At 44.5% G+C, this 72,089-nt stretch overlaps 1 protein-coding gene across 1 annotated transcript; it reads right to left on the reverse strand.

Annotated features, from left to right (window-relative positions):
- Positions 1-4,900: 4,900 nt before the first annotated feature.
- BMF (Bcl2 modifying factor) lies at positions 4,901-35,755 on the reverse strand. The gene is made up of 4 exons (XM_036736338.1): positions 35,701-35,755; positions 32,571-32,867; positions 30,134-30,294; positions 4,901-9,669 (listed from the first exon to the last, which is right to left on the reverse strand). The coding sequence occupies exons 2-4, from the start codon at positions 32,860-32,862 to the stop codon at positions 9,568-9,570; spliced, it is 555 nt and encodes a 184-aa protein (XP_036592233.1). The 5' UTR covers positions 32,863-32,867; positions 35,701-35,755; the 3' UTR covers positions 4,901-9,567.
- Between the last annotated feature and the right edge of the window lie 36,334 nt (positions 35,756-72,089).

A 72,089-nucleotide genomic window follows, 5' to 3' on the forward strand; every position in this document is an offset into this window, starting at 1 on the left:
GACAGGCCTCAAAGCCACTGGTGAGGTAGAGGGACGTCTGCCCCAAGCACCAGAAGACTTCCCCCACTGGAATGGGCAGATGAGACCAGTTTGTTCCAACAGCCCTGAAGGTGGCTGAACAGGTGCTGCGAAGCACTCAGAACTTGGTCAGACATCAAAGATGCCAAGGTCATCCACTGCATCCCAGGTCATTGACTTCTGTCCTGTCACTAGACTTTGATGACTCTGGAAGAGAGAGTGAGGCTGATGACTTTGTACAACTCCGCCTCACTTAAATTCCATTCACGAACACGTCAAGATATCATCCCACAACATCATTGGTCCTCTTCAGAAATGAAGGTTGAACAACATTGACAAAGTCTTACAAAGATTCGTATGTGTGGGTATCATGACACTGATTCCATCAAGCTCTGGAACACTGCAGAACCTCCCAAATGAGTTATAAAATCACTGAGAAGAGTTTAACTTAAATATTCCCATGAGAAAAGCCAAGAGCACAAAGAATGGGTATTGTCCAGACCGTGATGTATCATTGGATGGATAATACATAGAGCCAATCCATCTCTCTCTCTCTCTCTCCACACAAACACACACACACACACACACACACACACACACACGTAAGATATATATATCTATATCTATATGTAGATATAGATATATATATACATATAGATATAAATAGCTTATACAAACAGAAACATGATGGGCAAGAACAGGCTTCCACATGTTACCAGTAAAGAATTATGCATGAGAAGCATGATAGGGAAAGTCTTTAGTGAGCTACACGACCTAAAAAAAAGATGGGTCATGTAGTGATCATGAGGATCAACCAGCTGGCAGTCCATGTGCTCCATTGGTATCCACAAAATGTCGAAAGATCTAGAGGAAGCCCATCTACCCCAGCACTTTGGGCAGACCCCCAGAGGATGATTGATGGTAGATCCAAGTCAAGATGAGGTGTAGATGGGTTGCAATCTGAACTGATGGAGACAGTTGCCACACTGATGACATCAGAGATCCATGAAAATCCTGAAATATCCATTCTGGACAGGACTGAAAGATGTGTGATCTGTATAGTGTAGTTAGCTGGGTGTAGAAGTGATCAGCTCTGAAGAGTATGGGGGACGGTTTTGCTTTTATCTTTGTAGTGGCAAGACCTAGCATGGTACCTAACACAGTAGGCACTTAACATATGTTTGTTTATTGATTGCCCTAAAACTGGCAGGGGGGTCTTTACACTACCAGTACTTAATCCCCCAAGGCATCCATGGATAGGGTCTATGAACTTGGATAGTAAAAAAATTATGCTCTTATTTTCACTAACCTCTTAGCACTTCCTTCAATTGTGAATCTTAAAATATATACATATGTACATATTTTATGCACACACACACACACACACATACACATATACAGGCAAGCTAGGTGGAGACTTGGATAGAGCACCATCCCTGGAGTCAGGACCTGAGTTCAAATCTGACCTCAGACACTTACTAGCTATGTGATCCTGGGCAAGTCACTTAACCCCAATTGCCTCAAAAGAAAATTCTGAGAAAGAATCCATGGCCATCACCAGACTGCCAAAGGGGTCCATCACAAAAAAAGTAAAAGTTAAGAGTCCCTACCCTAGACGCTTGTCCTAGCACTCTGTCCTTGACCCTGTTCTGTTAAATACTCTTGCCACTAATTTGACTGAAGGTACAGATGGCACTCCTTTTGAATTTGTGGACAACATGAAGCCAAACAGGAAAGTTAACCTATTGGATGGCAGAATCAGAATCTGAAAAGACTAATAGGCTGGAAAATGAGGATGGGTCAAGTCAATAAGATGAATTTTATGTGTGTATGACTTCTTTGGTGTAGGCAGGGTGAGGATGTTGCCAGTATTGATAAAGCTCAGGTGCTGTTCTGCAGCTTCTGAGTCTGGGAAGGTTAGTTGCCTGGGGCACTGATGAGGTGGGTGATGTGCCCAGAAGCACACAGCCAGGATAAATCAGAGGAAGAATCTGAACCTAGGTTTTCCCGACTGAGACTAGATCCTATTCACTATAAAAGTCACTGGAGAAGAGTTAAAATTCCATGCTTGGGCTCAAAAAATCAACTAGGTAGTACCAAGAGAGGGAAGACGTAGGTACAGCATAGTTCACTTTTTTAAAAAGATCTAGGAGTTTTAATGGACAGAAAATGCAATATGAATTAGTGGCTAAAAAAAAAAAAACCCAGTGTGATCTTGGACTGCATTAATAGAAATATAAAGTTCATGGTGAGCCGCAGGACTGGCACCTCTGGTGTGAATGTTTGCTGAGCTCTTTTCAAGGCTGCTCATCCGACTTGGGTATCCATCCAGTCACCCAACTTTCACATGCGGCTCCAAGAAACTGTAGTATGCACAACAGCCACACCCCGGATAAGAGCATCTAGGCAGACAGGCTAAATCAGGTTGGAGGCAACTCGACAGGCCTCAAAACCTTCAGTGAGTTAGGGGGATGTCTGTCCCAAGTATGTGAAGACCTCCCCTAACCAGGGGAATGGGTGGATGAGAACAATTTGTTCCAAGAGCCATGAAGGCAGATGAAGCAGGCACTGTGGAAAACTTAGAGCTTGGTCAGACATTGAAGACTCCAAAGTCATCCACTGCCTCCCAGCCATCACCAGTTATCTTGACTTTTGTCTTGCCCTGTACTTTGATGACTCAGGAAGAGAGAGTGGGGCTGAGGACTTTGTGCAACTCTGCTTCACTTAAATCCAATTCACGAGCAAGTCAAGACACCACCCCATGATGTCATCGGTCCTCCTTGAAAACAAAGGTGAACAACAACAAACACTGTTCTTGGGAAGGGTGGGAAGTGGTTGTCCTTTGGTCAGGTGATGCAGTACCTGAAACACAGTAGGCATTTCATATATGTTTTTTAATTGCATGATATAGAACCGGCAGGAGAGTCTTTGGACCAGGGGTACTTCATTCCCCCACTCAGCTCCCATCTGAGAAATTGTAGATACCATGTTTTAGGTGCCATGTTATGGATATATGGATATATGGAGATATGGACAAGCCAGAGCACATCCAGAAGAAGATAGCTGGGATAGAGAGGAAGCTCAAAATCACAAATGAGGACATACCTGAGGTTGTCTAGCCTGGACAAGAGACTTGGTTGAAGGGTTGTCTTCCACTATCGGAAGGGCTCTCGTATGGAAAAAGAACTAGACTTGTTCTGCCTGGTCCCAGAAGAAAGGACCAAGACCACCACTAAGGTGTAAGTCACAGGGAGGTATAACTTACTGAAAATGAGCCATCCAAAATTAGGAAGGGCCATCTTGCAGCAAAGCAAGTTTCTCCATTACTAGAGGTTTTCCAAGTAAAGACTCAGATTTCTATATAGGGTTCTTAATTTGGTTAGGGGTTGGACTAAATGAGCCCTGAGGTCCCTTCCAAGATTCTATGACTCTATGGAATATAGAGTGGTCAGGAAATAACCAGGTTTTACTGGGTTAAGGGCAGTGATTTTGCATTAAAAATAGACTAGGCTTGGTTTCCTCACAGAGCTGGGCAAATGCGTAGTAATTTACAAATGGAAACCCAAACAGAGTTGGCAGCCCTAGTGGACCAAGTCATTTCAAAACCCAAATAAAAACTTATTTCATTTCCCTTGGTTTCCTCAACTGCAAAATCAGGAGGTTGGACTGACAGCCTAAGTTCCTATGAAATTAACAGACCGGCATGGCTGTTCTTCATACTAGGATCGAGATTTAGAACAGGAAGACCGTAAAGGTCATCTGTTCCAACCCCCTCATTGTATGGAGGCCAAGTGTGATTAAGTCATTTGCCCAGTCATATAGGCAGTAAGTGGCAGAATCAGGATTTGAACCCAGGTCCTCTGGCTACCTAAATCCAGTGTTCTTTCCACCATAGTACTGAAAACTTACTAAGTTATGATGGCCCCAGAACCAAAGGGCCCAGGGCAAAGCAATGAGGAAGAACTTTAGAACCACCATCATACCCATGACTGCTAAGAGTAGTGTTTGGTTTTTACCCTCTTGGGAGTCCTCTAACACCAGATTTTGAATGTTTTTTTTTTCAAACCAAAAAAGATTAGTAAAGATAGCAGCTGTCTTTCCCAAGTCCCCTGACAACAAATACACCCCCTCAAACTTTACCATGGTGAAAGGAAGGAATCTGACACCATCGGTTTGATCGTGGGCAATGTTGAGCAAGGTCACTCTTTGGACTCTGCTCTCTCTCCCTCCCTCACTGCCTTGGTGAGAAATCACTTCAGTAATCAGAATGTTGGACTCTAATTTCAGCTAGGAGTATCTAGGACTCATATAAAGGAATTTTCTAACTTCACCTAATCATTGTATCAGATCTAGAGTTAGAAGAGGTCTCAGAAGTCATCCCATCCAACACCTTCATTTTACAGGCGAGGAAATGGACACCCGTGGAGGTTAGGTGACTTCCCCAAGGTCACACAGATAGTAGCCGTATCAGAGGCATCATTTGAACCCAGATTCTCAGACTTCAGAGCTCTTATTTTTTTCAATGTACCACACGGCTTCTGCTGATGAGAAGACAAAGGTCCAGAACTGAAGTATCTCCTCCAAGATCACAGAATGAATTAACATCAAAGCCTGGACTAGAATCCAGGTCTCCACAACCTGCCCCTCCCTATCAAGTGCTGTATTTTTGGTGTTGTAGTTTTGTTTTTTCACAGCACCAAAAAACAATCAGAAATGTTCTCATTGACAAGAAGGCAAAGGCAATACCAACTTCCCCAAGGTTATTCTACAAAGAGGCAATTGAGGATGGACCTTGTCACTCGAGCTATTGACGTTGCTTAAAAAACAAACAAAAAAAAAAAACACAACAGAATAGCGAAGAGAGGACATCTTTGCTTTAAATGATTTTATTAAAAATTGTACCAGTTGCTGAAAAAAAGACTCCATATATATACACATATATGTATGTGGGTGAAGAACATAAAGCCAGTATACTGTACAGATATAAAACAGGTTTCCTTTCCTCAATTCCCCTCCCTCTTCCCCCTCCCCCAATTCTCCTTCCCTCCCTCTCTTTCCCTGCCAGGTCCCAGGAGGCAAAGGGCAGAGTCCTGGAGATACGTCAGCAGGGACAACAAAATGCTACATTCTCACTGGGTCTCCATCCACAGCAGAGAAATGGGGTCTATGCCTCTTGGGAATAGCCCAGTTGGTGTGGATTGAGGGGGAAGGGGGAGGGAGAAGAAGGTGGGTTAACCAGCCGGCCAGCTTCTGAGAGCAGGGCCATTTGGATTCAAGCAGATGAGGTCTGCCAGCTGTGGAGAGAGAATGTGTGGCGTGCACGCCCCAGGGCCCCCTATCTCCAGAGGGCACTGAGCACCAAGGGGCAAGCACCAGTTAGAAAAACCTCTGCCCAGCACTGGCAACAGTCCAGGAAGCAGCAAAACCATGGCATTAGAAGCAAGTTGGAAGAAGGAAGTCAGTCACATCCACAAGGGAAAGCCCTGGGAAGCTGTTTGGGTTGCAGGCCCCATCAAATCCTAAATACCTACTGCCAACCCTGGTGCTTGGGTCTTCCTCAAGTCCTGACAAGTGAGCAAACTGCCTCAAGGCCATCAGAGAGATGGGGATGGGAGTGGGGGGATTCACACTAACTACCTCCTATCCTCCCAAGAACTGGGATCCACCCTGTCCTTCCCAGTAGGGGCCCTCTGACTCAGGGAAGTTCCAGGACAAGGCTCTCCAGCATATGATTTGCAGCAAACACCAGACACCCACATGTATCCTAAGCCATCCCATTCCCGTTTCTTCTCTTACTCTTCCCCCCATTAAAAAAAAAAAACTTCCCCCTAAAGGCAGGAAATCTCATGAAAAGGAAAAGCATAGAAATTGGCTTCCCTAGTTCTCACTTCTCAGAAAGTAGCCACAGTGAAGGATCAGACCCTTCCCCGGACAACTGGCAGGAGCACCATTTCTGTCTGTGTACTTTTCCCACATATATGCATACACACATACACACACACATACAAAAAGCACACACATATTCCAGTGCATTCAATGTGATGGGGCCAGGAGAACAGTCCTGGTGCCTGCAACGGGCCACTTGGGTTGCACTAAGTCCTCCCAGTGCTTAGAAGCCACAGTTGTCTGCTCTGAACACAAACACACACCCCTAGGGAACTGGTTTGTAGGTCATTGGGAGGTGATTTTTTTCCACTTTGGATTGAGCAAGAGTAGGAGGCTTCAGAAAGGTCAACTCCCTAGAGACCCAAGAGTAGGAGGCTCACACAGACACTTATTTCTGCTTCTCAAATCTAGGGGGGAGGAGGAAGAGGGCATGTCTCAGATACCCCCTCCCCCTTCCTTTCAAATCCAACCAACTCCACTGAGAAAAGGAGTCCCGGGTTTGGCCCCAGGCTGCTACACAAACCATCTTGCTCCCTTCTTTGGCTGATCCGTTCCAGCAGCTACAGACCCCTAACTGTGGGACACCAAGCTCCTGGGCCAGGGGACTACACTGATATTCACAAGGGGGCTCCCAAGAGAAATTCTAGGATGAATAATATGGCTCTGTTCTCCCCTCAGAACCCCACTCCAGTCTTCAGCTGGTCACAGGTCACTATTCTGGCTTGCTCCCCTCCTACTTCCCCACCCCAAGAGGCAGCCAGGCTACTGGCAGGGGGAGTGTCTCAGAGGCCAGACCTAGGAACCATTCCAGCCTTTTCACACAGTGGGAGGTGGGGAAAGCAAGGGATAGAATCTTAAACAATACAAAATCAGCCCTTTCCCCACCTCCCAGTCTCCTCCATTTAGTTTTAAAATTTTGCCCAGGCTTGTCTGAGGACATACTCAGTTCCTGACCTCACATCGGTTAGCAGTTTTGTGGGGAGAGAGGGAAGGGAGGCCACAGAGGATGGTGGGATGGGGTAGGTGAAGAGTTGGGGGGTGGGGGGGATCCCCTGCTGTGGCGTGAGCAGCCGCTGCTCCAGTCACAAGGACTCTATAGCTCAGCTTGACAGAAAAACCACAAGAAACCAAGCACTGAACCCACACATGTGGGATAGAGTTGAGGAGGAAAAAGGAGAAGGGGAAAGCTTCTGCAAGACAGAAGAGCAAAGATTTTGTCTTCAAAGCCCAGTTTTAAGGGCCCCGGGTGGAAATGAGGCATTAGGACAACCCTAGACCTTCTCCCTTTGGAGAACCCTTCTCCACACCCTCCAGCATGAAGGATTAGGGGTAGGCTGGCAAACTCCTCTTTATTTAGATTGTCTGTAACAGCTGGAGTCAGAGTATTCGGTATCATAGCCATGGAAGGAAGAGGATGCACATACATCCATGACCCACCCTGGGAAGGATGCTGGAATCCCAGTGGGAACATTTAGGGGAAGAGCAGTATTGGTCAAGAGATGGGCAGGTGAAAGGAACCCTTCCCAAAGTCCATTTGTGAGACACATGTTTATAAGCCCTGCACCCCAGGCCCCTGCCTCAGTTCCCTGGAAGACTTCTCTTTGTTCATTACAAGCTAACTTTCTTAGCCAAAAAAATACAGTATGTACCCTGAGATGAGATTCCAGGCTATGGTCAGGGAGGCCTTGGGATGAGACACCATGGAATCCAAGCAGAAGGGAGCTAAAAACAGTGGTGTCCCATGGTCTTAGGCTCGACAAAAGCACCAAGTCAGCAGCCTGCTCCACAAACTGGCTCCCTCTGTCCAAAGAACTAACTGAAGCCACCTAATGTCTCCCTCAACCCCACTAGTCCTGAGGGTAATGTGGTGCTGAAAGAAGAGGCAGAGAGCAGCTCATCTTCCATATCCAATGGGAGCCTTCTCTCCCATCAGGGAGAACATCTTCTTCCATGAACCAAGTTCCTTCAGCACTAAATTGTATCCCTTCTTGGAGATTTTTTCCTCAAAGTATAATTTAAATCCTAGATAGTTGATTAATGTGTTTCCTGTTCCCTCTTCAGACTAGCCCTCCTTCAAGACATGCCAGGCAGCCATTCTGTTTTCTTTGGTGGGGGTGGGGAGAGAAACAGACAGACAAGTGCAGAAGAGTTATACCCAGGAGAAGATGGAAAAACAAGGAGCCACCTGAAACCCAGCCTTGAACCTAGCTCTATGTTTTGTTGCCCCCCGCCCCAAAAAAACAACAATCCATAGTTCAGCAGATAAAAACCATTAACCACCCCCACCCCTTATGCCTTGCTTTTTCCCACCTAGCATTAGGTACAAAGGAGAATTCAATAGAAAACAGAAATTTCATTTTCTTAGGGCCTGACACTTTGCTCCCACCAATAAATGGGAAAATGATCACTTGTCTAGTGCCTCACATCACCAAGAATTTTAAACCAGGGTTCTCCTTTACCCACAGAGTGGCTTTCCAAAGAGAAGCTGATGGCCCTCCACCTCTCCCTTCTCTACAAAGGAAGCTGATGCAACAAGCTGACTGACCACTCCACTTATTTCAAGATGAAGGTCAATTTACTTTTGAGTAACTTCTAGTCCCTAGAAGAAAATATTCTTATCAATTCTGAGTCACTGCCAAATCTAGAGCCTACTTATAAGTTTGGTTCACTCAGTAGTAGGCCTCATATGGCTGTGGACCCAATTCAATGCCTGGGAATGCCAGAGTGGCCTTACCCACCCACCCACAATCCTTGGGAGTGATGCTAGAGATCCTGAGGCAGTTGTCCATGGGATTACATACTCTGGGGCTGCCAATGGTCAGGGCTGGACCTGAATTTATAACCAATTAAGTGACTGCTGAACTTGCTAACCCTTTAGTCCCTGATGGCTGTATATCCAAGATGGAAGCCCATATTGAGTAAATTTCCATTATGTTCAAAGGATAATGGTCAGAACAGTGCTACTACCACCCAGCAGTGCTCTGTATTAGGTTCAGCAAACCTATCTTCTCTTTACTCTGGGGGGAAGGAATTCACAGCCACAATCTACAGTAAAGAGTTGCTGGAAAGGGGATCATGGGAGAAGCCAGGCAAGGTGACCAACCCAGGACTGACGTCAGCACATCTGGTTTGTTTTCCTCACACAAACCTAATCTCCATGCTTGGGCATTAGAATCTATGCCAAACATCAGCCATGGAGAAGAGATGTTCTTGTGAACTGGGAGGGGCCAAACCCAACTCTTCATTAGTTAGCAATGTCCTTAGGAAGATGTCTTCCTTCCCAAAAAAAAACTAGTTGATGGCCATCTTCAACACCTGCTGCCTCAGAGGTCCATTTGCTGGGAGCCAGCAGAAGGTCTCATCAACACAGACACACCAGTCTTTCCTTCAACAGTGTTTGACCAAGGCTCCCCAGCCTGGGAGATGGCTGGGAGCAGAGCAAATGTCCCTTGTTGAATTGGTCTTATGTACAAAAAGATAGTAAAACAAACAAAACCCCAGAAACAAACAAAAAAAATTTCAAAATAATAATAATAAAAAAAGCAAAACTTCACAAGACACAGTGCCAGTTTTCCTGGAGTTCTACCCGATGTCCTGCTCCAGGAATAGGAGTGGAAGTGGGATTCTCCCTGTGGTCCACACACAGAGAGGGGCAGCAACGTCTCACCTAGGGCCTGCCCCATTCCTGTTCTCCTCTCTGTTCAAGGCCAAATTGTGAAGGAAGAGGAGGATCTGCCACCACACGTGGTTTTGGTTCTGCTGGTGCTGTAAGACAAAAAGAAAAAATCCACCTAAGTCCCACACAGACTCTTTATCAACTCCAATAAAAGTTCAGTTCCTCATTTCTTGGAGTAGGCACTTTAATCCTATCAGCACAGAAAGCTGAAAAAAGGAGGGGAGAGAAAAGGGTGATGGAGAAGAGAAAGTTTAAGTTCTCCAAAAACAATTGTCGTTCTAACATTAAAAAGAAAAGACCAGACTCTTTAGGCATTGTGCACAAGAGGATTAAACTTCTTTCCCCCTCCTGCTTGCAAGATTTTACAGAGTTTAGCCAAGAGCTGCTTTTAATCAGATTGGCTCCTGAGCCTCTCAAACCCCAGCTGCACTAACAACAAACTTTTTTCAGAAAGAAAGGGAAAAAAAGTGCCCCTTTTCCCCCAAAGTTACACAGAGAACAAGGGAGTGGGGAGGGAGAGGGGAGGGAGTCTCCATCTGCAAGTGATTTGACACTGTGAAGGTCAAAGGGTTAATCTTCAATTTAAACCACACTGCTGAGGCAGCAAAAATCTGATTTCATCCAGTGCAAACACACACACACACACACACACACACACACACACACTCACACTCACACACACACTTGTGCACCCTCCCGCTCCCCCTTGCTTTCCCTTCCCAGCATCTCCTGCTCAGTCCTGCCCTTTTTATAGCTATTCTTGACAGTAAGCCATAAATAATCCCTCTTGGAGCCCTTTCCTACTGACTGGAGCCAATTAAACCTTAAGCAAGAGCATATTTGAAAACAAAACAAAAACAAAGCGTGCACACTACACTCCCGGAGGTTATCCCAGGTCCTATGGTTAGGCAGGAACACTGGAGGCAAAGTTCAGGGGTCAGTGGTCTCCAGGACTCCTACTGGTGTCCCACCCAAACAGGTAACACTTCTTGGGGCTCGGTAGGGACTGGAAAGAGCAGGCACTCCTCCACCTCCAATCATCCATTGGCTAGCGGGGTCTTTGTTCAAAAAAGATAGACTTCTCTCCTTATCTAGCCAGAGGATTGGGCTGGGGGAGTGTGTCCTTGAGGGAGAACATGGTGGAAAGCCCCATCAGAACCTGCAATGAGGAACCCTATGTATTGGAGCTTGTCCAATGGCCCAGTCAGCAAATCAGACATTTGAAGAGAAATTTCATAAAATGTTTTCCCAGGGGACTTAAATCTTCTCTTTAAAGAAGACTTCAACCATAGCACCAGGCGACTCAGAGTATGAGTCAGATGGCCTGAAAATCACAGTGAGTCAGTTCCAGCAGAACTGGAAACTGACCCCAAATTTCCTGACTCCCAGGCCAATACCAATAGCAATATCATCTGGCAACCCACCTCCCCGACATTTTCCCTTAGCAGAGGTGAACTTCCTTAGGTTCTCCCTCTCCTTTGACCTTGGCCACAGAGATAAAAGATAGCTTCTATGGTCCCTGGCTCCAGTGGTTTCACCAAAATGAGCAAAGAGATGCCCTTGGGGAGAATTCTTAGAGTCCAGTAGGCAACAGCACTCCTCTCCCTCCCCTAGAGGGATGATAGGCAGGGAAGAGGGGGTTAGCAATCATACTTAGGGGCCCAAGGGAAAACAGGGATGTGCCACTGAAGGAGGCCTGCAGATACGTGCCAGGGGGAGACTGATGACTTCCTCCTGTTTTGTAAACAAAGACAGTAAATGAGGAAACACGCAATGGGTCTTAGAATCTGGTTAGAGTAAAGCAGCGTGAAAAAGGACTCATGCAAACTTGACTACTCAGGCAGGCAGCAGCCAAGCCGACTACTCCCGGCCCCTTCCCCCAGCTGCAGGGAGACACAGGTGCTAAATCTGGGTAGTGCCTCAAGGAGGGAGACGAGAGGAAAAGCTGCTCTTCAGGTGGGTCAGGTTGCATCACCAGAATCCCTGCTGCTCCCCAGTTGAAGGCTTTCCCTGTCCTAAACAAACACACACATACACCCCACCTCCAAGAAAATGATAACATTAAATCCTCCTGTTTCTACCATACTACCCCCTTGTATTATCAGGGTAGGCCACCTGCTCCCTCTTCTCACTGGGAGTAAAGAACATGGCAGGAAACCAACTTAAAACCACAGCAGAGGCAGCAGGGTATGGTGGGAGAGGTCTGACTCCGGAGTCAGAGGACTTGGGTTTAAATCCCCCTATGAAGCTGACTCTATAGGATCTTGGGTAAATTGCCTTCCTGGGTCCCAATTTTCTCATCCATAAAACAAGGGGGTTGGACAGATGGCCTCTGAGGTTTCTTACATTAGTGGAGCTATGAACCTAGGCCCTGTTGACTAAACATTTGGAATGTCATTCTAGGGTGTGCCTCTGACCCATCTCCAGGATCTTGGCTAAAAGCTTAGATGGCCATCCCATGGTCAAAGACCTATAGGAAGGGGAATGTGCTACCAAGGCTGCCCATGAAACTTCTAGGTAACTTCTTAACAATGAGAGGGTTTCCCTTTATTCAACCAAACCTTCAATCTGTCCCCTCAAACTTCCACTCATAGCTCCTTGCCCTGCAAACAGAAATCAAATACCCTTCCAAATAACAGCCTTTCAAAGACTTCAAGACACCTGCCATGCCTCTCCCTACTGAGTCTTCTCTTTCCAATCTAAACATCCCCTAGTTTCTTCAACCACGAAGACCTGGCCTTCATGCTTTCCATCATCATGGAAACCACACTGGCTCTCATTGATTTGCCAATAATAGGTCACAGACTAAGCCTCGCTTGGTCATTAGGTTTTGATGGTTCAGAGTGAGTGTAAATAGCAATTGTTTCTGTTCCAAACAGAAACTCTGAGGGTCTTCCCCTCCCAAGATTGATTCTTTTGTGAAGGCAAACTAGGCCATCTTTTGCCTCAATTCTTACCTAGTCTTTAATCGTTGAATGGACATGGCCTCGGACAAACTGAGACCCGGAAAAGACCTTAGCTTAAAAAGGCCAAGGTCTCCCACTGCAGCCAGGGTCATCTCCAATTGTCCTGACCTATGTCTTGCTATTGGACTCCAGTGACTCTGGAGGGGAGAGTGAGGCTGGTGACTTTACACAACTCTACCTCACCTAAATCCAATTCACTTGCAAATCAAGACCTCATCTTCAAGAACAAAGGATGAAGAAGAAGAATGATGCCGACGACGACCACATCATGGGTTCATAGGATCACAGATCTAGAGCTGGAAGGTACCCCAGAAGCCAACCCTCTTCATCTTACAGTAAGGAAGCTGAGATCCAGGGGTGACAAGGTTACAATGGTAGTAAGTGCCAAAAGAAGAGTTGGAACCTAGGTTGATGAATGAGTCAATAAATAAAAAAGCATTCACTAAGTATTTATTATGTGCCAAACACTATGTTAAAAACTGGGAACAAGAAATACAAAAAGCCGCTTGTTCCTGACTTCAAAGAGCTATGGGGAAGACCACAAGACAAGGGAGCGGAGGCTAAAGTGGGGAAGAGTGTTTGTTCTAGAAAGCTACAAAGATAATAAGAGGAGTCATAGGACAATTCAGTGAAATGTTCCTTCTAGGAATGGCAGTATTGATTGTTGACCTCATGGCAAGCAGTGGAAAGCTGGCAGGGTGCAAACAGAGAAGGAGGATGGCATCATGGAAGCGTATAGTGGAGGATCTAGTGAGGAGGTAGTTGAAGTGCTTGATCAGGGGCAAGAGTGGAGTGCAGAAGCAGGAAGGTGGTCTGACCACTGTACCAAGCTGCCTTCTCGATCATCACTCTCTAACTTATTGTAGTTCTTTCTAAAATGTGGCACCCAGAATGCAGCACAGTATCTAGATGTGGTCTGAACAGGGCAGTGTGCAATGGAATTTCCTATGTTCTGGACATTATGCTGTCCTTAATTCAGTCTAAACTCACATTGGTTTTCTTGGCTGCTGTTTTGTAGAGCTAACTCACATTGAGCTTGTGGTCCACTAAAACCCCAACATCAGGAATGCTTAACTCTGGGGTCCATGAGCTATTTTTTTAGTATTTTGATAAGTGTATTTCATTATGATTGGTTTCCTTTTCAATTCCATGTACTTTGTTTTAAGCATTTAAGAACATTCTCCTGAGAAGGAGGGGAACCATAGGATTCACCAGACTTGCCCACGAAAAAGGTGAAGAACTAAGAATTTCTGATAGATAATCTTTACATTGAATGATTGTCTAGCCATACCTTGTCCATCTCATACTTGCCATAATCTAAGTGCAGGAATTCATATGTATCTCCATTAGATTTCAGCCTATTCTTTTCAGCCCACTCTTCTAAGCCTGTCAAGATCTCTTTGGATCCTAACTCTGCCCACTAAGGTAGATGCCATCTTACCATATCCATGACTTCTACAAATATGACAAGTGTCTATGTGCTTCAATATTTCTCACATTCCCAATAGGGAGCCTATCAATCTGCCCACCAAAAGCACTGACTGAGTGACTACTATGGGTCAGGCACTGGGCTCCATACTAGAGCTGAAAAGCAAAACGTGAAACAGTACCAGCCCTCAGGGAACCTACATTCTACTGGAGGAGCTAACGTGTGTATCAGAACGCTGGAGACAATGTCCTTTGGTGGAGAGAAGCACCAGTATTCCTCAACTCCCTCACCTTAATCGATCCCCTGGGGAATTGCCCCCAGCTTCCTGTTAAATTGTTGTTCAGTGGTGTTCAACTCTTTGTGACCTCATTTTGGGGTTTTCTCAGCAGAGATGCCGGAGTGGTTTGCCATTTCCTTCTCCAGCTCATTTTTACTGACGCGCCTCCATCAAGTGGATGCAAGGTGATAGAGATGGGGGTGAGGGGATGGAACTTAGCAGTTAGTGGGGTTGGGAAAGGCTTCCTTCTTAACGGGTAACCCTAGCAGAGATGCTGCATTCTGGCATTTAGGGTTAGTTAGAAAGCACCCAAGAGCTTTCGGGAACCAAAGTACTTTTAAGTTCATTTCTAGAGAATAATGCCAGTGTTGTGTGTGGAGACATAGAACTGGCTGGCCAAGGAAATGAAACTGCTTCCCACCAGGGAAGGCTGAGCTGATTCAGGAAAGGGAGGATCAACGGGGCAAGGCCCTAAATTGCTTACTGAGCTTCACGAAGGCAGGACTGGGGACCGACTACACAGTCAGATTTAGAACTGGAAAGAACTGGAGGGGCCAGCTAGTCCAACAAACCCTCTTATTTTACAGACAAGGAAACAAAGGCCCAAAGAGGTGAAGGGACTTGGCTAAGATCATATCAGTAGTAAGTGACAAGAGCTGAGACTCAAACCCAGGTCCTCTGACCTTGGGCAGCCTGCCGTATTTATACTTCTCACATAGATATTCATGTACTTCTTGGACAGACACAGCGTACAAAAATGAGCCGGGCCCGGAGATCAGCCTGAGCAATCCCACCTAGGTACAATGAGTAAGTAGAGTCCCAGATCTGAAGTCTGGAAGACCCGAGTTCAAATCCGGCCTCATACACTTACTACTAGTTGTAGGATCCTGAGCAAGTGACTTAACCTCCTTCAGCCTGTTTCCTCATCTGTAAAATGGGGATAAATCAATACACATTCATTAAAGGTCTACTATAAGCCAGATAAGTGTGGTAAGAGACAACAAAGAGGCAAAAGACAATCCCTGCCCTCAAGGAGTTTACAATCTAATGGAGGAGACCACAAGCCAACAATATAGAGGCTAAATAGGAAATAATTAAAGGGGAAAGCACTGGAATTATGGGAGTAGTAATGATAGGACCTACCTCCCAGGGCGGTTGTGAGGATCCAATGAGACTCTTATAAAGTGCTCTTCGAAACTCCAAAGAGCTCTATAAATGCTTGCAAACAAATAAACTGGGCTGGGTTTTCAATGATTGGCAAAGTGCCTGCTGCCACAAGAACCGGTCTTTTTTTTAATGCCAATAGTCTTCCAAGGGCTGTTGTATGTGGTGAGGCTTCATCATGGAACACCATGATCTCAGGAGTAAAACTGCACATGACCCAAAGGTAAATAAAAAGACACACGGAGAGGCATAAATCAGATGCAGCATGCTGCCAAGAACAATCTGGGCCTCAGTTTTCTCATCTGCAAAGTGAAAAGGTCAGAGCAGATAACCTCTGAGTTCCCTTCTAGCAGCACTAAATCTGTGATGCTATGGATGAAAAAGTGGCAACAGATATATTATCAAGAGCAAAGATAACCCAAAGGGAGGTGAGCCGTCAGACGGAAAGAGAACCAGAAGATAAAGCACCTACTACGTTCATTATACTGGTTCCCTCCAAGATATTAAAAGAACAAAAGGAAGGTCAATAAGACTTGAAGGCATGAACAGTCTCATTTCAGCCTTTGCATCCCCAGTGACTAGCATATAGTCTCTAGCACACAGTAGGAGCATAATGCTAGTTGATTGACTTCATCATATTAGACAGACCTTTTATGGAAAGATTTATGGGAAAACATGGAAAAGAAATGTATATATCAGATGAGAAGTTGTGAAGGGAGTGTCCACACTGATGGAATCCAAGCTCCAAAGTAGTTAGGGTACTACGAAGCCAAAGTCCTCCTACTGTGATCCCCTCGGGAGTCTATCCACAGGTACACCTTCAAGTGGGAGAGAAACTAATAGGACCTAGTTTGTGCATCAAATATACTGTATCTTAGGATCATAAGATCATATATTTAGAGCTTGAACTTGAAGGCCATCTAGGCCAATATCCCTTTTTTACACTTGGGGAGACTGAGGCCCAGAAAACTGAAATGATTTGCCTCTATCACACAGCTAGTAAGTGGCAGAGCCAGGATTTGAATCCTGACTCCAAATCCAAGACTTTCCACTGAGCTATGCTGCTTCCTTGATAGATGACAATATTTGTGGTGGATCTCCTTAGTGGTAATAAAGGAGACTTCATTTTACAACCAAGGGAAGGAATTTGGTGTAGCGGGAAGAATACTGGAGTGTAAGTCTAGAGATTGGGAGCCTTGGTGTCCTTACCAGTAAAGTGAGAAGGGTGCACTGGATAATTTCTAACATTCCCCCTAGTTCAAAATCCTACAATCCTCATCCTGGCTCAGCCACAGACTACCTAATGTGACGACAGGTATATCTGTACCCAAGTGTCCATTTCCTCACGTGCAGAATGAGGGCACTGGACTAGGGCTCACCCAGCTCTAACATTCTACGTTTGTTATTCATGTGTCTCCTTAAGATTCTGACTCAGAGTTCCATTACCTAGCCCCACCATCCCTGGAGGGTGGGGCCTTAAAGGAGCCTGGAGACCAGACTAAACCATCCAGGCACCGTCTGAACCCCACTGCATCAGCAGTAATCATTATGTGACACACATGGAATAGGAATTGGGAAATATGTACATAGCCCTCACATGAGCCCTCAGGGCAAAGCCAGACACCGACACACACACATATTCCACTCTATCTTCCCTTGTCACTAAGTGGCCCCCAAAAGGCCCTTCCTAAAAGGAAACCAAGCCACCTCGAGCTGAGAAAAATCAAAGAAGATCCTGATTACAAGAAACAACTTTTTTTTTTTTAAAGTATGAAACAAAGAGGTTTAACTAGTGAGGAAAGAAAAACTGTTTGGAGGGAAGGCAATGGGAGAAACACGGGAAGAAGGAAGGAAACCTTTTTTTTTTTTCTGAAAAGAACACAGGGAACTCAACAACACCAAAACACCACAGCGTCAGATTTATTGTTCAAGATTCCTTCAGGGGCAGCGGGGACTAGGAGAGTCCGTACTTGGCATCCAACTATCAAGATGACCCCTTGTGCAACCTGCCACAGATCCTTACTCACTAGATGGACTTTGGTCCAAGTAGCTCCTTCACAGTCCCAGGACATTCCCAAGGATGGCAGGCTCGAATGGGCCTCACAGTGTAAACTCATGCCACTGCCTCCTTAGTGCCTTCCCTCTGAAACTATCCCCAATTTATCCTGTATATAGGTTGTACACAGTTATTTCCATATTGTCACACCCATTAGACTCCTAAAGAGCTGGAATTGGGCCTTTCTTTGTAAACTCAGAGCTTAACACTGTGCCCAGTAGACAGCAGGCACTTAATAAATGCTAGTTGACTGATTGAGGGCCTCTACATAGGTATTTAATAGGATACTGAAGGACAAGTTTAGGCACTAAGGAAAAGAATATATATAATGATAATAATTATTATTATGAAAGGCAGTGAATAATAGTAGATAGAGTTGGCCTCAGAGTCCTGATGGACATATGCCAGCTGTATGATTCTAAGACAGTCACTTAACCTCTCAATACCCCAGGTAGCTCTAAGAATTGTTGAATAGTTTCAGTTGTGCCTGACTCTTCGTGACCCCATTTGGGGTTTTCTTGGCAAAGATACTGGAATGGCTTGCCATTTCCTTCTCCAGCTCATTTTACAGATGAGGAAACTGAGGCAAACAGGGTGAAGTGACTTGCCCAGGGTCACACAGCTAGTAAGTGAGGACAGATTTGAACTAGGCCCAGTGCTCTATGGACTGCACCAACCTAGCTGCCCCCAACTGTCTAATGATAGCAGTGACCAAGCAGGGACTGCTCTGCATTGAGAGAGGAAATTCCTTAAGCTCCTTATGCCTTTGAAACCATAGGTGAGGTCCAAAATAAGTTAGCCATAGCCAATCTTCATTCAAAGCTTTTTAGTTTACAAAACATTTTGCATCCACTCCCTGGTATATTCTTCACAACAACTTTATGAGGCAGTCAATATAAGTCTTACTCTATCATCTCCATCTTTCAGCTGGAAAAATTAAGGCTACATGAAGTTAGGTCAAGGTCACACATTAAGTCAATGGCAGAACTGGGATTCAAAATGGGTCTTCTCCAAACTATGGACACGTCTGAAGGGGCCCCTACGTGAAGCAGTCAACATCTGGAACAGAACCGGTACAGAACGGGACAGTTACTGCTATCCAGGAGAGCATTACCAGTACTGGCTGAGGCCTTCAAGGCCAGTGACCAGCTCACCCTCACTTCCAGCCAGAAGCTTATCTGCATCATTTAGAGCAGAGATTCCGGGATCCACGCAGTCCATGGATAGATTTCAGTGGGTCCATGAACTTGGATAGGAAAAAAGAAAGCGATATCTTTATTTTCATTAATCCCTAAGTGAAATTTAGCATTTCCTTCCCAAAAAAATATTGTTCTGAGAAGGGGGGCATAGGCTTGATTAGATTGTCAAAGGGGTCTAATTAAGAACTCCTGACCAAGTAAGATGAAGAAAACAAAGAAAGGGGTAAACATGTGCATGTGCACACACACATATGTGTATATATATATGTATTTATATAAATATACATATATGTTCATATAATGTATGATGGTTAGGATCACAGAGCTGGAAGGGACTTGAGACATCTTCTCATCCAACCCCGTCATGTTACAGATGAGGAAACTGAGGCCCACCCAAAACCATACAGGTAGCCATTAGCAGAATGGTTACAAAGTGCTTCCACAGACATTCAATCCTAAAAACAACTGTGTAAGCATTATTATCCTCGTTTGACAAATGAGGAAACCAATGCTTAGAGAGGTTAAAATAACTTCCTCAGTTACAAAAGAATTCAGTGGAAGAGCTGAGGACTCAAACTCAGGTCTTCCGACTGGGTGGACCTTTCCAATAAACCACACGCTGCCTCCTCGTCACTCTTTCTTCAAGACCCAGAACATGCAAATGTACAAAGCAGGTACCCGATAGTCAATCACTTGTGGAATGGAATACAAAATTAGTCTAGGAGAAACCCCCGGCCCAATGCCAAAAACTATGTCAGGCCAGTATTAAAAGACTGATTTTGTTTTATAATATAATACGTTCATTGCTTATGGGAAAAGCCAATTAGTCAAAAAAAAAATATATGGCGGTTCATTTTATCTGACAACGTTGAATTATACAATCTAAACCTTGCCCTGACCTATAAGGCTTCTTGTCTGAGGGAATGGAGGCTACTCCCTGCCCTCAGCATATATCATCTTAGCTCTCAGTTTGATCACCGGGATCTTTCTCTTCTCTACCAGTTTGCATATATTTTAGGGTCATTTATGTCCCAACAGCACTCATAAGTTCATTTTTAGCTCAAAGGAATGTAAAGAAGAAAAAGGAATATAGGTATGGCTCACTTTAAGAAAATTCAACTTACAAAATTCCAAAATTACAAAATAGATGAAGCAAGGTAGGTAAGGGAACTGCCTGGAATACTCAGTGACTTGCCCAAGGTCATTCACTCAGTATGTGCCAAAAGTAAGATTTGAACCCTGGCCATCCAAACTCTGAGGCCACATGATGCTGCTTCTCTAAGGCTATTAACTCTGTTGCAGATCTGCATTATTAGAAGGAACTTCCTCACAAGGAAACTCTCTCATCCAGTGAAAATATGAGTCTATAACAAAGGCATATAAAACACATTGTAAACTTTAGAGCATAGCAGCAACGCCAGCTATTATTACTATTTCTTAAGTTCAGATATCGTTCCAGGGGTGTGGGAGCTTCCTTCTGTGCCCCCACCATCAACTGCAATACCCTCACCTCTCCAAATCTCAGGATTCTCAATCATTCCATATGAGTCAACAGCATGAAATGGTGGCCTAGAAGGTTAAATGGATCTTAAGACTCCATGGTCAGAGGGATGGTAACCCAAATTAGGGAAAGGGAAAGTCCTACCAGACTCTGTCCTAGCTGGCAAGAGGAGTGATTATTTAATAACCAGTGATGTGGGGAGATCCAAAGTTCCCTCCTTTTTCTATCATCCTCATTTCGAAAACTGTCTCTGAAGACTGAGCTAACTTTCTCCTCTCTCCAATCCCACTCAACCTTACAAGGAATCTCTAATCTAAAGTGAATTCCACTCAGTCAAGCTTGGGTGGAGATAGATCCTTTCATCTAGATTGTCCAAGGCTGGGGGTGGTCTGGGTATAGGGGTAGTCTCTCTAGCGAAGAGCGACATGACGTCACTCTTGGCCCCTCATTGTAATATTCATTTTCTCATTAATTATTAGCCAATCAGAGCTGATTGCCACCCCCAGGAACACCCCTCTTCCAAGGGCATTAAAATTCTGGTATTATTAATAAAATGACTAATTACCCAGAAATTATATCTCTCAAACTTTTTAAACATCGCACTGAACTATATCTGGAGTATTGTGGTCATTTCTGTGCATGGCCTTTTAGGAAGGCCACTGACAAGCCAAGAGCACTCAGAAGGTGAAGGAAGTCAAGATCATATATAGCTGAATATATTTATTTATTTACATTTATATATTATAGCAGTATATATAATATATACATATATTATATATTATAGCAGGATAAGTTGAACTGAGAATGATTAGCCTGGAGAAATGAAGACTTGGGGGAGGGGGAGAAGGTATATAATACAGTTTAGGGAGGGTGGGGTGTAACAGCTGTCTTCAAGGATTTGAATGGCTGTCATCTGGAAGACAACCTGATTAGTCCCAGATGGCTGAACCAGGAACACTCCAAAGAAGTCACAAACGGGCAAATTTTAGGCCTGATATAAGGAAAATTTTCCTAATGATGAGAATTATCCCAAAGTGAAACGAGCTACTTGGAGAGGCGATTGGCTATCTCTCCCCCTTTTCAGTGGAGAGCATCAAACAAAGGCCAGATGACCACTTACCAAGCAGTCTGCAAAAGAGATTGTTGTTTGGGTATGACAGATTGGGCTAGATGGCCTCCGAGGTCCCCTCCAAATATGAGATGCTGCACTCCATTTCATAATATCGCCTGTTTATAAAGTGCTTGATATTTGACAAGATGTGTGTCTTGTTCACTCGTCGCAACGGTCCTGTGAGGTTGGAAGGATGGGAGCAACTTCTACTCTAATTCAGAGAGGTTAGAGGAGGTTGAAGGACTTGTCCAGGGTCACACAGTTAATTAGAAGTATTGGTATTTAAGTTTTCTGCTGCCCCAACTTTGTGCTCTCTTCACTATGTGATAAGCAGTTTGTCCCATTTTTGCCAAAGAATTAATCACAGAAATAACATTTAAGGGGATTTGTTTCCTGATCAATAATTGCTTGATAAAGAGACTGGAAACAAGAGTATAGTAAACTGTGAAGGAGCCATGGCCCAGTGAAGACAAAATCATAAAATGAAATAAAACACGACTGAGGTTATAGTGCAAATAAGTGGGAAACATGACTCCATTTTGGAAAACTCAGGTGGATGCTTCAGGAATGGGTCTACACTTTCTCATTCTATTTTTCTCCATCTATATGAACCTCAGCCAAGGCCTGAGGACGAGGTCCCTGTGGCCATAAGAGTGTGAGAGAAATGTCAAAGGAAAATCCAATTCAAAAGACTTAAAGAAAATCCCAGATCTGCTTTTGACACGAGTGACTTTAGGAAAGTCACTCAACCTTTCTGGGCCTCAGTTTCCTTATTCATAAACTGAGAGGGTTTGACTAGACCTCTGAGGTCAGCTATAAATCTGTGACTTCCCATTCTACCTGTATACAATAGAATGTGAGTTCCTTATGTCTCCAGTACCCAGTACCACCTGGCACATAGTAGGCACTTAATAAATGCTTGGTGATTAATTGTATTTGGGGAATGTGGACTTTTGTTGTTGGTCAGTCATTTTCAGTCATATCTCACTCTTCATGACCCCATCTGGGGTTTTCCTACTAGAGTGGTTTGCCATTTCCTTCTCCAGCTCATTTTACAGATGAAGAAACTGAGGCAAACAGGGTGAAGTGACTTGCCCAGGGTCACACAGCTAGAAAGTGTCTGAGGCTGGATACAAACTCAGATCTTCATGACTCTAGGCCTGGTGTTCTATCCCCTGCACCACCTAGCTGCACAGTAGGCACTTGATAAATGCTGGTTTCCTTCCTTCTTTTCTTTCTACCTAGCTGCAATGTGGACTAGTGAGAGATGAAATGGAACCCAAGGCAAGAGTAGGCCTCATCTTCATTTTCTGCAGAGAAATTCCCTCAAGATGGGAAAGGGAACTGGTCCCAGTGGACCGGCGTTCAAATTCAGCCTGTAATGCTTATCACCTGTGAGCTTCTGGGCAAATAATGTATTCTTATCACTAGCGGGCTCTCAGTTTCCTCAACTATAAAATGGCCAGGTTGGACTAGATTACCTTGGAGAGCCCTTTCAGCTCTCTATCTATGATTCTACTGAAAGGGGCCTCAGACTACAAGGCCCACCAGAGAAACACCCTCTCCCCTCTCTAGACAGTCAGACCTTAGAGTGATCCCCATTCTGAATGTTCCCCTCTCCTACCGTCACCAAGATTGGAGAGTGAACTCTGTACACTGTTCTAGGGGAGACTGAACCATACAGGTATAGACCCCCGGGCAGGAAACTGACCAGCCAGGGAAGACAAATTGATAGGACACTTCTTAAAATTCAGCGTTTCGGTTTTTCCACCCTAGAGGAAGAAACTATACCAAAACAGAAAAAAAAAAAACACCTTGCCAAGAGCTGTGTCCTTTGATGGCTATGCCTACAGGAAGTGGAAGCCACTCACCACCATGGCAACGCCAATCACCTCGCAGGGAGGAGAGGGCAGCCTCAGGACAGCCCGTTCTCATGCCTAGCAGCAGCTGGGCTTCCCTTCTTACCCAACCCAAAAGGCTGACTTTGGTGGCTTCCGGGGGTGGCTACAAGGAAAGGAGGGCTGAAGAGACTGGGGGAGAGATGAAAAGGTCTGGATCGATTCCTTTCCCCCAAACCCCGGCCCTCCTTCCCCTTCTTGTCGCCTTTTATCACATTGCTTGCCTAGGTAATGGAGTGATCTGGGTATGGGTCTCGGTGGCAGAAGCTATAGAGTCCTGTGCCCAGTTTATCTAAAAGCCCCCTCAATGCCTCACTTCCCTTTTGGTCTACAAATGGAGAAGTGAAGAAGACTCTTGGGAGCCTGGCACAGAACTGAGATATCTGACTCCCCTAGGACACAGGGGTAGGAGTAATGGCTCACAGGATCAGAGATTTAGAGTTGGAATGGGCCGCAGAGGGCATCTGGTCCAACTCCTTCATTTTACAGAGAAGTAAAGTGAGGCGCAGAGGAGTTAAGTGATATGCCCAGTAAATGACCAGAATGGGATTTGAACCTGGGTCCTCTGACTTCATGGGCTAGGGGGGTGGGGATGGGGGTGCAGGGTGCTATTTGGATCCAAAAGGCTGCAGAGAGGTAAGACTGGGCTCCTCCCAATGGCCCCTGTGGCTAGCTGGTTCCTGCCCCACTGGGGCTTTCCTTCCTGGATACTGCAAACCTAAGCAGGGGAGGAGGCTCCAGTTCCCGTCTCTCTTACATACACTTTGTTCTGGTCATAGTGGGAATAGCAAAGGTATTTTTTTTTTTGCCACCAGTAAGTAGCATAGATTAAAATCCAAGCCAAACCCTTACCTCTGTTCCCACCGAGTATACCAGTATAATCCCTGGGCCACCTCCTCTCCCCAACAACAGATTGACAGATAGACAGACAGACAGACAGACAGACACACACACACACACACACACACACACACACACACACACACACACACACACACACGCCTAGCACGGTGGGGAAAAACTAACTGGCCCCTTCTCCTGGAACACCGAAGGAGGAGCTGTCAGGTGCAGAGCCTGTGGGGAACTCGGCCCCTTGTCAGCCACACAGATGACTCAGAGGCTAAATATAGCCATCGATATAAACAGAGCCAGCCACAGAGCAAACACAGGGCCCAGAAGACTGGGCTCTCACGCACGGCCTCTCTCAACAGCTACCCCTCTGCCCAGACACCCCCTTGCCCCCTCACCTCCACTCCTGCCCAGCATCCCCCACCCCACCTCTCTGAAGTGCTCCAGGCAGGCTTTCCACTCCAGTGGCAGAGGCTGACTTCCTAGGGACTCCTCATCAGCCTCTGAGTCTTTCCTGTCCCCCAGCCCAGGACCAACCCCTCTTAGAGGCTAAGCTACAGCGCAAGCCACAGTCTTGGTTTAGAAAAACCACCCAACAATGGGAGGATTTTAAAAGGCCAGGAAGCTAACAAGCCAGGCACTGGGCAAAAGAGTCACTGATAAGTCTAACACACCACATAAGCCAACAGCTTAGATTGGCCTTCTCTCTCTTTTAAAAAATGTTTCATTGATGCTCTTTTCTTTTTTTATGTATCATTCTCCACTTCTCTCCCCCACGGCCCCCCACCACCTCCCTAGCTTTAGAATCTTCTCTTGTAATTATAGTGTAATCAAGCAAAAGAAATCAAAATGTTGGTCATGCCTGAAAATGTATGCTTCATTCCACACTCATAGACTGCCACCTCTTCTAAGAGGCAGGAGGCAACCTTCACCATCAATCATCTGAGGTCACCTGCAAGATTTCTCCCCTAACATGCTTAACCTCTTAAATAAACTGCAGGCTAGGCCTATGCCTCAAACTAAATTTTGCTTTTTAACTCCCTCTGGAAAAAAAATATTTTATATATGTGCCTGTCATCCAAGTGGCCTAATGATGTTTTAGCTGCTAAAGTTTAGCTTATAGCTCATCCAGAATTAATTTTCTAAGAACCTAATGATGATTATACTTAAGATTTCTAAGTCAGATTGGCCAGGGTGGAATCAATTCCCCAGTGAAAGCCAAAGAACAGTTTCCTACCCCCTTTTAAGTCTGCTTAGCCAGCCACCCTGAAGCCAAGGGTGCCTTAGCTTCATGAGATCTTCAGGAAATGTCCCAAGGTTTAAAGAGGCCCACAAGCCTCTAATACAAGTGGACTGTGAGACCCATTGACCATCAGCCCTCCGCATGCTGGCTGAGCCACATATGCCCACCTTCATGCCATGCTGTATTGGGGCAGAGCATGGGAACTAGTACCTGTGTTGTAGGAAGCAAGGATCCCTCTCTGTGGAGGTTCTAGCAAGATATCTATCAAAGTAGCCAGGAAATGCTTCTACCCTCTTCTGGAGAAGGAAGAACACATGAACCCAGAGAACACCAAGGTCAACCCTAAGGAGCCAAAGCCTGGGTTCCCTCACTGGACCTCAGGGATTGTAATGCATACTTCATTCATTCAGGGATGCATCAAAGAGTCGAAGCCTACGCTTCTGGGTTTAAACAATGGAGTAAGCAGGACAAATAGGGCTTCTAAGTAGGTAGGAGGAGGTAATACTACATTCTGCCTCCAAATGCCTTGGAAACCCAAAAAGCCATTAGCAGGCACATCTTGGACTTTGATTTTCTGTCTCCAAGTCATTTTCTGTCTCGAACCTTAGTGTCCGTCTCTAAATGACAATCATCACAACTGCACCAGTCCCCAGAGGGCAATGCAGCTTGGGAAATAAGCCAAGTCTTCAACTGAAAAGCTATCAGAGAGATTTTGGCTGGCACAATCAATCCCCGGACAAGCATTTATTAAGTGCCTATTATAAGCCAGGCGTGTGCTTGACACTGGGGAGACAAAGAAAAAAATTAAGTAGTCCCTGCCTTTGAGGAGTTTACATTCTGTTTCAGACAATTTCCACACTGGGGCTCCATTTGGTGACACACTGAGAGCTCCATGCCCTCCATGTAGTCCCATTTTTCAATACCACAGATCCATCCCTAACTTCGTGTAGCCTTCTGACCTTGACCCATAGCTCCCCATGGTAGGAAGGTTTCCTCTACTTTATAGAAAGAATAGCTGAGGGAAGACAGAGAAACTAGGAATATAAGATAGATACCCAGTCTAACAGGCAGAGTGAAAGGGTCTCAAGATCTGAGGCAGTAGGAGGAAGGTGGTTAGATCGCCCTTCATCCTTCCTAGGGACCTCTCTACCCCTTGGCTCTGATTGCATCACTCAACCCTGATTTATCCCACCAGGGGCTGCAAAAGGGGAATTTAGAGTAAGAAGGAACCTTAGTTAGGGTTCATCGAGTGACAGAGGTTAAGTCACTTGTCCAAGGCTTAGTAGGTAATAAGAAAATAGCAATCCATCAAACCCAAGGTCATCAGATACTATGTCCAGATCTGTTTCCACTATTCTGAAGCCTCCTTAAAAGAAAACCTGGACTGAAGCTCATGTGTAAACATCCTATAACTGACTGACCACATGATGAAGGGGAAGCAGTTTGGCTATGCCTCAGTTTCTCTTGGAAGATCCAAATGACTCCTCTGGAGCATCTGGAAAAGGGAGGGGAAGCCTCTTGGCATCCCACTGTTCTAAAGCCAGGGTTCCAGACCAGATCTTGCAGCCAGCCCAGCATCGGTGCCCCGAGAAACAAAGAGTGACCCCTTCTGCAAACAGGCCTAGGAGTCTAAGTCGGACTCATGAAGCAGTCACGCCATACCTGGCCATGATCTTGACAGGACCAATGTCACTCAGGAACTGAGCTAAAGGGTGAGTCCACTCCCCCAGAGACAGAAGGGATACAGGAGAAAGGATAACTTGCAGGTATTGAAGGAAATGTCTGTACATTTATTCTGACAACATAGTTAAAGTAAAAATCCCTTTGTAAAAGCAAAAGAAAAAAAGAAAGAAAAAAGAAAACCTGGAAAGGAAAATACTGGCCCTAGTCAGAGGGCCTACTTTCAAATACCACCTCTGACCCTTACTACCTGTGTGATTTTGTGTAACTTAGAAGGCCTCAGAGGTCCCCTGCAACCTTAAATCTATGATCCTGTGATCTCCCAGAGCCTGGACCCAGCTTCCATGGGAGAAAGCCTTGGCCAAAGCCACAGGTAATCTTAGGGAGGGACAAATGGAACATAAGACCAAGCAGGGAGAGAGAGCACAACTCAAAGGAATAAGTAAAAGCCTGGGGTCCTAGTCCCAAATCCCTTCACCCCTGTGGGCTTCAACATCCCAGCCTAAAAGAGGGAAAGAGCAAAAGCAAGAAAGGGCCACGAGGAATACAGACAACAGTGCTTTGTAGATGTGAGATGCCAGTCAGTAGTCAAGGTAAGAGACCAATGCAAAAAGTGACTTACTTTCTGAAGTCAATTTCTAAAAGATCCAAAAGAGAATATCTGAGGCCATTTTGCTTACGGTTATTAGACCTCCTAGTTTCCCTGAAGGCTCTAGTGGCAGGAGCAAAGCCTGCTGTTAGAACTGGGAGGAAGGGAAGGAAGCAAGAAATGCTAGTGGAAATTTTCAAAGAGAAAAGAAATAACATTAGGGCCTGGCTTTTACATAACATTGGAGCGGAGAAAACAGGTTGGAAAGTCAGAATTTAAAATCACTCCAAAGCCACTGGCAGGCAGGGAGAAGGATCAGTCAGGGTCCATCCACTGAACACTCAGTATTTGCTTCCCTGTAAGGTTGTACTCCGGTTCCCCTCCCCCGCCCAGCTGAGATGGCCAGGGCCTTGGGAGGTCAGCAACCCAGACTGAGACTGAATAGTGAGTGCCTCTGGCTCAGAGCCTAAGTAGGGTTGGGAAGTTGATTCTGTGCTCTTAAAGGGGCCACTCTAAACTCCCAGGTCACCTTTTCCTGTTTAGTAGCCAGAGCTGGGGGACTGAGGTTAGGGGCTAGAAGAACTTTAGTTGTAGCCAAATCCTGAGAAGAAAGGATTCCCTACTACCTTTTCTTAGGTGTGTTTGTAGAGGGAAATCTCCTTAGGTGAAAATGTGTTAATGTAGTACCGAGGAGTCAGACAACTGGGCAGAAGTGGAGCCAGGAGTGCAAGCCAGGCCCTAGGAAGGGGTGGGAGGCCTTCACCTCACATTCAGATCCCACACCAGACTAGTTAAACAGGAATGCCCTGGAGAAATAACTGACCAGACAGCTCCCACCACTGGAGACCAAGGAAGTTGTTGGATACACAGACTACAAGAGAATCCCTTGCAGCCAGAGGACGGGAACCAGTGTGTGGCCTCACTCCCTCCAATTCTAAAAATGTGACTGCAGAGAAGGAACAGTTCTGAACAGCTCCTCCCTGTGCCAAACCACTGTGTAAGATCCAGTAATGGAGACAGTAGATTAGGGGACAAGGGTAAGGATGGAAAGGGAGGCCTGGAGAGAATTAGGCCAACTTGGAACTAGGTCAAGGACCCAGGGTGTGAGCCAAAAGGGAAGCTCTTGGGGCCAAGGGATAGAGCAACCTGGGATTCCTGGGGTAGAAACAAGGGGATAGGGATTCTGGGTCAGGGTCAGAGCCATGATTTCCAAGCCACCTTTGTTGATGTAACCTTTACCCATCCCCTAGAGATTACTCTTGCTATCCAATACCATATCACTGCTTCTGTCCTTACACAACCTACCTAACCCCACCATAAGTAAAGGCCCAGCAAGAGCACCAGAAAGTATTCAAGGGCCTACACTGGCAACCCCATTTTTTAATCTCATTTTCTCCCCTTGCCCCAGATTCCAATCAGAGCTAAACCTACACAGCCCTACACCTGGGAAATTACTGCTGCCAAAGGGACACAGTAAAGATATTCCAAGAACCAGCTACTACTCAAACTCTGACACCACAGTGGGGTGGGATTGGAGACCACGTCTACACCTAGTCAGTCACTGCCTTTGAGACCTCTGAAATCACTTACTTAATCTTGTGTTCCAAGGCAAACTATCCTTTAGTATGTGGGGTAGGTGGAAAACACAGTGATCACCCACTTAACTTAGACCAGCTAGGATCGTGCACCTCAAAGACTGGTTAATTCGATCTCCAAGAGACTTGAATTCCTACTCAGAACTGTATCTGCTAATACAGAATCAGCCTGAGATACCTCTCCCTGCCCGGGCAACACTCCAAAATGTTTGCCAGGGGAGGAAGGGTTAAGTGTTCTGGCCAGGCAGACCGGCTCAGAAAGGCCCAGCGCAGGCGGGGCAGCCCACGGCCCTCCACAGCTCCTCCTGCACGAGCCAGCCGGCCGCCGCCGCCTTTGTTGACTAACTCTGCCACATGCTTAGCTGACACGCGATGCTCTAGCGTGGTGGTGCCAGGGCTGGGCTTCTGGGCTGCCACTGGGCACCCCAAGCCCCAGGCCAGGAGGGATTCTCAGAGGTACTATTTTCTCCTGAGTCCCTTGGCCCTGGTTCCCAGACAGAGACATCAGATCAGGCGGCCTCCCCAGCTGGAAAGTGTCAAATTACAACCGGTTCCACAGCTTCCCCCTCCCATGCTGGAGCCCCACTGCCTGGGTTAACCTTCCCTCTGCTGCACCGAATGCACGAACAGGCGGTAGGGATTGAGCATCCACTCCAGTCCACAGGGGTGACAGTGCTGGAGCAAGGGGATGAGGATTGTGACCCAGCTGCTGCCCAGCCCTTCTATAGCTCCCACCTCACTATGACCTCCTTCAATAGCTCCTGTTTCCACATCCAGGCGAGACTCTTCCTAACTTTCATCTCTAAGGTTCAAGATGCTCCCCACAACCGGGCCCAACTATTCCTCAGAAATTGTGGCAATCCCAAGTCAAAGGAGAGTCCGAGAGTTTGACTGAAGGATGCCTCAAGTCTGGATGAGAACTTGAGAGAAAGGCAGCATAAGGTTCTTACGGTCCTGGCACCCGTTGAAGCTCAGCTTCTATTGGCTGATACCTACCCGCTGCATGTGGAGTCTGTGAAACTGGTCTGCTATGCATTGAAGCTTTCGGGCAATCTGCACCTCAGCTCGATGTTCCCACTGCTCTTCAGGGGGCTCCTCTCCAAGCCTCAGGCTCGCAGGAAAGTTGGCTAGGAGGGGAAGTCGGTATCCAGCATTGCCTGCAAAGATGGCAGGAGAGAGAAGGTCCACGTGAGCCAGCATTTTACATGATAGCCAGAGTCCTTCCTGGGGGCCTCAACCACAAATGCCTAGGAAGGTCCACTCTGGAAGGACCTCATTGGCCATATGGTCCAACCCTCTCATTCTACAAATGGGGAAACTGAGGCTCAAAAAAGTTAAATGATTTGCCCAAGGTCACACAAGGAATAAGCAGAGGTCATATTTTAACTCAGATCCTCTGACTCTTGAGCCAGTGTTCTTTCCACTGGACACGCTGGAGGCTTGATCAAAAATCAAAGAGTACACATTTCAACTTTGGCACGACTGTAGCAGACAGAGTCTCTCATCTATTTGTCCAAGCTGATTATGGAAGGAGAATAGATGTGCTTACTAAGTGCCATGTTGTATTGTGAGGGAAGAAATAAGGGAAATAAAACTCAGTACCTGACCTGACATACGCAAATAACTATGGTACAGCCTAGAACATGGCAAGAGCGCAAGATAAAAACATTACTTTAAGAGCTGGGAAGAGAAAAATGATCACGCCTGGTTGGGAGGTGAGAGAGAGAGAGAGGAAGGAGAAGGAGGAGTATGAGGAGGAGGAGGAAGAGGAAGAGGAGGAAAATCTTCCTACACAGATGGTATCTGAGCTAAGCCTTAAAGGATGGAGGGCATTCCAGGTATAGAGCCCTGTGAGCAAAGACACTGAAACAGGAAAACACAAAAAATCCAATCTCGACAGAACAGAGTAAATGATGGAATGTGGTATAAAATTAGGCTAGAAGGTCAGAAAGGTCCACTCCAAAGAACAAATCTGAGAGCTATTTTTAAGGCTGTATATTACCATAATTAAGTACTCATTCCCCTCGAAGGTGAAGCCCCTCTCTAGAAGGAATTTTTAAGCTCTCCAGGCTTTTTGGTTCCAATAGACAGAGGAATGGGCCAAAAGGTGGAGCTGCAGAGGATGATACACCCTGGAACCTCCCCAGCACACTTCAGGTAATAGTGCCAAGACCAAGAAGAGAGTGCCTTAGGCCATAGGAAAAACAAAGTCCTTCTGCAGGCAGCCTCAGCTGGGACTTCTGGGATGCCCTCTGGATGTAGGGACTATGGGGATCCCTCAAATCAGAGACGCTCCACTCCCTCCCCTCCTTTTCTAATTGCTCAAGCCAACTCTGTACAGAATTACTTTGGCTTATCACTGTAAGGCAGTTCCTTTAGAGAGAAATGCAGTCTTCATAGGTCCTGTACCTCATCCTACACACAGAAGATAACTTCAGAATCTGGTTTCCCTCTTTTCTCTTTAAACTGAAAAATGGGCTTACTGCCTAACCTCACTCCTTATGCCTGCCCCTCATGCCCCTTAAATTTAGGTAACAGGAATAGGATCTGCCCAGATTTAAGCCACCCTGTTCCTGAGGACCAGCCTCTGTCTCAGCATGAAGCCAAACCCAGTCAGGACTTGGCAATTTTCGCCTGCTCTCCTTCCAACCACAAGTAGTCTTCAATAAAAGCTGAGAGCCACGCTTGGCCCCTAGGAACACTGTCTTCCAGAGGGAACTGTAATGTAGCAAGAGACCAAGTGATAACCCTGGAGGGAGTGGGTAAGCACTTTTACATCTTCCCCCCCACCACCCTTTCCTTACCACCACAGGTCACTGATAACTAGGCAAGGCCTTTCCTCTAGCTCTCCTCCTGGACAGAATGCCAACACCAAACCAAGAAGGCTTAGCCAGTCCTGTTCTTCCCCCAAAGGCCCCTCCTGGCTGTGTGGAGGCTGGGAGAGACACAACTAGATCTAAGACTGGGTTGTCCCCACTCTGCAAAGGAAAAAAAAGCCTGCCATACCCTCTGAGCAGAGTAACAGATAATCAGAGCCAAAACGGACTTTAGAATACAGAAAAAAGAGAATGTTAGTGCTGGAAAAGAACTTAAAAGTCACCTACTACAATTCCCTCTTGTACCAGAATAGTGGTATTCTTAGAATAGTGAGAGAATACCAGCTCTAAATTCCCATAGCACTGAACCGCAGTGCCTAGCACATAGTAGGCACCCAACAGTTATTTGTTGACTGAATAAATGAATGGTAAATGATGGGCAAGGCAATCTAGCTTTATGAGGACTGGCAACTGATCCAGCAAGAAGCAGAAGGGAGGGAGGAGAGGACTCAATATCCCTGTTGCCTTCTGCCATACCTTTATTAGAAGGAATATTTTTCCCTCTATCCTGAACTCAGGAGAGAAGGAATCCAGAGGGAAGAGGCACTCAAACTCACCATAAAAGAGTCGGTGGGGTTCTTCGGTCACTCCACAAGGCAGCATGACACCCTGGCTTGGAGATGCTGGACTGAGCGTCTGAGTGGCCTTGTCTTCCTGGCCAACTGACCGAAGTCCCGGGCCACAGCAGTGGGTAAGAGGGAAAAGCTGCAGCCCATCCAGCATATAGTCGGGCTGGCTCTGGGCAAACAGAGCAGCCGAGGTCAGGCCCCCTGGCTGAGCACCAGGCTCTGAATCCTCCGGGTGGAACACATCATCCTCCAGCTCTTCCACATAATGAGGAGGCTCCATCTCTCCTGAGAAAGAAAGGCAGTCAAGTCTGGAGTCCCCATCCCCCCTTGGAAGATCCATGCCCCTGCTCTTCATGCTCCTCCCTAGCCAATGGGAGATAAGGTCAGGAACTGCTGACATACAGCTTTGGCACAGGGGACCTATAAATGAAGACAAAAACAAATCCCCCCAAACTACCTGGGCAAAGCCTGACACACCTGGCCCCTCTACTAGGCTGCCCACAGCCTCCTCTACCCTTAGCTTCTTTTCCTGAACAGGCCTGTCTGTGGAGTTCAGACTGTGAGTGTTCTTGGCAAGGGCTATTTTGGCTGCTATGAGACTTGCTTACAGAGTCTGGGTGCTGCAATGGGGTGTTTAGGAAATGGTAAACAACGAAAGCAGGGGGGGAGGGAAGGCACCCGAGTCATTCACCTGCTCCAGGAGTGCAAGGTCACCCAAGCAGGCTCCAGACACAGCGCTCCCTACAAGTGAGAAAGAAGCATAATCCCCGCCCTAGGGAGCTCACTACCACACTCAGGCAGAGCTAAACTCCTGGCTGAGCAACAACTACAACAAAAGCCAACAACAACCTTGAAGCCTGGCTTCCAGCTCCAGAACCTGCTCAAGTCCCTCCCAGCTGCCTAACTTTCCCCTAGGCCCCGCCCCCACTTGCTCAACACTCACCAATAGACCCTGGAGGGTGGTTTGGTGGTGTTGAGATTCCTGGGAGGGCCCAAGTCACAACAAGATGCTCTGCATCTGGAGAGTGGCTGAAGTGAGCTATCTGCTCTCCAGGAGTCCACTGGGAGGGTGAGCTTATCTATCATCCAGAAGCTTTTAGAACCTGCTACTTGCAAGGTCCCAAACCTCTACCTCAAAGGGTTCCTATGCCTGTCCCTAGTTGACCTTGGGAGTTGCCTATCCTGCCTCCTAGGAGGAAGTAAAACTCAGCCTCATCTCTCTGGCATCACTCCATCTTCCCCTACCTATGCCACTGGGGTAACTAAGAATCACCTCTTGCTTTAACAGGCAGACAGCTTAGAGAAGACTAAGCCCTGGGGTGACCCACTCCCCAACTCCCATAGTACTACACAATCATCGAGTGTATTCAGTGACTCCAATGTCACAGGGTGTCCTAGCTTTGCTAGTGCCCAAAAGCAGAAGTCACCTACTCTCTCCAATAGCCTTTCTTCAACTGAGTGGCATGGCACAAAGCTTGTCACAGACAGCATCAAAAACAGACCTCAGGACTCCCGTCTCCCAGGTTACCTCTTGCCTTCAAACACAATCCAAACTGAACTGTATTTTTCTGAAGCCTCTGAATAGATCACATCTAAATTTGGAGAGCTTGGGTATCAAATACTTCTGCCTTCATCAAATCTATCACTCCCCTCTGCCAGGTACCAGAGTTGTCAATGAAAAGGGCCATAGGGCACATAGAGATGACTGGTTGATGTCCACACACACACACACACACACACACACACACACACACACACACACACACGCTTCTGTGTACCAGGATGCAAACTTTTAACTGACCTGAGGCTGCTCTACCACAGTGGTTACTTGTTGCCCAGAAGAATGACAGCCTTTACCTGATAACAGTAACCCCAAAGAGGGTTCCCTTTAAAATGGCCGGGATCCCACAAACACAGGCAAAAGACAGAGACTTTTTCTCCTCTGAAGCTTGTCAGCTTTTACCCTCCAGGCAAAACCCTAGTTCTAAATTGCCTGGGTTGGGTGGGTGGGGGAGGTGTAGCCTGAGTGGGTTGGATCAGCAATCCCCTGGAGACCCTTTCCATTCTCTACTGTAGGAAGTGCACAACACCCCCCACCCCCAACCCCTGATCTGACTTTCTCCAGTGATTCAGCTCCTGCCTCGTCTACCAGTACAGGCTAGTTCTGAAAAGTTGTGGTACACTGAGTGGGGGAGGGGTGGAAGATGAGGCAAGTGGTCCCTGAAAAAACCTTAGGATAAATGATGGAAGAGATCCCCATGGAGCTGGGGATGTGGGACACTGAGCCAAAGGGCTTGGTTTCCTCAGGAAGACACTGCCAGGTAAGACATTACTCCAAAGTGAAATCCAAGCCCTCCTGGACCTGCCCAAACCTTTTCCAACTGTGACAGTGGCTTCCAAAAGTTGAGCTTGGCCCCAGAGGGCAGAGACAGAAACTAGGCAGCCGGAGTCCCGGGCGCTGCCAGAAACCAGAGGTCATGCGTGTACTACAGACCTGGGTCCACAGTACAAGATAACTCCAGGAAAGAGCCTCAGCTCTAGGGCTATGATGCCAGGGCTCAGAGCCAAAGCCCAGTGATGAGCGCTTGGGGCTCCGTGCCCAGACTGAGATGAAAAGCCAAGATGTAAAGGAGCAGTCAGACCCCTCGGGAGGCAGCACACCCCAAAACTCTTCGCCACCATCCCTACTTTGGAGTAGAAATAAAAAAAAAAGAGCTAAGGCACCCCAGCCCCAAAGTCCCACAGGCACTGCACCCCCAACCTTCCTTGGTCATTGCAACCTGAGCCCCTTTTCTGCCAGCGACCCCTCTGGGGCAGAGGACACCCCAAGCTCCTTCCTGGGAGCCCCGCGCTCACAAATCACAGGTGTGTGGTAACTCACCTCCTCTCCCGGGTCAGCCCTTTAACTCCTCCTCCCGCCTCCCTGCACTGCCCCCAAGTACTGGCCACCACTCCAAGCCTTGCCTGACGCGGGGCACGGATCCCCACGGGTCCACTCTGCCCCGGACACGGGGCACTCACTGCAGCCCGCTCCCCGCCCCCCACGAGGCGCCGTCTGCCTCCCCACAGGGCGCTGCACCCCGCTCGGCCGGTCAGCCCCGCATCCCCGGGGGCTTACCTGGCGAAGGGGAGCAGGCGGCAGGCGCGCGCGCAGGGAGGCCACCCTCCGCCGCCGCCCGCGCGGTATTGTTTCCAAAATACCCCCGCTCTCTGGCATCCCGCAAACAGCTGACGAAGCCCCGCCCCTCGACGACGACCCGACCAATGACGAACGAAGCTCCGAGTCCAGGGCTGGGCAGCGAGCAGGGACAGTCGCGAATGTGTGAAGCTTCCAGGAGATGAGCGGCAAGGGGACAGGGCAAAATTCTGAACCTCCGCAGAAACGAAAGGTTGGCTCCCCGGCCTTCGCGTCAGCTGTGCAACCCCTTCTTTGGAATCCAGAAAACAGAAAGTAGGCCCAAAAAGTGATCCAATGGACCCGGGAATTTTTGTAAAATAATTACCTGGGGGAGGGGAAGATATCTTCAATTTGCATCCTCTGCAATAGCGAATGGGATCACAGCTTCCTGTTGACAAGTGATGGGGATCCTCGTGGCTCTATGCCCCCACGACCCAGGATTATCCTGTCCTCCGGTCGAAACACAGCGTCTACATCCATGCCAACCTGATAGCGTCATAGAATGGAGAACCTTACCAGTCCACGTAGTAGTTTTAAGTTACCACCCAAGTTTCACATTCTGGCCTCCAAAGCAAAAAGAAGGAAGAAAGGAGGAGGAGGAGGAGTCGTCCTTCCTCCAATTCTTCGTTTGGAATCGTGGTGCCTTGACTATGCCTAAACATCTCCAGGAAGAAAGGACATCTCTGTTATCCAGGGGCTGCTTGGGCAGTATCCTCCCTGCAGGACAAGTGAAGACATAGGAGTCAATGTCACATTTCCATGGGGCAGTGGGAAGGGTTGTTGACTTTTCATCTGGTGAAGACATCTGACTTCTTAATCCAGACTGTGAGTTTGGTAGTGTTGGGACAATCGCTTGCCCCCTCTGGTCCTGAAGTGCATGGTAAATATTTGCCCTGGATGGGAATGTGAGGATGGTTAGACATTTCACTTACTTCACTTTTGTCCCGACTCCATCCATTCCCCTGCCCTTGCCCATCTTTTGGAGGATCCTCATTATTCCTGGGAACTCTCCCTCCCATCTTGCCTGGAACTTCCACCTTCAGTGATGAATCGTGGCTCACCAGCACCCCTCGCTTCCAGAGAAGTTTTCACCCAGAGCCCCAGCAAAGTTCATGCTATCACACATAGCTGCAGTTCCCAACTATAGTAATCAAAAGAGCATAGAATTTGGAGTTGCAGGGTATGGGTTCAAAACATGACTCTGCTACTTACTGCAGTCACCACAAGGAGGGCAATCAGAGCTTTGCCGTGAGTTGTCAGAATGAGGGAGTTGGACAAGATGACCGACTCTAAGTCAATGGGCCTGTGAAGGCGAGACTACAATTCCTTTTTTACCCTTTACCAGTCTAGTACAGTATGATGGGAAGAACACTGATGATGAAGTAAGAGGAGCCTGAGTTCAAATCCTTGCTCTGATGCTAGCCCACTGTGTGACCTTGGGCAAATTACTTAACCCTCCTGCGCCCTTGTTTCCTTATCTGTAAAATGAGAGGTTGGGACTAGATGGCCCCTGAGGTCTCATCCTACCAGATCTCCCATCCTATGATCTGCCCCACCCTGGTTAGCGGAGGCAACAATTCAGTTGTCCTTAAGGATTCGTCAGGGCCCAACACTGGGACCCTGCTTGGTAGATTGGGAAGGATTTTGATCTTTCAGATGGAAAGATGGTGTCCACAAAAGGCGAGGTAGAGGCAAAAGGAGGTTGAAGAAAATGACCAGGACATCCATCTCGTCCTTCCTAAGGGCTGATACCCATCCTTGCAATAACAGCTCATGCCTATTCATTTTCCAAAGTGCTAGCCTCACAATAAAGAAGTGAAATGGATAACATGAGTATGAGTCGTCCCATTTTACAAATGAAGAAACTGAGGCTCAAAGAGCAAGATGCACCCCAGACAAAGTTCTATTACTTTTATTCAGTTTAATTCAACCAGCACTTACTGTGCACCTACATACCAGGGGAGGAGAAAGTGAGGCTGGTGACCTTGCACAGCCCTCCCTCCCTCAAATCAAAGTCAACTGCAAGTCATGTCATCAACTCCCTGATGTCATGGTTCTCTTTGAGAAAGAAGGACAGACACACAACTACATACCAGACACTGTGCTAAATGCTGAGGATGAAAAGACAAAAACAAGACACCGAGGCAACATTGGGTAGTGGAGAGAGATTCAGCCTTGGAGTCAGAAAGACCTAGATTCAAATCTTACCAGTGAAACCTAACTGTGTGACCCTGAGCAAGTCATTTAACTTTTCAACACCTCAGGTAACTGACCATATGCAAAATCTGTTGGACCATACTTTGTAAGAGGTTCTCAGGAGGTGTGGATGGATATGATCTGAGGTCAGGACCAACTCTGAGGAGAAGAGGAGAGTCCAGGAGGGGTCTGCACAACCCCCGAGAGGTTAGGAGGGGAGGCAAGCTCTAAGAATGCCATAGGGCTGAGCACTCTTTTCTCCACTCTCTGAAAGGGATGTTGTTGTTTGGCCATTTTCAGTCATGACCCCATCTGGGGTTTTCTTGGCAAAGATACTGCAGTGGTTTGCCATTTCTTTCTCCAGTTCATTTTGCAGATGAGGAAACTGAGGCAAACTGACTTGCCCAAGGTCACACAGCTAGTAAGTATCAGAGGTCAAATTTGAACTCAGGTCTTCCTGACTCCAGGTCTAGCACTCTATCCGCTGTGCCATCTAGCTGCCCTCCAGAAAGGGGTACCAGGGTTGAGTTACAGCTATCTGCTCCCTTCTCAATATTGCTGATCTAGAGGTACAATCTTAGGGGTTCAAAACAAAAGCCTCTTCCCTGATCACCATAGCTTAGCTTACATTTGCTATTTTAACTGCTTCCCACCAAACACTAGTTACATAAAAGACCATCATAAATAGAGAGTAACAAGTAAACAAGCAGACAGGAAGCAGAAATCAGAGAAATTATGCACACTAAAATTTACCAGAAAATATAGAAGAGTGAATGAACTCTTTACTGGGAATAAATGAGATCTCAGGGCAAATCAAGACAGAGGAGACACAGGTCAGTCTCAGATGAAAGAGGGAGTTCGGAGTCATGATTGCATGATGGGGCTTGTCCAGAATAGCAGACTCTGAGAAGAGACACGCCTGACCTCCAGAAGCCTGAGTGAGAGATGTAGCCAACCTGGCTCTGGGAGAGTGAGTTCAAAGTTATCACTACCTATTTTGTTTCAGAGCAGGTGTTTATCTGCCTTGGTAGAAGGAAATCCTCATTTGGAGGTCTCTATGCCCTTGAATTTGGTCAAATTGATGATGCAGTGGATAGAGTGCTAGACCTGGAGTCAGGAAGACCTGAGCTCAAATCTGACCTCTGAACACTTTAGCTGTGTGACCCTAGGCAAGTCACTTGCCCCTGTTTACCTCAGTTTCCTCATCTGTAAAATGGACTGGAGAAAGAAATGGCAAACCACTCTAGTATCTTCGCCAAGAAAAGCCAAAATAGGGTCATGAAGAGTTTGAAACAAATGAACACACCCCCTTGAACTCACAGAGGTGGCTAAAAAAAAAAGTCCCAGGCACATATGTAACAAGGATCATGGGAGTGAGAGGCTGGAAATGTCTGATTTGCTGGACTGGGGATATCCTAAAGTTCATGTCCCTGACCACTCATCTATTCCTTGCTCTGATGCTTTATCACTGGACAAGTGGTTTTGAGAGTCCCTGGGGCAATATACAAGTGGGAGTGGAGAAAAACAACTGGCTCTGAGCTTATGTTCTACAAATGTCAACAACATACATGCAGATAAGTCGATAAAAATATGTACAAAGTGATTTTAACGTGTTGGCAAGGGCGGGACTCTAAACTTGAGAATCAAAATATGCTGCCTTTTCTAGAAGGTGATGCTTGTGCTGAGATTTGGAAGGATGGAGGGAGATTGGGTCTCCCAGACTCAGAGGTATTGGGAAGACCTTTAAGCATGAGAGATAACTTTTGCAAAGGCACAAAGGTAGATGAGAAAATGTTGTGTGTAAAGAGCATGAACTAAGCCTGCCTTGACCTGAAGATAGAGTGTTTGAGGAGGATTAATATGAAATCAGCCTGCAAAATTAGGTTGGAGTCATACGTGAAGGGCTTTAAACTCAGAGGCATTTGTTCTTTGTCCTCGGGACAACAGGGAGCCATTGAAACTTCTTGAGCAAGGGAGTTACAGGTCTAGACCTGCGCTTTAGGAATATATATTGGGCAGTTCTGTGGAAGATGAATTAGAGAGGGGAGGGACTGGAAGCTGGAGGCAATTGCAACTGTCCAGGACAATGAGAGAGAATATCAGATGACATACTAGTCTTGAGGTACTTTCCAGCACTAGGATTCTATGGTTCAGGGATAAAACCACTAACCCAGATCCACCTTTAAGGGCAAGGGTCCTTAGCCTGGGGTTTGTGATCTTTTTTTGTTTCATTTTAATATTTTGAAAACTGTCTTTCAATAATATTAATTTCTTTGCAATACTATGTATTTTATTTTACACATTTAAAAATATTATCCTGAGAAGAGGTCTAGAGGCCTCACCAGACTGACAGAAGGGTCCATGACACACAAAGGTTAAAAATTCCTGCTCAAGGACAATAATAGGAAATGGTGACATTGAGTGACATCAAAGTCATTGTTGAGGGTTTTCCATTCTGCCCTTACCATACCAACTTTTTGTCTTCCTTTTTTTTCCCTTTCTCCTTTGCTCTTTTGCTTTCTTTAAGATCACAGGATGTAGGGGCAGCTAGGTGACACAGTAGAGAGAGCACCAGCCCTGGAGTCAGGAGAACCTGAGTTCAAATCCAGCCTTAGACATGTACTAGCCATGTGACCCTGGGCAAGTCACTTAACCCTGATTGCCTAAAAAAAAAATTGTAGGATTTAGAGCTGGGACCATAGAAATCATCTATCCCAATTCCTTCATTTTATAGATCAGAGAGTTAAGAAGCATTTCTTACATGCCTACTATATGCTAGGCACATAGCTAGTCCAACAAAGTGATATGACTTGCCTAAGGTTGTGGAGGCAGCAAATACCACAGCCAGGATTCTAACCCAGGTGCTTTGACTTCAAATCACATAAGATTTCCACTAAAATCAGGCTTTCTTCCTTATACTTTCCTTTGCCTCTCCTGCCTGTTAATGGCACTCACATTGTATTGTTCAGTCGTGTCCAACTCTTGTGACGCCATGGGTCATGGCACAGCAATACCTCCCATGGGGTCTTTTTTGGCAAAGATACTGGACTGATTTGCCATTTCCTTCTCCAGTGGATTAAGGCAAACAGAGGATAGGTGACTTGCCCAGCATCAAACAGCTAATGAGTATCCGAAGATGGATTTGAACTCAGGTCTTCCTGACTTTAGTCTCAGCACTCTATCCACTGAGTCACCTAGCTGCCTCCATGGCATTTGTAAGAACTGCTTAATCTTGTCAGTAGTGCTCAAAACTAAAACTTTTCCTACTGATAGCTCCAGAGGGGCTTCCAGAAGGTGCTGGGCAAGTCCAGAGCAGTTAAGAGTGACAGAGAAAACTCCAGGGGGTCCAAGGTGGTCATTTTACCCAACCTCCTTGGCCCCTGATCTATTGCTGGGTGTCTTTTAGGTTTTTAGAGTGAAATCAGCCCGGCAAAGCAAGGCGAAATGTCTGGAGTCCTCTGTATGGATCTGGAACAGAGCCGTAACTAGGTTAGGGCAACTAGGTCTTTGTCCTTGTCACTGACGTAGGAGGGACACACTTCCTCTCTGGGTCTGTCCTTTAGGCTGACATCTCCATGTGGTTCAGTCCTCCACCAACCCTTCACCACTTGGTACCACCCAAGGGCACCACAGCCAGAATTCCTAGTTAGAGCTCCGGATGTGGGATGCCTTGGGATGAGGACAGACCAAACTCTGCACATTTCTACCAAGACATCTGCCCCGCCCCGCCCCCCCCCCCCCCCCCTGCCACAACCTCTTCCCCAGGCCATTCCTGCCGGTCCAGTTCTAGAGAACATCCCATACCCTGGGCAAGGGTGCTTGGTCTTGTCTCCTTTCAGCTGTTCAGCCTCTATGAGAATCAGTAGAAAGGGGGTCTACCCTTTAGAGTCAGAGCTATTTGGGCAAAGACTATAAGGGAATAGGGTCTGGAATCACCCCTCCCTCAGTGGAGTCAGCATCATCCAAATAGGTTCTCTGGAGTTTGGGCATACCCTCCACTACAGGGATCCAGGCAGAGCCAGCTGTGCTTAGGACCCTGCTGGACTAGAAGGGTCGGGTGTTACTCTTCCCTGACTGACAGGAGCACCCTAGTAACAGATGTGCTCAGAGCTTTTGACTGGGTTTAGGAGGAAAGGCAAGCTTGCTACTATAGCAGCAACAACCAGTGATTTTAGAGAATCTCCTCATGGGCCCTTCCCCCTCCCCCTCCCCCCATTTGTGTTTTTTTTTTCCTTGCTCAGAGAAGCTGGCTTTGGAGGGCAGGGTCCCCTCACACACCTCCCTCCTTCCAAAAGGCGAACCTGCTCTCTCAGTGTGGCCTCCTCTCCAGAGGCCCAGGAGGGGGATGCAAAGAGTTAAGCTCCCTCTACTTTGTGAAATCCCTAAACTGGGATTGGGGGAAATGAGCCGGGAGCCTTTGCCATTGTTTTACCTGGCTATAGGATTTCTCTCTAACACAAGAAATCGGCTTTAGAACCTCAGTAACTGGATCTCACCAGGAAAGGAGGTTTTTAAAAACCAGCTGACAGCTGAATAATAGGAATTACCAGGCAGGCCGCCCTGGGGTTACCAAGGTTTGTAACTCAACCTCAAGGGAGGGCTTAGATTGGAAATTGATTTATGGGAAAATCAGAAGTCATAGAGCAGAGCCTTGAGTATCTGACCCCTTACCACTGGATAAGTGGCCTGGAGAGGCACTGGGGCAATATACCAGTCTGGAAGAAAGAGCTAGGCTCCAAGAGACTTTGGCCTCTGGCTTTCTATGTGACCTTATGAGGTTGCTTATGACCTCTCTGTGCCTCACTGGACCTAACTGTAAAGTGGGCAGAATAGCACCTTCCTTTTGATTTTCAGATTTTTTTTTTTGAATTTCAGTGTGTATGTTAATGGGTATACCGGAGGAGACAGACTGGAAAGGGAAGAGACTCAGGAGTCAGAAGATATGAGTTCGAATCTCCCCTTTAACTTTTACTTCCTGTGAGATCTGGAGCAACCAAGTGTTTCTGCTTGCTGAAGGATTGTCAAGTGCTTTCTAAATGCTGTTGCCCTGGGACAAAGCGCCGATGGCTCCACCCTAGTTACTGCTCTAAATAAGATTATCCCACTTACCAGTCCATGTGATGGATAGGATTTAATTGAGGGATGGCAGGAGAGAAGAGGTTTAAAAAGAGATTTGGAAAGTTAATCGCCTGGAATAAAAGGAAACTAAAGCCTAGGGGAACATACAAATATTGGGTAAAATATTGGTTTAGATCAGAGTCCTAAGCTGGGATGACTTGGGCTTCATCCTAAGATACCAAAATATAGTTAATAATTCATTAAAATAGGAAGCTACTAAAAAACTTTCAGTGGCTTCATGGTACCCCAGAGTGTCCTCCCACTGGAACCAGTGTCCCTGAGCCTGGGTCTCTAGGTCCCCTACGTAAGGCAGTTTCTCTACCCAAGGGGCCTTGTGTCCTGAAGTCAGAGGTCAGGGACTTTCCCAGAGTTTTCTTTCTCTCTCCCCACCCCTCTCCTATTGACTGCTCACCCCTGGCTGTTTTATGATGCTTTTGCTTTGGGTACCAGAAGGCTTACTATTGGCTCTTGGTCAGAAAGAAAGTTTTTGTGCTCCATAGGTTAAATATCACATTATATAAAAGGTATTATTTGAGGGATGCCTGTATTTGTTGAATGAATGCATAAATGAATGAATAAATGCATCCATGTTAACAAACGCACATTAGTTTTTGTACTGGGCAATAGGAATGGGAGGAGAAAAGGAATTCTCAACAAAGTAATGCCTGTTTACAAAACTTATTGAAGAAATATCTCTGTTTACATCTTCTAAATATACTCCTCAATGGTTAGAAACACCCTCCATTGCAAGGATCCAGGCAGACCCAGCTGTGCTCAGAATTCTGCCTTAGGAGTTGGGGGAGAGCACATACAATCTTAAAGTCAGATATCTCTTCCTTAAGGGGAGATCCTATGTATTACACTTTTAAAAGATCCCCACCAAAAGCCTAGCATATTGCTTGGCATATGGTATAGTAGGTGATGAAGCAATAGATAGAGTTATAAATATCTGATGTCTCTGTGTAGCCTCAGCATCTCTCTCCCTCGCTAGATAGATAAATAGATAGATGGACAATATATGTTTTGGCCAGAAACCCTGAGGGTCTTTCCCTCCAAGAATGATTTTCTTTTGGACTAGGTAAAAGAGACCATTTTTGCCTCCTTTCTTACCTAGCCTTAATCACTTGAATGGGCATTGCCTCAGTCAAACTGAGACCCATTAAAAACTTTAGCTTAAAAAGGCCAAGGTCTCCTACTGCATCCAAGGGCATCTCCAATCATCCTGCTCTATATCTCACCACTGGATCCAGATGGCTCTGGAGGAGAAAGTGAGACTGGTGACTTTGCACAATCTTTCCCACTTAAATCCAATTTGCTTGCATGTCATGGCATGACTTCCCTGATGTCATGGTCTTCTTCTAGAATAAAGGACAAACAAAACAAGGCAACTTAGGCTCTCATCTCTGCAGAGAAGGGAGGGAGGTGCATTTTCTTGGTTCTTCTCTAAGAAAGGTCAAGTTTCTTGATTGATAAAATTATACAGTGTTCAGTTTCTTTTCTTTTTTTTCTCTTTCCATTTACTCAATAAATATTTGTTGACTAAGTAAATGAATTAATCTGAGGTAATAAAAATAAATGAGAAAATTTGGGACAGTCCATTCTAGGACTGTCCTCCCACTCACATCTCTAATATGATACAACACAAGGGAAGAATTTGATTTTTTCCATCTTGAACCGCTAAGAGATTGAGATAAAATACATTTCCTTAGCTACCCCTTTGAACTATGCTCAGTCAGTAGATCAGACAGCCTCATGGAAGCTTAAAGTGAGCCTGCATGATAGAAAGGCCCTTTCCATAGACCTCCAACTTCACAACAGGGGACCGCTTCTTGTCAGCCAGCTATAAGGACTCTTTTAGTTGGCTGCTGAGCCAGAACTGTGTGGATCTACTCAAGAGAACAATCCCTATCCCTCAGGCTTCTTCTGCCTACCAGCCCTAAAACATAAGGATAACTCCCAGCGTCTAGATCATGGAGAGATACCCTGCCCTCCCCCAGGGTACAGGCTGTGAGCTCCTGGCCTCCTAAGTAAGCTTGTGTCTAGGATGAGACTGCCTTCCGTTTGTGTCTCTTTCCCTTTGGTACTGGGCCTTGTGAGATTCTGAGAGACAGCAGGCATCTATCCCCTTCCTGGACAACAGAGGAGTGGGATTACGGCTATGGAAGCAATTTTGGATGAAGCAGTAGCAAAGACAGACTGATCAAGAAGTAAAGACAGACCACTGGAAAGAAAAGAATTTACTCAGTGTTGATTGGGCTGCCCTCAGTAGGGGTGATATGTAAAATCGTTAATTAACAGTTCTTAATAGGGATTAATAAACTAATAAGCAGGTCACAAAGAAGTATCTGCAAATATTTTAACTAAGCCTCTCACCTGACTGTAGTCATTCCCTCATTCTTTACTGCTTAGCATTCCCCTTTCTGTGTGAGTGCTCTCTCTCTCTCTCCCTCTCTCTCTCTTGATCTCTCTCTCTCTGTCTTTCTGTCTCTGTCTGTCTGTCTTCTCCCCCCATCTCCTCCATCCCTCCCTAACCCCCCTTCTCTCTCCCCTCCCTCTTCTTCCATGCCTCCCTACCCCCTGTCTGCTCCTCCTCTCTCTGTCTCTCTGTCTCTGTCTCTATCTCTGTCTCTGTCTCTCTCTCTCTCTCTCTCTCTCTCTCTCTCTCTCTCTCTCTCTGTCTCTCTCTCTCTCTCTCTCTCTCTTCTCTCCCCTATCCTCCCACCCCCAGCAAGCAAAGGAAATCAACCAGACTCCTCCTTTCTAGTTCCTAAAATTCTATGATTCTGTGGTCCTAGGGTGCTCAGTGGGATGCCAAATGCCTAATAGGAAAGATGATTTATATAAGCTTGGTCACACCACACCACCCAGCACTATAATATTCTCAGCGCTGTTAGCTCCCACCTGCACAAGTTAAAAAGAAGCAGGAGGAGGAATTGGTAGAGAAAGGAAGAAAGGTCAGTGTCATATGAACTACTTACCTGGAGGGCTAGAGGCTAAGCAGGAACACTGACTTCACAAAGCATTGTGGGATCAAAAATCTAGAGCTGGAAAAGACTCCCAAGACCAGTTAGTCTGACCCTCTCATTTTACAGATGGAGCCCAGAGGAGCCACATGACCTAGTAACAAAGGTCATAAGTGATAGAGGCAAGATTCCTATCTGAGTGCAAATTCAGTACTTTCAATTGTTTCTGAAACCCTCATTTTACAAATGGGATCCAGAGAGATTAAACAGTTTGCCCAAGGTCACATAGGTAGTGAGTCAGAATTTGAATTCAAACCCCATGACTTTCTTCCCACTGATTTTCAAACAACTTGTCCTCTACAGAAAAAAATAAAAATAAAAAAGAAAGAGACTGTTGCCTCATCTCTCACTCAGACACTCTGGCCACTAGGTATGATCCCTACTTTGGAAGATTGGGGGGGGGCAACTTCCCCTGTAGAAAATTGCCCTAAAATCATCCTTGAGGAAGGTTTGATCATGGCTAATCAATATGGTATCATTAAAAGATCAGTAGGTAAAAAGTGAGGAACCTGAGTTCTAGGGGTTTTTTTTTCCTTTTTTTTTTGGAGGGGGGATGGAAGGGCAATTGGGATTAAGTGATTTTCCCAAAGTCATAACAGCTAGTAAGTGTGTCAAATATCTGAGGTAAAATTTGAACTCAGGTCCTCCTGACTCCAGAGCCAGTGCTCTACTCACCACACCACCCAGCTGCCCCCTGAGTTTTAGTTTTAATGTTGCCACTAATTAACCTTGCCTCATAGGATTGTGGGATCATTATTTCTTTGGACTTCTTCATTTATACATAGGCTTCTTAGCCTTTTATATGCAATGGCCCCTTTGGGCAGTCAGATGAAGCCTCTGGACCCTTTCTCAGAATACTGTTTTTAGATATATAAAATAAAGTACATTGAAATGCAAAAGAAACCAATTATATTGAAATACAGTTATCAAAATATTATTAAAAAAGAAAACAATGATAGACTTGGCTCTTCTCAGCAATGTAAGGTTCTAAGACAACTCCAAAAGGCTCATGATGAAAACTGCTATCCACATATGGAGAAAGAATTACGGGAGTCTGAATGCAGATCGAGGCATACTATTTGCTCTCTCTTTTTGTTGTTTGTTTCTTCTGTCCTGTGGTTCATTCCATTGGTTATAATTCTTCTTTGCAACATGACTAATGTGAAAATATGTTTAATGTGAATGTATATGTAGAGCCTGTATCAGATTGCATGCTGTTTTGGGGAAGGGGAAGGGGAGGGAGGGGGAGAAAAATTGGAAATCAAAAGCTTTTGGAACTGATTGTTGTAAACTAAAAATGAATAAATTAATTTAAAAAGAAATCAAAACAATTTATAGTAATATAAAAAAAAAAAGAAAACAAGTTTAAGGACCCCAGGCTAGGATCACATACTACATGATTTCTAAGCTCCCTTCCAGTTTGAGGTTTCTAGGATTCCCCTCCCTACATATTGGGGGGCTGTTCAACATGGGCAAACACAAATGCGTGCTTCAGCCTCTGGGTTGATGGAGATCAGAAGCCTTGCTAATACTTAACCTTTATCCTGATTGTGCCATGCGTTAGCTGGGCTGGTCCAGTTTCCCCTTCTTTAACATGGGAGAACACACACATGATCTCAGCCTCAAGAGGCCAAGAAGCTGCCCACATTCCCTCAGGAGGCCCAAATGGCGGAGGCCCTGAGACAGTCTTTTCAGATAAATTTTGAATATTTCTCAGCTTGTAAAACTTCACCTACCACCTGGGCTACAGGAATATTGCATCAGACGGCAGGAAGCAGCCCAGCATCACGGGCCAGTGGCACATTTTCAGTTTCTACTTCTGTTCTCACTAGCCCTCAGGCTGACTTTGAGGCCTGTGTTTAGCCAACAACAATAATTAACATTTGTTGTGTTTGTCCTTCGTTTTCAAAAAAGGACCATGGCATCAGGGAAATGATGACATGATTTGTAGCTGACTTTGATTTGAGCGGGAGGGCTGTGCAAGGTCACCTCACTTTCTCCTCCAGGGCCATCTGGGTCCAGTGGCCAGATATTCAACAGGATGATTGGAGATGGCCCAGGATGCAATGAGAGACCCTGGCCCTTTTAGGCAAGGGCCTTTTCATGTACTCAGAGTACATTTGTACAGCACTTTAAGGGACAGCTAGGTAGTGCCGTAGATATATAGTGCCCGGTCTAGAGTCAGAAAGACTCATTTTTCTGAGTTCAGATCTGACCACAGACACTTATTAGCTGTGTGACGCTGGGCAAGTCACTTAACCCTGTTTGCCTCAGTTTCCTCATCTGTAAAATGAACTGGAGAAGGAAATGGCAAATTACTCCGGTATCTTTGCCAAGAAAACTCCAAATGGGGTCATGAAGAGTTGGACATGACTGAACAACAACATTGCGCTTCAAAATATACAAAATGCTTCCCATATCTTATTTTGTCTGAGATGTACTGAGATTTAGAGAAGTGAAATGACTTACCCACAGTCATACAATTAATAAATATTAAGAGGAGGGGTTTGAATCCATGTCTTCCTGGATTTTAAGGCTAACACATGAACTACTAAACCAAGCTGCTGTTCCCTTCCACCTCTTGGTTAAGGGGCTATTGGAATGCTGTTTTTGTCATATCTGATTTTTGTTGATCCATATTTTGATCAAACATATATGCTCTTTTAGTAATAGCATGGCATAGTGGATAGAGTCAGGAAGAGGGGAGTTAGGATCAGTCCTCTGACATATGCTACCTGTGTGACCTTGGGCAGGTCATTTTCATCTCTAAGTGTCCCCAGCAACTCTAAGCTGCAGAGAATTGAAAATCTTCATTGTTCAAGGGAGTTTCCTCATAACGAGTTCTCTATACTCTATATAATTTTCTATGTACAGTAAAATCACAAGTCTAATCCAATCCAATTTTATTAATTAAAAGTTAATAATTTTAACAGTGATTACTTTTTAAAAACTTATTTAATATTAATTTTAATGTATTAATTTTAATATATTAAAATTTTAAAATATATCAATCAGCAAAAGAATAAATCAAGTTTACTTAATTTTTTAACATGACCCCTCCCCTTTCCTCCTCACTGAGCCACCCCCTGTAACAGACATAGAAAGAAAGAGGAAAAAAGCAATTAAGCAAAACTAATGAACACATCAACTGGGTCTGACTGTATATACAACATTCTACCCCCAGAAGATTTGGGATGGTCCATTCTGAGAATGTCCTCCCTTCCCTACTATCCTTCATATGAAGCAGCTCCCACCCAGCACTAAGGGAAAAGTTGGTTTTCTTCACTTTGAAAAGCTAAAAGATTCAGGTAAAATACACAAAAATACGTTTCTCTCTCTTTGCTGCCATTACCAAGAGTAACACACTCTCTTTTGGCCTAAGATAGGTAGGTGCTTTTGAAACATCCAATCATAGATTAGGATCAAGAAGGGATCTTAGAGTCTAGATCTCTAGTTTTGTAGATGAGGAAATGGAGATGAAGAAAACCAACTTTACAAAGGCAGTGCCAGAAGCTAGATTTGAACCCACGTCCCTCCACTGTGTCATTCTTCCACCTTAACTTTCTCTATGATCTGTCTCCATTGAAACAAAACCTCATCTTCCAGTCTCAGACCTTAACTGAACCTTCTGCTCAGCTGATTTATCGATTAACAAGGGCGAGGCCATTTGAAAAACACAGAGCAAACATTAGAACATTAAAATTAGAACATAAAACATTAGAACATTATTTATGGGGGAAAGAGTACACGTGTGTGCTAGTAATTCATTCCCCAGTAATCTGAATTTAAATTTTGTTATTTTTTGTTATTTTTGCAAGACTTGCCCAGCCTTTAATTAACAAAGTTGTTTTCCTCTGTTTTGAAGAAACCTCTAACTCAAAATGAAGCCTGATACCATTAGAGTCTGTGAATCAATGTCAGGAAAGTAATAAGCTACCCCTCTCCTGACATTGTTCTGCTTACTAAAACCATTCCAAAGATAACAGAATGCTGGGGCTGGAAGGGGCCTCCATCGCCCTTGAATCCAACTCACAACTGAAAAGAATCCTCTCTGCAATTTACCAGAAAATAATCCTCTGGCCTTGGCTTCAAGTCCTCCATTGAGGTAGAGCCATTACCTCCCAAGATGGGCCCTTCTAGTTTGGATGAGATAGCTCTAATTGTTAAGAGAGTTTGCCTTAAGCGAACCTTAAATAGGCTCCTTTGCCCCATCCACCTCTTGTTCCTAGTTCTGTCCTCTAGGACAAAACAGAACAAGCATCAATCCTCTTCCTTGCACCAATTCTTCAATATTGAAGAAGCTATCATATCCCATTGTCATTCTCTTCTCCAGACTTCTGTTGTTGTTTGGTCATTTTTCAGTCATGCCCCACTCTTCATGACCCCATTTGGGTTTTGGTTTTTTTTGTTTTTTTGTTTTTTGACAAAGATACTAGAATAGTTTGCCTTTCCTTCTCCAGTTCATCTTACAGATGAAGAAACTGAGGCAAATAGGGTTAAATGACTTGCCCAGGGTCACACAGCTGGGAAGTGTCTGAGGCCAGATTTGAACTCTGGAAGATGAGGCTTCCTGACTCCAGGCCCAGCCCTCTCCAGGCTGATTATCCTTACTTCTTCCTATCAGTCCTTATATGGCATGAACTCAGGACCTTTCACTATCCTGGTTGTCTTTCTCTTATCATATTCCAGCTTATCAACGTCCTTCCTAAAATATGCTACCCAGAAATCACCATAACAATATTCTAGCTGTACTCTAACTAGGACAGAATACAAGAGAATTCTCATTCTTATTCCTGAACGTTACATTGACTCTTAATTCAGGCTGAGACTGTATTTACTTTCTTGGCCATTATACAGTTGACTCACATTGATTCAGCCAGAAAGGTTGAGGGTGAAAAGTACCTAGCAAAGGACTGTGAACTCTTACCTTTCATCAGAACAGGTTACTAATTGCTAAATCATACACACCACCTTCCAGTTCTATCTTTCTATTCCCTCCAGATGATTTTGCTTAGATGGGTCTCATGTTTACGTAACTCACTCATTTTTTAAAGGCTCAAATAGACGACCACCCCCCCCACCTTGCCTAACCTTCCTCCTCCCACCTTGGAGGTAAGAAAATGAACAAAATTAACATTATTTACTACTTACTTGGATATTTCTTACTCATCATAGAGGAATGTCAGTTGTCCAGACTTATAGAAGTCCCACCTAAGAAATGAACAGAGGGAGTGGGGGGGAGAGGTACCCTCACAACCTATCTCTAAAATCCCATTTACCACAAGTAGTGTTAAAAAGCTATTAATATCTTAAGAGTAGAAAAGTATGCTGATTTTGGGTGTGGATTCTTTTTTTAAAAAAACCCACAAACATTTTATATTCAGTTTGAGGGGGTGAAGTTTTTTATCTTCAGCATCCAAATGTTACTCTGCCCACAAGCAAAAGAAATGTCATAATTTTTATACTTTTGAATTTATATTTATTAGATTATATTTAAAATATACTTGCTTTGAACAATTTATTTCTATGAATTTGAGCCTTTCATTTTAAATGCATGCTCTACACACACACATCACACACACACACGCACACTATCAGGTCAGCTAGTTAGCACAGTGGACCAAGCCTGGGACTGGAGTCAAAAAGATCTGAGTCCAAATCTGGTCCCAGACATTTACTAGCTGTGTGACCATGGGAAAGTCACTTAACCTCTCCTTACCTCAGTTTCTTTAATTGCAAAAAGGGGATAATAATAACATCTACCTCCCAGGGTTGTCAAGAGGATCACATATGATGATAATTGTAAAGCACTTAGTACAATGCCTGGCACATAATAAGTGCTACATAAATGCTATCTATTATTAGCCATTACATACACATACACCTGCGCATTCACATATACATACACGTATACATATGTATATGTACATATATGCTCATGTGTATATATATTTATTTGGTCCAGAAGTTATTTCATTGGTGTAAGGAATGTTTATTGTACCAGTACTTATCAGTGACTGTTCTAAAATTTATAATCTTAAAAATCTTTTAAGGGCACCAGAAGGCTGAGTGTCTTGTCCAGGGTCCCTCCCGCAGTCAGCATATTTCAGAATAGATCTTGAAACTAGATTCCCCTGACTTAGAAACCAGCCATCCACCACTGGGCAATACTGCCTCTCACAATATATCACAGGAATTCTATTCCTCAAAGGAGTGTCAAAGGACTTGTTGTTGTTCAATCATGTCCAACTCTTCATGACCCCATTGGAGGTTTTCTTGACAAAGATACTGGAGTGGTTTGCCATTTTCTTTTCCAGCTCATCTAACAGATGAGGAAACTGAGGCAAAGTTAAATGACTTGCCCAGGGTCATACACCTAGTACATAACTGAGGTCAGATTTGAACCCAAGAATATACGTCTTTCTGACTCCAGGTCTGGCGCTTTATCCACTGTGCCACCATCAAAACATTATATGAGTAAAAAAAAAAAAGTTATTTGACACAAATAAGGAAAAACTCATGGCTGTTTCTCATGAGGGTGAGAGAAAGCCCCTAGAACATCTGGGGGCCTCCCTGTAGTGAACTTGTTGGAGAATGTGGACAAGGGTCACATAGATCAGGGTGGATGTGCTAGGATCTGCACAATTGGAGGAAATCCCCACTAAGGAACTCACAGATCCCTTTGAGCATATGAGTAGTCAGGACATGAGAGTTTCATTCTGTCTCTTCTTGTACTTTGTCAATGTGATTTTCAATCTTATTTTTACTAGTCTACAAATCCTATGAGAAACAGTGTTTAACGGAGATAATCAGCAGCTTTCTTTCTGAGAAGAACCTTTCCTTTGGGGCTCACTTAGCACAGTGCCTGGCACATAGTAGGAACTTAGTAAATGTTTATTGATTGGTTGATTGGTGCAACAAGCATTTATTGGATGTCTACCAAGTCCTCCAAAGCATACTAGGTACTATGGAAGGTGTAATCAAAGTATAATCCAGTCTCTTGCCCTCAAGAAACATAATATCTTCTTGTAGAGAATAAACTAATGCTACCAAATGAAATCCGATCAAGAAGCAACATGTGTAGCATTGATGATTTGTGCTATAAGAAAGTCTGTGAGATCATAAAATCATAGGAGCCTGGATTTAAAGCTGCAAGGGACCTAAGAGTAAACTTAGTCTAACCCCCTCCTTTTACAGGTAAGGAATTCTCAGAGACAGTGAGTCAGCTAGTTAATAAACATTTATTAAGCTCCTACTATGTGCCCAGCAAGCACTAAGCACTGGGAATGAAAAAAAAAAGACAAAATACAGGCCTTGCTCTCAAAAAGTTTATAGTCTAATGAGAGAGGAAACATGAAAACAACTACGTACAAACAAAATATAGATAGGATAAAATGGAAATTATTGACAGAGGGAAGGCACCAGAATCAAGGGATATCAGGAAAGGCTTCTCCCAGAAGGTGGAATTTTAGAAAAGAAGCCAAGAAGTGGAGATGAGGAGGAAGGACATTTCAGGCATGGGGGGATAACCAGTGAAAGAGTCCAGAGGTGGAGTAAGTGACTTGCCCAAGGTCACATGGCTAGTAAGCATCAGAGCTAGGATTCAAACCCAGATCCTCTGATCAAAGATCCAGCACGCATTCTGTTGTACCATACTGCCTCCCTAAGGTCAAAAGGCTCTTTCTTAGCAATGACTTTAAAACCATCATCAACAGAGATAGTTTTACAGCTCCCACTGAAAGTATGACACTGAATAAAGGCTCGTAGGATTGCAGGATTTAGAGCTGGAAGGGACCTTGGCAATCATGTAGTACAATATTCTTAATTTTCAGATGAGGAAACTGAGTCCTAGACAGGTTAAATCACTTAAGTAGTAAGTCACAGAGCTGGAATTTAAATGCAGTTCCTCTGGCTTTGGGGATGGTAATCAGAACTCCTGGGTTCACTGCCCCAGCTTGTCACAGGTATGTTATAACGCAGTCACCCTCACCTCACGGGGATCTCTTGAGGTTTCTTGTTGCCAAGAATAAGGGAGGAAGTGATTCAAAATAATCCCAACTGGAAAATTAACTGAAGATGTTCTCTCTGAGTGTTACTCAGACTGCAACCTCGTGACAACCTTTCTCCCTTTTGTCACCTGGCCTGCCCTAGAAGGAGAGAAAAATAGAAACCTTTCTTCTGAGTTCCAGTTTGGGACTGAGGGCAGAGTCCTTCTGTGGACAGAATAGGAAGGAATTATAATCTGCTAGGATTGAATTAGCCCAAGGCATGCAAAATGTATAGCATTTAAACCTATAATTTAACTATGGCAAAGTTTATGGGACCCCTGTACCTACTTCCTTTTCCCCTCAACTGGACAACTGGCCCCAAAGGGAAAAAAACTGAAAAGATTAGCCTGATGCTCATTTTTAATTACTAAGCTTCATATTCCCTGGGGAGAAGTTGGCATCTTTCATGGGAGACGGGAAGGCCCCATGTCATCTAAATCCTTTATTTATTGATGAGGGCGGGGAGTTCCTGTTACAAACTCTATCCAGGCATTGCCTGAAATCTGTCTGGGTTTGTTCCAAGATGCTCTCATGTCCGTTTTTGAAATGACTGCCCCTCTAGCTCACCAGTGTCACACCCAAAGGAAAGACTGTGCCTTCTTTCCCCACCCTCTCCTTCTTCTCTGCCTCCCACAAGATCAGTTCAGCTACTTGAGGAGGGAGAAAGCCAGGCAAGCAGTGAAGGTTCTGCTTGGAGTTGTCTCTAATTGTCTTCGTGTTACAGAAAGTGTGATATTTCTGGCCAACTCCGAACCTAGCCACCTTTACTCCTGCCATCATCCCCAACTCCTCACCTCTGGAAGTTTGGCTGCCCCTGAAACCACCCTAGGCTCTATTAGGTGAATTTTCACCTTATCTTTCCAGGATCTAGGCCTCTACCTCACTTCCTAATCATAACTAAAGCATGCTATACCACCCCCATCCCCTTTGTCTTTCCTCCTTAGAATATGTAACAGGAGATTTATCGACCCCCATAGTTACAAATGTAACCTCCTTGAGGGCAGGAATGTCTTCCATAATGAGAACACAGTAACATAGTAAACACTTAATAAATTCTGTATCTACCTAGCTATCATCTATCTCTCTGCCTATCTATCTACCTGTCTATTTGTCTGTCTCATGGAGAGTCAGTCTATCCATCTATTTGTCTATCTGACTGCCCGTCTACCTATCTATCTATCTGTCTGTCTGTCTGTCTGCCTATCTATCTGCCTGCCTACATATGTATGTATGCATGTATGTATGTACGTATGTATGTATGTATCTGTCTGTCTGTCCATCTATCTGCCTGGCTGACTTCCTACCTGTCTATATATGTATGTATGTATGTATCTGTCTATCTATTTGTCTGTCTGTGTGTCTGTATGCCTGTCCGTCTATCTGTCTGACCGACTTCCTACCTGTCTATGTATGTATGTATGTATGTACCTGTCTGTCTGTCTGTCTGTCCATCTATCTGTCTGACTGACTTCCTACCTGTCTATATATGTATGTATGTATGTATGTATGTATGTATGTATCTGTCTATCTGTCTGTCTGTCTGTCTGTCTGTGTGTCTGTATGCCTGTCTGTCTATCTGTCTGACTGACTTCCTACCTGTCTACGTATGTATCTGTCTGTCTGTCTGCCTGCCTGTCTGTGTATGTATGTATGTATGTATCCATCTATCTATCAGTCTATCTCTACTTCTCTTTCTACTTGTCTGTCTTGTCTGTCTGTCTAGCTAGCTAGCTATCTACCTATCTGGGGACGAGCGTGTCAGGGGCTGTTAATTTCCCATTGGTTATTTAATCTGCTATCAAACAACAAATGTGGGCCAGCCACTATGCTAAGCACTGGGGACCCAAAGAAAAGGCAAAAACAGTCCCTGTTCACAAGGAACTCACATCCCAATGGAGGAGATAACATGTATGTAAGTAGGCCTATACAAGATACCCACAGATTAAATAAAAGGTAACCTCAGAGGGGAAAGCACCAGCAGCTAGAGAGATCAGGAAGGCCTTCTGTAGAAGCTGATGGTTGAACTGAGGTATGTAGTGGTGTCTTGGGTTGATCTCTAAATAAAGCTGTAAAAGAAAAACAAGTGATTTGTCATCATCATGAGCCTTCTCAGTGATGGATTTTCCCCAACTAGCCATTAATTGCTCATATCCTACTATATGTTTCCCAAAGATTGCTACCTAAAAATAAAACTAAGATTTATACAGGAAATACTTCTCTGCTGATCTCATTGTAAATTCATTCAACAAGCATTTATTCAGCACCTACTACATGTGAAGCCTCCACTGGAAGTCACCCTCTACTGTGCACAAGTGACCCTGCATTATCATCACTCAATAAACATATATTAAATTCCTGCTATATACCAGGCATTATGCTAAGTGCTGGGGATACACACACACACACACACACACACACACACACACACACACACACACGAAAGATACTTCCTGCCCTCAAAGAACTTACAATCTACTGGGAGAAGACTATACACAAAAGGAAGCTGAAAAAGGGAGGGAGGAAAAGAAAGATACCCAGTTTGGGGGGCATTATGGAGAAGTTCAAAGGAATGCAGCCAGGTGGCAGATGAAGAGATGGCTGACCTGGGTGTCCTCCTTAAATGGAGGTTTTTGGTATAGCCAATCAGAAGGGCAGATGGTACTGATGAGGTTTGAGTACCAAGGCTGATGGGCGAAGATTGTCCAAGTCTATGCCTTTGGAAGGCAAACTCTGGCAGGTCCTAATGAATTCAAACCCTGCCTCAGACACTTATGAGCTGTGGGACCCTAAGTAGGTCAATTAATCTCTCAATTAGCCTCAGTTTAATCCTCTGTAAAATGGAATAGTAATAGCCCCCACCTCACAGGAATATTATAAGGATCAATTGAGATAGTACATGTAAATGGCTTTACAAACTGTAAAACAACATTTAAATGTTTATTATTATCATTATGATTACTGAACTGGAAAAATTTTGAATATGAGCCTGAAGCCAGACTACAGTTGTTATCCAAGAACCAGTCCAAGTTCAGAGTCCAGTTCTTGGTCACAGGATGATACATTCATTTTTTGACCATACCAGTGGTAATGACCAATCAATCACTAACATTTATAAGCACCTGAAATGTATGGGTGTGCAAGGAAAACTAGCTCCTCTGGTGTAAGGGCTTGCTGAGCCCTTTTGGAAGCTGCTCATCCATCTTTGGTTTCCACCTGATTCACTCAACTTTCACCTGTGTCTCCAACAAGCTGTAGCATGCACAGCAGCCATACCCAGGATAAAATCATCTCAGCAGACAGGCTAAATTAGGTTGGGGGTAATCAACAGGCCTCAAACCCATCCGTGAGGTAGGGGGATGTCTACCCCAAGCACATGAAGACCTCTCCCCACCAGGGGAATGGGTAGATGAGAACAATTTGTTCTAACAGCCATGAAGGCAGTTGAAGTAAGTGCCACGGAGTCCTTAGAGATTGGTCAGACATTGAAGATGCTAAGGTCATTTGCTGCATCCCAAGCCATTGCCAGACATCTTGACTTGTGTCCTGCCACTGGACTTTGATGACTCTGGGAGAGAGTGAGGCTGACAACTCTGTGCAACTCTGTTTCACTTAAATCCAATTCATGCACAAGTCAGTATGTCACCTCCTTGGTCCTCTTTGAAAAAGGACAAAGAACATTAAGCACCTATTTGGTGCCTAAGACTATGCTAGATGTAGGGCATACAAATACACAGAATAAAACATAGTGATCTGTTTCAGTTGAAGGGAGTACCCATTCTGATAGAGTCAAAAACTGTTAAGTACTGATATGTTAAAATATATTAAGGCAGTCAACCAGACCTGGCAGATAAAGGAAGAGCTTAGATTATACTAGAACAACGAATAATGAGAAGATTAAGGTTTCCAGCTCATTTATAAACATGCTTCCCACTCAATCTACTTTCAACTAAAATCAAGACTATAAGAACATTTCTGTTCTGTTTAGGGAGGCAGGGTTTGATTTTATAATGAAAGGATTTGGCTTTGGATCCCAGCTCTGCCATTTATTTACTGGTGTGATCTTGGACAAATGAATCTCTTTGGACTTCAGTTCCTCATTTGTAAAATGTAGGGATTGGACTAGATTTGAAAAAAAAAAAAAAGGGAAGACTTGAATCCCATTCCCACCTGATCTACTTGGGCAGTTAATTCTACCTTTACTTCACCACTACTACAACTCCTCCCCCCACCCCAACTGCCTTGATCTCTACCTCTGGTCCCCATATCCTGATAAGTGAGCTTTTGCCTTATCTTGCCAGAAACCAGGCCTTCCAACACCACCACCATCATTTCCCATCTAGGCCATTTCTTCACCATGCCATCCCCTAACTCCCCATTTATGTTCTGTTTTCCAGTATTAGATTGTAAGTTCCTTGAGGGCAAGGATTGTCTTGTTTTTTTTGTATTTGTAGTGCCAGACACTAGAACAGTGTCTAGTACATAAAAAGCACAATACATTCTCTCTGTCTCTGTTGCTCTCTTTCTGCCTCTATCTCTTTTCATCTCTCTCTCTCTTTCTGTCTCTCACTGTCTGTGTCTCTGTGCCTGTTCCTGTCATTCTCTGTCTGTCTCTCTCTGTCTCTCTTTCTGTCTCTGTCTGTCTCTCTGTGTGTCTCTCTCTGTCTCTGTCTCTGTGTGCGTGTGTGTGCGCGCGCACGCGCACATGCATGCCTCTGACTCTGTCTCTGTCTCTCCCTCTCAGCAAGACAGTCTCATAGTCCCTGCACTAGGGAGAGATGATACATAAAAGAGAGCGGCTAGGTGGTACAGTGAATAGAGCATTGGGCCTGGAGTCAGGAAGAATTGAGTTCAAATCTGGCCTCAGACACTTACTAGCTGTGTAACCCTGGGCAAGTCACTTAACCCTGTTTTCCTCAGTTTCCTCATCTGTAAAATGAGCTGGAGAAATGTAGTGGCAAGCAAAGTGGGGCTTTTTGCTGTTTTTTTCTTTTGGAGGGCTTCTCAGCACTAAGGCAATCAAGTGCCTTTGATTGAGCCTTGCCTTTGTTTAAATCAAGAGTCTTTGATTGAATCAAGAGTCTTTAATGGCCTGCTTAAGTCACAAGAAAGCCTAAGTCGCATGAGTTTGAATCACATGGTTGTGACACCTCTGACCCTGAGGAAGTGTATACATGCTCTGGAGTTAGCATTTTGCTTTGGGGGCTCACTTATTGGAAGAGTGTTCCTGTGATTTGGCCACATAAGACTCTGAGTAGCCATTAAGGAGCCCCCCTGGCTTTGAAAACCCAGATGTTGGTGTTTCTCTCTCTGGTAACTATGTATGTATTGCTATGGACAGACAGTTAGAAGCCCTATCTGCTGATTTCTGTTATTTGCTCTGTTTATATAATTTCTGCTTGTAATCTCTGTGTTTTCTCTGAAGTTCAGGGTGCTAACTTTTCCTCCCGAACTAAGTGAATGATATATATATATATATATACATATATATATATATATATATACATATATATGTGTGTGTGTGTGTGTATACATATATATATATAATATATGTTTAATTAAAGTAATATTGTAAACCCCTGAAAGTTGCTCTCCTTAGAAAAGCAGATGAAAAAAAACTGTGCTAGGGGGCAGCTAGGTGGCGCAGTGAGTAGAGCACCGGCCCTGGAGTGAGGAGGACCTGAGTTCAAATGTGGCCTCAGACACACTTACTAGCTGTGCAACCTTGGGCAAGTCACTTAACCCCAATTGCCCTGCCTCGCCCCCTCAAAAAAAAAAGCCTGTGCTAGCAACCTTCTTGTGTGCTGGTGTTATTGGCCTTACACCTCCACAGTAGCGTTGTTACAAGAAAGAAATGGCCAACTACTCCAGTATCTTTGCCAATAAAACCTCAAATGGGGTCACAAAGAATTGGACACTACTGAAACAACTGAATAACAATAACAATACGTATAAGACGTTCAGCTATGAGTCAGATGGAAAGAACTAACGATCCTTGGGATTCAGCAGCAAAACAAATGGTAATGAATCTTTTAAAATGTTATTTCCATTGATAAAATCTGGTTTTTTCTGATGTTGAACCATCATCTATCGAACATAAAATGCTGAAGATTTTAGTGGTGAGGACTTGCTTTTGTGGGTCTTCAGTAACTGCAGCTGCTGAGGAGGTGGGGGTTACAGCACCCAGAGAGGCATTTGCCAGGCTGATTTCCACCAGGATTGCTTCCCCAGACCGTGGCTGTGAGAGGTTGGCTGCTAGCAGGTTTTTTCAGTAGTTGATGCTAGTGGTGGCAGATGGGTTGGGCCCTCTCTCCCCAAGAGCTGCTCCCTTTGATGATGGCTGTGGAGGGGCAGGGAGAAAACAGGACCAGTGGTCTGTGGTGAGGGGGAGGACACTATATTTCCCAGGGTTCTCAGATGCTGGACTACTTCTACTGGGGTCTTCTTTAAGGTGAAAATCATTGTTACTATTATATTAGAAAAAGAGTTCATCTCATCTTGCTTGATAAAATTAAAATAGAAACAGTTCTGGAACAAGTTACTATCCTGCTGTATTCCTTTATATTTAATGTTCTGTGGGCTGCTGCACAGATGGAGAAAATAACTGCTTTCTGTAGTTGAATAAAAATATTAAGATGTAAGCTTGTCTTCTGTAGGCTCATGAAAAGTATCCTCATTACAATTCCAGTAAGAGATAGTATGACAGGAATGAGATATATATCTGTCAGTCCGTGAATGATAGCAAGCTAATGATGCATAATTCTAGCCATCAAGTCATGTTTTGCAAGGTATTTGATAGATGCTAAATTTTTGCATCCCGAAGTGATGTATTACACAATTTCTACCTGGCATGATCTGTGTGGATCCCTATCTGAGTTCTTTAAGGATTCTCCTCTGTAATTTCTTAGAACAATGATCTGGTCCTTAATTACCATCAGACTTGCTCGTTTGTTCAATGCTTCTTTGTCAACATATTGCTGGTTGAGCTCAGGTGGATGCTGCACATGGAAGAACTTTTGATTCCATTCTTAGAAATTGGCTGTTCCATAAACTATCTACAGACAAGAAGAGTCCATTGGTGAATTTGATTGTTAGTATTTACTATTACTCAGTGAAGGGATGTTTGCTTGTTCCAGAAGTTTATCTGTGGTATCTTCTTCTTGGAGGCAATCAGGGTTAAGTGACTTGCCCAGGATCACATAGCTAGTAAGTGTCTGAGGCAGGATTTGAATTCAGGTCCTCCTGATTCCAGGGTCAGTGCTCTATCCACTGCACCATCTAGCTGCTTCTTATCTGTGGCTTCTTGACTTGTTTATCAACATGTGCTTCTTCTTATCATTGTTACCACAACTACCACCACCACCACCATCAACAACAACGTCATCATTACCACCGCCACCACTGCTGCCATCATCATCATCATCATGATCACAGAGTTTCACTAAGTCCTGATATTTCCAGATGCAAATTAAAGATTATGGTGTTTCTCCTATCTTTCTCCCAGAGGACCCAGGTAACATATTACCAACAGGTAACATATAGGGCAGTAGAAGGGAAATATTGTCTCTTTACTTCCCTAATAAGGAAAGTGATTATTCCATTGACATTTAATTGCCAAATCTGATAGTCTCTTCTCAGGCCTAATTCTCCTCAATCTTTCTACTACATTTGACACTGTTGCCAACCATCTCTTCCTAGATACTCTCCTCTCTGGGTTTGCATGATGCTACTCTCTCCTGGTTTGCCTCCTACCTGTCTGATTGCACTTTCTCAGTATTTCCTGGCTCATTATCGGTAACATGCTCCCTTATTGTGGATATTTCCCAAGGTTCTAACCTAGGCTCTCTTCTCTTCTCTCTCCATATTTACCTGTTTTGGTACCCATAGCACCTCCTATAGCAGGGTTGGGGGACCTGCACCCTTGAGGCCACATGTGGCCCTCAAGGTCCTCAAGTCCTAATTTGTTCTGTAAAGTTTGCATTCACTCAAAGGGTCACACTTAAGGACTTACAGGCCACATGTGGCCTTGAGGCTACAGGTTCCCCACCCCTCTATATGGGTTTAACTATGATCTCTATGCAGATAACTCCAGATCTCTGTATCCTGCCTGTCTCTCCAATGAGCTTTATTACCATCTCACCAACTGCCTATTGGACATTTTAAACTGGATGTCCCAGAGACAACTTAAATTCAGTATATCCAAAACTGGACTCAAAATCTTCTTTTCTAAACCCAAACTTCTTTTTTCTCTTCCAAACTCCTCTATTTCCATCAAAGATATCACCATCCTTCAAATCTCCCAGGTTTGTAATCTCCACATTACAGTGGATTCCTTATTCTCCTGAACCTCATATATCCATTCAACTGCCAAATCTTGCTGTTTCTACTACTGCGACATCTACCACATCTGATCCCTTCTCTCTACTCACACAACTGTCATCATCACCTTAGTTCAGGCTGTCATCATCACTCACCTAATATTTTACAATGATATCCTTTGGCCATTGTATCTCAAGTTTCTCCTCACTCTAGTCCATCCTACCCATTATTGCCAAAGTCATTTTCCTAAATTCAGATCTATTTGACTTCCTTTCTCAATTAACTCCAGTTATTTCCCATAGTTTCCTAGAAAAACATAAATTACTCTGTTTAGCTTTTAAATTTCTTCATATGTCCCCGATCTAATTTTCCAGCCTCGTTGGACACCACTCCTTCTCTCATGCTCACTGATTCAGTTTTTCACACATGGTAATCCATCTACCACCTCTCTTCCTTTGCATTGGCTGTCCCCCATGCCTGGAATGCCCTCCCTTCTTAGCTCTGTCCCTTTCTTCTCTAAGATATAGCTGAAGCATCATGTTCTGGATGAAGCCTTTCCTAATCTTCTCAACCACTAGTTCCTTTCCCCTCAAATTACCTTGCATTTAACTACTTTGTATATATTTGTATTTGTTAACTTTATATTTATGTTGTATATATTTTCAAATGTCCTCCTCCTCCTTCTTCTTCTTCATCATCATCTTCTCCTCTTCTTTCTCCTTCTCCTCCCTCTCCCCTCCCTCCCTCCCTCCTCTCCTCTCCCCTCCCCTCCTCTCTTCTTCTTCTTCTTCTTCTTCTTCTTCTTCTTCTTCTTCTTCTTCTTCTTCTTCTTCTTCTTCTTCTTCTTCTTCTTCTTCTTCTTCTTCTTCTTCTTCTTCTTCTTCTTCTTCTTCTTCTTCTCCTTCTTCTCCTCCTCCTCCTCTGCCTCCTCCTTCTCCTCCTTCTTCTCTCTCTCATTCTCTCTCTCTCCCCCTCTCCCTCTCCCTCCTCAACTTAGAATGAAAGTACTTGGTGTATAGGGAATGTTTCATTCTTTGTACTCATATCCCCCAGTACTTAACACAGTGTCAAGCTCATAATAGCTACTTAATAAATACTTATTGATTATGGACTTTAGACTGTGCTTCCTTAGCAGCCCAAAGTCCCATTATTTTTCCTGTCTTTAGGCCTCTGAATGGCTCATATGCTAGGCACTGAGAATCTGGTAAAGGAAAGTTATAAGAGCCTTTGAACAACCCACAATTATTTTATTTATAAAAATACGTATAATGTACCCTTAAAGACCTAATTGAGTATATAAAATTAATTAAAGTATCCAATAGTAATTTCTTTCAACTCCTAGAGTAAGACCATGACATATGCAAAATGTAAATTGAGTGGGTTGGACCAAACAAGTGTTTCTCAATATCTTCACAGCTATGGAAACCTTGAAGTAGAATCTTGAATTATGGTATCAAAAATGTTATCAGATTACATAGAACTGATTGTTTTCAACTTAATTTTACCTTGTATTTTAGATCACTTTTATTCTAAATCAAACAATATGACAAACAACTAAATAAATGAAAAGCATATGATTATGGGCTGTCAATAAAGGTTTGATCATTGGGAATAAATCTAAATATAAGAGGTTATTTTATAAACTCACAATAATTTTCATCCTTTCCTTCACTTACATTAGTCAGTTGGGGAGGAGGGGCAGTATTTGTGTTTGTAATGTTTTTGCTTTGAAAATGGGACAGTCACTTTTAAATTTGCTTTGTTTTGCTCACAGATGTCTTTTGTCATTTTGCTGGAACTAATGAGCTATTTTTAAAAACTGGTAACATGACACACATACCACACATCAGGATCACTAGAAAAAATTCAAAATTGGAGAGAGCTGTTGCCAAATTTGTGTTTCTTCTGTATTTGGATTTTGATACTTGAGCTAGGTCCTTAAATGTTTGTTCCATCATCAAAGTCTTTGGTTATTACTAGCTTTTTCATCTCTTCAGACTCCCCAATACTGCCAAAGAATCCATAATAGGTGTTGGTATTTTTAAAAAGCACCAAAGAATACACTTTTTTGTACATTCTCTTCTTGGACAGATAAACAACAATCGGTTTATTATGTACTATCGGCCTATCTAATGATGATACCAGCCCATTAAGAAGCCAAGTATTCAGCTGTGTTGTATTCACATTCTGACCAATTTCCCATTGTTCTCTAGATCAGTTTGAACACACAGAGATTCCTTACCCATAAGTCTCTGGGCAATCTAGTTCTCCATGACTAAGCAGATAACAAGGACAGGTTTTCCGTGTGTGCTTGTCTACCACTACAACTTGTTTCTTGTAGAAACTTTGACAAATGGAATACTCCATGAAATTGCAGAGTTCTATGGAAGACAGTTTGAGAAATGCTAAATTAGATCATTTCTAAGATCCCTCTCCAGCTCTTTTGCCCAATGAGTCTATGAACTACACAGCCTAGTCACAATGCCTGTTAATTGAGCAGATTTCTGTCCAACATCTTCTAAGATAGTGAGATGGAGGACTCATTAAACAATACCTCAGCATGGCCCTTGCCTCCTGCCTAGGCTCTTGAAGGCCCCTCTTCCTCATATGTATAACTCCTTGTAGCCTCAAAGGTCTTGCTTCTCCCCTTAATAGGTCTTGAAAGTAGCCAGCCCAGATGGAACATGTGGGTAAGCAACCTCCCAGTCTGAAAGAGCTAAGTCAATGTGGGAACATGGTCTAAGAAAGTCCCCACGCCATAGCAAGCACTCCAACATTTACAGAAGAGGTTCATTGGACGCATGCCCACTTGCCCAAATCAGCCTATCCTTCTTTGTCTCTGTCTCCCAATCAAAGGCAGCCCCAGGGGGGTACTTAGATACAAGAGCATGCAGACATTGAGGGAAATTGGCTGGCTTTCAGCAGGCTTCCTTGAAAGGAAATCTCCAACAAAAAAAAATATTGGGGGAAAGGCAGAGAACCAGAGAGCAAAGGACAGTGGGTGGCTGGACAGGTGGGAGGGGGTGGCCTGACCCTGATGCATTACACCTGCTCCTAGAAAACACCATTAAAGTTTCATAATGTTTTTTCCTGTGTCTCCAAAGCTCTTTGCTCGACACTGGCCATCACTGACCAGTCTGGCTTCCAGACAAGACCAGACAGATTGTTCTGCAGTTTGGGTTTCAGCTGGCTCCTTCCTTCTAATGAGCTGTCATTCAAAAGCCCCTGCCCCATAGAAAGCCACATGATGCTTAGGAAAGCAGTGGAGGGATAGCACAGGTGGCAATGTCCATATGTGGGCAATAGACCATGGTGCCCAGGTTGTAGGGGGTCCTTGGGATGGACCTGTCCTGACATCTTTGATTAAGAATGCTTTACCAATATGCTTCTGGGCAATCTGGCTCTCCATAAGTATAGCAACATTAAAATATCAGATTTTCTGGATCAATTCTAATTTTAAGGAAAGAAAATGAACTTTCAATGAGACTGCAAAAAAATCTTTTGTTAGGACATGTGTGATGATTTTTAAGACTGGTGCACAGTACAGAGCCTGAAAGTAGACGGTTAATCATCTGGGCCAGAGCTTCTAAGAGACTACTGGGAGAAGCTAAAACCAATGAGATCTCGGTAAGTTTTGTTCTTCCATACAAAAGTCTCAAAGCATTTTCTTAGTGCTAAGAAGTTCTGTCCATTGTGTCTTCTAGAAGTACTGCAAAGTCAAGGAATTGGCATACCACTATTGGTAGGAGATCTGTGAATAGAACGGAGATGAGCATAAAGGCACTCAGTAAATTGGTATTAGAAGTACTCTCTTTCCTCTGGGGCCATCACCAGTTGTTCTGACCTGTCTTGCCACTGGGCTTTGGAGGAGACAATGAGGCTGATGGCTTTGCACAGCTCTGTCACTTAAATCCAATTCACTCACAAGTCAAGACATCACACGCATGATGTGATTGGTCCTCTTTGAGAACAAAGGATGAACAGCAACAACGTTCTTTCCTCTCCAGCGGGCCTGTTGATAACCAGTCCTAGTCCACAGCTTAGCATGAGTTCCTAGGACAGGGTATTCCCAGCCAGTTGGTAAAATAGGTAGCTACCTCAGTGTGATTTAAATTGTACTTAAAGTCCTACCGGCCCCCAAAAATCATTACCATGGTAGGGTTACAAGGGGATGCCTAATATTTCCACAGCATCACTACTTTGGATGGAGGCATTTTATTCAGAAGGCTCTTGATAAAAATGCAATTAAATTACTTGAGGGTGGTTATTTCTTCATTTTTCTTATGAATTTGTCCCTGTTCTTCAGTTGTTTCAGTCGTGTCTGATTCTTCCTGACCCCATTTGGGGTTTTCTTGGCAGAGATACTAGTGTGGTTTGCCATTTGCTTCTCTAGCTCATTTGAAAATGAGGAAACTGAGGCAAACAGGGTGAAGTGACTTGCCCAGGGTCACACAACTAGTAAGTATCCGAAGCTTGACATGAACTCAGGTCTTCCTGACCCCAGACACCTATTGCATCACCTAGCTGCCCCTCTTATGAATTTACTATGCCTAATTTGCATTCTACTTATTTGAAACCATGTCCTATTATGCCACTTAGATTGTTGTTGTTGTTTGTCCTTCGTTCTTAAAGAGGACTGAGACATCAGGAAGGAGATGTCATGACTTGCAAGTGAACTGGATTTAAGTGAGGCAGGACTGGGCAAAGTCACCAGCCTCACTTTCTCCTCCAGATCCATCTGGGTCCAGTGGCAAGATGGAGATCAGGAAGACTGGAGATGGCACCAGATGCCGTGGGAGACCTTGGCCTTTTTAAGCTGAGGTCTTTCCCAGGTCTCAGTTTGTCTGAAGGCAGCTCCCACTTAGCAATTAACTCTTTGAAGTTAGGAGTCATGTCTCATTTACTCTCTATATCCCACCAGAGGAGAAAACTTGGAGCAGAGAGAAAATCAGGAATCAATCAATAAGCATTTATTAAGTGCCTAATGTATTCCAGACACTCTACTGTGCACCAGGGTTACAAAGACAAAGAATGAAACAAGCTCAGCTGTTAAGGAACTCTTTATATTCCTCTGTTCTAGGAAGACCTGGGGTCTGGTGCTACCTCTGCATATGGGCAATACGGCTCTGGGCAAATTGTTTGTCGCCTCCCAGCAACTCTCTAAGGCTATGATTTGCAGAAGAGGTGTCAGTCAGCATGGGTAGAGGGAGTTCCCTCACTGAGAATTTGCTAGGGGGATAAAATCACAGAACTGGTCCCCTAACACAGTGTACTATATAGAAATTTCCCTAGCGGTTGCTTCTGAGAACTTGGTTACTATTTTTTGTTATTACATTTCCAGTTATTATAATTTTTATTTTACCACAGCTACCCAAGAAAAAAAGTGTTTCTTTTCCTTAAACTAAGAACTTGGCACTTGTTTTTCCCCTTCACTTTCATCTTTGGTATTATCCTCTACAGAGGGTCATCAGAAGATCACATGCTTTGTCAAACAGGGTGAAAAAAAATTTTTTTTTTTGCTTCAGTGTGGTTAATTAACAATTATAAAGCCATAGCTAGCCATTTTTTGCCCTGGAGTGGGCAAATGATGGGCAGGATAACCTGGGTTTCTCTTGCTGTGAGAAAGAAGTGAATCCCAGAATAGAAACTCAAAAGGTAGGAAGCAAAGCTCCTCCTGACAATAGCTCCTGTCATCTGCAGGGCCAGACAGGAAAGGATACACACTTTCAATTTTCTGCCCTGGGACAAAGCCCCAACTATGATTCTGCATGACATTAAATGATGGAAAACTATTTTTATAGGTAGGTCATAAATTCAGAACTAGAAGGAACCTTAGAGGCCATTGAATCCAACTCAATCATTTCACAAATGAGGAAATTGAGGTTTCCCACTGACTTGTCCAAGGTAACTCAACCAGTAAGCATGTGAGATAGGATTTGAACCCAGATCATCCTGACTCAAAGTCCAGCACTACATTCACTGTTCTAAAATACGTAATCTGCAATGTGCCACATATTGAGTCAGAAGACCTGGGTTCAGATCCTATCTCAGACTTGTACTACCTGTGCAACCTTGAGAAAGTTATGCTACTTTTCTGGATCAAGGTTTCCATATCTATAAAATGAAGAGGATCAGCGTTTCACAAACTGTGGGCTGAGATCCCATATGGGGTCCTGAAAATTTGGCAACAGTAAAAGGTTTCTGATCATGCGATGACGAAAAACTAATTCAAAATCAAACGCGTAACGAATCCGAGGTGTTCAGGGCGGTGTTTGCCGGTGTTGCATTGTGCGCTGCAAGGCTGGTTCTGAACACAAAGAGTGCTCGCTTTGCACTGTGCATGCCCTCAGGCCATGCACCACCAGCGAACGCTGCCAAAACACAAAAAGAGGTCACAGGTGGAAAAAAATTTAAGAAGCTCTGCACTAGATCTTGATTATTTGGTCTGGTACAAATTAGCATAATCACAACAAATATTTATTCAGCACCTGCCTGCTCTATGCTTGACTTGGTGTGGGAGGAGACAAAAAACTATGATAAGATGTAGTCTGTATCCTCAAGAAGCTAGCAAGGGATAAAATCACCAACACAGCTAACTGAAAAAATATGTTAGTCCACAACAGGTGGCACAATGGATGGAGCACTGGACCTCAAGTCAGGAAGAACCGAGTTCAAATCCAGATTCAGACATTTACTAGCTGTGTGACCCTGGACAAGTCACTTCACCTCTTCTGCCTCAGTTTCCTCGTCTGTATTATGAGGATAATAATAATAGCACCTATCTCTTTGGATTGTTATGAGGATCAAATGATAGAATATTTGCAAAGCACTTTACGAATCTTTATATAAATGCTCACTAAAAATCATGAGCTCAGCAAAGTGTTGTGTGAGGTTTGAGGAAAAGCTTACTTACTATCGACAAGCATTTGTTAAGTGCCTACTATGTGCCAGACACTGTACTAACTGGCCGCTCATCAGATGTTTAATGGAAGAAGTTGCATTGGAGTTCAGGGTTAAAAGATGAGTAGGACTTTGGCGCAGGAGACAGAGCATCGGGCTTGGAGTCAGGAAGACTCATCTTCCTGAGTTCAAATCTAACCTCAGGTGCTTACTAGCTGGGTGACCCTGGGCGAGTCACTTAACCTCGTTTGCCTCAGTTTCCTCATGTATAAAATGAGCTGGAGAAGGAAATGGCAAACCACTCCAATATCTTTGTCAAGAAAACCCCAAATGGGGTCAGGGAGAGTCAGATTCAACTGAAATGACTGAACAAAAGCAAGACTTCGAAAGGACGCAATGGTCAGGCCTTGTTTCATTTCCAAACTGTCTCGCTCACTCACAGCCTAGGATTCTTAATATCTAACCTCAATCTATGATTGTCACCTCTGAGGCTACCTGAACTCCAAGCTGGAGGCTCTCCTTTTCTGGATTCCCCACACTGCCTTTTGAGCAAGTCTCCCAGGTTTGCCTCAAGAAATTCCCCTCCCTGTTTTCTCCCCTTCCTGGTCCCCATGAGGCCTTTGTCAATTAGGCTTCCTTCAGGTCGGCCAATGTACTTCCTTCTGGCTGTCCCCCATAACCCCATGTAACTGGGATCAAATCACCCGCCCTCTTGACTCTTCAGCTTCTCTTTTTTTCCCCTTTATCCCTGCCCCCCAGCCCTAGTCACAGCTCTCAGGAACACCACTGTATCTGTCTGTCGGTCAGTTGGGAAATCTGCATTTGCAACGCTTCCTCTTCAGTTTAATAGCCTTTTCTTCTCCTGGGCTACAGGGACCACAAAAAAATTCACAACATTAATGGGGAGCAGAGGCAATATTTCTTCACCATTAGTAACACATTAGAATAGACCGTATTCATTTCTCAGATGACCTAGATAAAGTGGGGATAAGTTTTCACAGGAAAATAATGATAATAGCTACCAATTACATTACATGTTAAGATTCCAAAGGACTTTGTGTCATTTTCTTATTTTTATCATACCAACCCTGAAAATTGGATGCTGTTATTACCCTCATTTTACATATGAGGAAACCAAGGCTAAGACAGGTTCAGTGACTTGCCCAGGGTCACACAGCTAACAAGACTCTGAGGCAAAATTTTAACCCTGGTCTTCCTGGCTCTAGCTTCTGTGATCTATCCACTGTGACATCTTGCTGACATGAATGCCAAGAGAAGGAACGAAGTAGAGGAAGGGTGGTGTTGAGAAATAGAAGGGCCCTGCAGGGAATAAATGTGAGAACATAGAACACCTGGTTTGGAAAGGACGGAGTTGACAATAGAAAGACGATGGAGAGATGAAGGTAAGAGCATCATAGAAACCTATTTCATTTGGGGAACAGCAAAGAGCCCTAGACTTTGCATTACAAGACCAGGCCTGGAATCTCTTTTATGTGGGGAAGCCACTTCTTTCTATTCCCAATTTTCTCTTCTATAAAATGAGCGTGAAAACGTGTGTATGGGATAGACAGTCCACTTTGGAATCAGGGAGACATGAATTTATGTCCCACTTCTGATACCTGTTGGCTATTTTGACCCTAGCAACAACTCTCTCAGACTGCAAGTTGCAGAGCAGGTGGTGATCTACATCGGGTAGAGAGTTCCTTCATCAGTAGTTCCCTATACCAATGAAATCAGTCCCAAGGCTGCCTGTCTCACAGGGTTGTTGTGAAGCTCAAATGTATGACATACTATATGTAAAGCACTTTGTGAACCTTAAAGACTATGCAAATGGAAGCTAATACTATTATTAGCCCAGCGTCTACTCTGCCTTGGAGATTGTCGGGTCTTCTCACCGGTCTTTTGAGGTTTTAAACAGTGGTAGCTATCCGCAGATCGGTGGAACCTCACTAACTTCCTGTCAGGAGTTATTCTATTTTCTTCCCATGTCTCTGTAGTAATTGGAGTAATTTCTTCTGATTCTTCCTTCATTTGAGGCTGAACAACTGTTTCTCAGACCTCACTCTCTCCTCCCCGCTCTCTCTTGCTCACTCTCTCCTCTCCTTCTCCCTTTCTCTTCTACTCCCCCTTCTTCCTCCTCTTCTCACTCTCCCTCTCCTTTTTTCCTCTTTCCTTTTCACCTCTAGCTCTCTCTTCTTTCTTTCCATATATCTCTTTCTCTCTTTCCGTCTATCTATTTCCCCTCTTTCCATCTCTCTTTTCCTTCTCTCTTTTCCCCTCTCCCTTTCTCTTCCCCTCTTGATCCCCCTCTTCCCAACCAGGAAAATCCTAGACTGCAAATCACAGAGGTCACCAATATTACTTAATAGCATGGAAATGGTATATTCCTAAGGACTCAAGAGGGGAATGGGTAAAGGATGTGTATGACCTATTACTGCTCAGGCATTGTCATCAAGAGGATCTAGAAAGACTGTGATTTCTTTCTTCTGGGGAAGGGCCTAGGGTGGGCAGTGATAATGGCTGCACTAAGAACCAAATGGAAGAATTCAGTAAGGGACTGTATGAACACAATTACAAAGCACTCTTCACAGAAATAAAGACAGATTGATTGGAAAAATATTAATTGCCCGTGGGTTCACTGAGCCAATATAATAAAAATGAAAATTCTAAGTTTATTTACTTACTCAGTGCCATACAAATAAAACTAACAAAGAATTATTTTTGTTTA

Source organism: Trichosurus vulpecula, chromosome 8 (assembly GCF_011100635.1).
Source record: "Trichosurus vulpecula isolate mTriVul1 chromosome 8, mTriVul1.pri, whole genome shotgun sequence".
NCBI classification, from domain to species: Eukaryota; Metazoa; Chordata; class Mammalia; order Diprotodontia; family Phalangeridae; genus Trichosurus; species Trichosurus vulpecula.

Excerpts from the sequence above, each read along its gene's own strand:
- BMF (XM_036736338.1), bottom strand. The coding sequence starts at position 32,862 with ATGGAGCCTCCTCATTATGTGGAAGAGCTGGAGGATGATGTGTTCCAC. Across the intron at positions 30,295-32,570 it reads ACCCCACCGACTCTTTTATG|GCAATGCTGGATACCGACTT; the intron begins GTGAGTTTGAGT and ends CCATCTTTGCAG. Across the intron at positions 9,670-30,133 it reads ACAGACTCCACATGCAGCGG|CACCAGCAGAACCAAAACCA; the intron begins GTAGGTATCAGC and ends TTTGTCTTACAG.